Consider the following 72,089-nt stretch of genomic DNA (forward strand, 5'->3'; position numbering starts at 1 on the left):
CAGCCCCTGACTCCTTGTAACTCTGCTGTTTCCTATGCTGCTTCTTGTCTCTACTCCACTTGTCTGACTCACCCTGCCTCAGCCCCGGGTTTATACAGGGGAAGTTCTTCCCCTCCCAAGACTGGGCAGGAGGTGTGGCATGCACAGGATCCCTGACCAAAGGACCTCCCACCTGCTCTCAGACATAACATTACATTACTGTGGAAAACCAGACCCCTGGGGTGCCACAATTGCAGGGGTGACAGTACTTTTGGCCACCACTGTATATATCTATCCATATATATACAGTACAGAATAAAAGTTTTTTTTGGCAACATCTGAGTCAATTAGAGACACACCTGTGGATGTATTTTAATGCACACCTGAAACACACTGCTTATTTGTGTAGCATCATGGGAAAGTCTAAAGAAATCAGCCAAGATGTCAAGAAGAGAATTGTGGACTTGCACAAGTCTGGCTCATCCTTGGGTACAATTTCAAGATACCTGAAGCTGCCTCCTTCATCTGAACAATCAATTATATGCAAGTACAAACAAGATGGGAATGTCCAGCCATCATACCGCTCAGGAAGGAGACTGGTTCTGTGTCCCAGAGATGAACGTGCTTTGGTCCGACATGTGCATATCAACCCAAAGACAAAAGCCAAAGACGAAGATGATGCCGGAAGCTGGTAAGATTGTGTCAATAACCACAGTGGAACGAATATTGTATCAACTTGGGCTGAAAGGCCACTCTGCCAGGAAGAAGCCATTACTCCAAAAGAAACATAAAAAAGCTAGATTACTGTTTTCAAATGCACACAGGAACAAAGACCTTAATCATTGGAGACATGTCCTGTGGTCTGATGAAACTAAAATTGAATTTTTTGGGCATAGTGACCATCGTTACATTTGGAGGAAAAAAGAGAGAAGCTTTGAAGCCTAAAAACACCATCCCAACTGTGAAACACAGGTGTGGCAGTATCATGTTATACGGTTGTTTTGCTGCAGGAGGGACTGGTGCACTTCACAAAATAGATGGCATCATGAGAAAAGAAGATTATGTGGCAATACTGAAGCAACATCTCAAGACATCAGCCAGGAAGTTAAAGCTTGGGCGGAAATGGGTCTTCCAAATGGACAATGACCCGAAGCATACTGCCAAAATGGCAACAAAGTGGCTTAAGGATAACAAAGTCAATGTTTTGGAGTGGCCATCACAAAGCCCTGATCTCAATCCTATTGAAAATTTATGGGCAAAGCTGAAAAGGCAGGTGCGAGCAAGGCGACCTACAAACCAGATCAGTTACACCAGTTTTGTCAGGAGGAATGGGACCAAATTCTGACCAACTATTGTGCGAAGCTTGTGGAAGGATATCCCAAACGTTTGACCCAAGTCATTCAGTTTAAGGGCAATGGTACCAAATAAAAATTAAATGTATGTAAACTTTTGACTTTGCAGTAAGTAATAAAAATGCCTTAAAACATTCTCTCTCTCTCTCATTATTCTGGCATTTGGCAAATATTAAAAATGATGGTAATCCTAATTGACCTAAAACGGGAAAGATTTATTCTGATTTCATGTCAGATATTAAGAAAAACATGCATATGTGTCTTTTTATATAGTATATGTAAACTTCTGGTTTCAACTGTATATACACTGTATATATATTTTTAATTAATGCATATCATACCAAATTGATTTAAACAAAAGGGAATTTCTGGTGAAATTTTGATAAGTCCTTTTACAGTCCGATTTCAGCATTTTTTTTAATTTCAGCATTTGTTAACTATCATTAATGCATGTACAGTGTGTGCATTAAATAATTGCTTCGCTTTATTCTGCTGTTTCCAGCGTTGCTCCATTCCTCTACTGCATTGTGTGACCGCAGCACTTTTTTGCCTACTCACAAGGCAGACCGTTAGTTCTTTTCTTAAAGGGAATCTGTCACCAGGTTTTTTCCCATATAAACTAGAGCCAGCACCTGTACACCCTCATATATAGCATACTAGAATGTTGTGTATATGTCCCCAATGCACTCTGCATAGCACAAAAAATAGCTTTTATTACACTCACCTACAGCGTATTGCAATCCGATAGGCATTGATGGTCTGGTCCGGCGCCTCCTCTCTTCTTGCTTCATGTGTGTAGCATCGGCGTCTCTGCCCCCTGCCAGGCAGAGACGCCGTCCCTCTCACCTCCCTGCTCCCCGCGCGGCGTCCTCTTCCTGCTGCTGCCGGCGCGCGCAGCTTCCCGGGCACTGTGCTTAGGGCGCGCTCCCTCTCTCTTAAAGGGGCCGCGCGCGTCGTCCTAAGGGGTCCCCGGCCAATAGCCAAGGGTCCTCCCATATATAAGGCACCTCCTCCAAAATGGAGGTGCCCGAGCAAAAGTTGATGCACAGCATACTTACCTCTGCTTCAGCCCTCAGGTCCAGTTGCCAGCCTGACTACTGTTCCAGTCCGCCAGCCTGACTACTCTCCAGCCCGCCAGTCTGCCTTCCGTTCTACCCGCCAGTCTGTCTATGGGCAAGTCCGCCTGCTTACCAGGAAGCACCTGCCAGTTACCTGCCTGCTACCTGTCGTGCCTGCTAGCCCGCTCACCTGGGAGCACTCGCCTGTTACCTGCCTGTTACCTGATATCCTACCTGGAGGCTCCTGCTGTCACTTGCCGTGACCACCCGCCTGCTAACCTTGAGACTTCAGCCTGCTTGGCCGTCACTTGCCGTAGCCTACCTGGAGGCTCCTGCTGTCACTTGCCGTGACCACCTCTCTGTTACCTAGAGACTTCAACCTGCTCTGCCGTCACGTGCCGTGACCACCTGTCAACTATCCAGAGACTTCTGCCTGCCTGTTGTGTCCATCCGCTATACCGGTCAGTCCCAGTCTGCTGACCCGTGGGCGCCACCTCCTCTCTTACAAGGTCATCCTCAGAGTAGCACCTGGTCCCTCTGCTCGGTCCCTCCCTGGTCACGGAGTCGTTAGCCGCCGTACGACCAGGGTCGGTCTGAGTTGATACTTAGTCACGCCCCTCTGGGTCCCTCCTTGCACCGCGGCACAGAGGTTCCACCCGGATCCGTAACAATGTGGAATGAGGTATCCTACTTCATCCACACAGTGTCCTCCATCGCGCTCCTGTGCAGGTGTACTTCTCTCTGCCCTGCCGAGGGCAGAGTAAAGTATTGTAGTGTGCATGTGCCGGTTGCTCTTCGCTCTTTCCCCGTGAATGTGCATTATAGTACTTTGCTCTTCCCTTGGTAGGGCAAAGAGAAGTACGCCTGTGCAGGAGCACCATGGAGGACACATAATCCAGGAGAGGACCTGAGCACGCACTGAATGTACTTTACTTATAGCCAACGAATGGGAAAATAAAATAAAAAATCATTGGAAGGGAGCTTTAAGAACGGAGATCTAGAAGATCTGTAAGATGGTCATAAGGATGAAAGGAGTATACCAGTAAGAAAAAAGTGATGATATATTGCTGGAATATGTCATCACTTTCTTATATGGTAAGGCTTATTGTTGAGCCCAGCAACAATAGCTGAGAGAGCTGAGGAGGCAAACTCCAAAATACTGAATAAAAAGCTGCTTAATATTCAACCACAAAAGATAAGTGTCCGAGACAACCTTAATGGGTTATTTTCAACTTGTGTCTTGAGGAGCACATGGCTTTAAAGTGTCTTCACTTTCGTGTTGCTTTGGGGGGGAGGCAAGCACTTTTTCTTGAGTGACAGTTCTGGTTCAGTAGTTTTGTCCTACTGCTGAATTTCATCCTGCTACTGTTAGACATTACAATTTTTCAGTGCATGTTCTGAGGTCTACACTGAGATAACAGTGCCTTTGAACAAGAACAAGACTTAAATGAGCACTGAGTAGGGGAACTGCTCTGGAAACTGCTAATGTTGGAAGTCAGGGACTGGTGATTTTGCAGGACTGATAACAACAGCTCGGTCACGAGCTCACATGGAGGGGGGAAGTGAGCAGCTGTCTAACTGCTATATAGAAATCAATGAGCTGGAGAGAGGTAATTGGTATCTCATGAAATAACCCCTCAGTCTTAAATGTAGCTACTGTGCATACTAGTCCAGGCTCTGGTGTCCAATCATCTTGACAATAAGCTATATAATATGTAATATAAAAGCTCTCATCAGCAGAACAACAGCAAATAAAAACAGAGAATCGAATGCAAACTTACTTATTACCATGCTGTTTAAATAACTATACCAATTGTAAAATGTGAGATTACCATTTTAAAAGGCTTTAGAGGGGAGGAAGAGGTGATGTCATTAGAGTTTTCCAGGCATCTTGTGAAACTCAACATGAAGAACAGCAAAAGATGGCAGCCATAGGGAACTCCAGAGCCCTGGAGTTGAGACAAGTGTGTAACAACAGACGTGACTAGCCCAATTAATACATCAGCTGTCTGAACCAGGGCTTAGTTTTAGATCAATGGCAGAATAAAAAGGGAGGTAGGCATCAAGGAGGGACCAGATCTAAGGTGGTACAGGACTGTGGAAAGCACAGGTAGGGTGATAGATGCAAGTGAGGGAATAGATGTTGGGTGGTACAGCAGTGTGGAGAGGACAGGTAGGGTGTTAGATGAGGGAGAAGAGGGATTATATGTAGTGTTGAGCGATACATTCCGATATCAGGAAATATCGTATCGGATTGGATCGGACCGATACCCAAAAAGTATCGGATATCGCCGATTCCGATACCGGAAACCAATGCAAGTCAATGGGACACAAATATCGGAATGAAAATAAACCCTTTCTTTCCTTGTAGGTTAATTCTACATGAAGTAAAACAACTAAGAATAATGTAGAATGCATTACGCGAAAAGCCGGCAATTCATCAGCGGCATACACCGGTACCCGACAATTTACAACAGAAAGAATAGAGTATCACACATAGATTAGATAGATAGAAACATGTCAGTCACATATATAATAAGTACAGTGATATTGTTGGTTACTGTACTTGTCATTTAGTGTAAAGGATTTATTTAAAAATATAATAGTGTTTTCATGCACCGTCTCTTTAAAAAAGCCGGCCGGCAATTCAGCATCTGTACCCGACAATTTAGAATAGAAGGAATAGAGAATCATACATAGATTAGATAGATAGAAACATGTCAGTCACATATATATGAAGTACAGTGACAGTGTTGATTACTGTACTTGTCATTTAGTGTTAAAATAAAGGATTTATTTAAAAAAAAATTGGCGTGGGGTTCCCATTAATTTTAGGCTCTAGCGGAGGTTAAGCAGACGGCTGGGACAGATGTTTGAAGCCTGGGAAGGGGGTAATACCCACGGAGCTTCCCAGGCTACTAATATGAGCCCCCAGCTGAATACCTAGCCTTTACTAGCTATTAAAATGGGGGACCCCCTCAAAAAAATGACGTGGGGTCCCCCCTAATTTAATAGCTAGCAAAGGCTAGGCAGACAGCTGGGGGCTGATATTAATAGCCCAGGAAGGGTGCCATGAATATTGGCCCCCTCCCAGGCTAGAAACACCAGCCGTCAGCCGCCCCAGAAATGGCGCATCCATAGGATGCGCCAATTCTGGCACTTAGCCTCGCTCTTCCCACTGCCCTGTAGCGGTGGCAGTGGGGTAATAGGGTTGGGGTTGATGTCAGCTTATAATGCCAGCTGACATCAAGCCCAGGTTAGTAATGGAGAGGCGTCTATAAGACACCCCCATTACTAACCCCATAGTCAAAGTTAAAAAAAAAACCACAAACACCCAGAATAAAGTCCTTTAATTGAAATAAACACACAATTCTTTATTGTTCTAAATTAAACTCTACTTACCATCACGCCCATTCCAGCTGAAGCCAACGATCTCCTGCAATAAAAGAAAAATAATAAAGCAACCTCATCCTTACCTTTCCATGGTTCCCAGGACAGCTTCAGTTCTGCTACATCGAGATGACAGGCTGGACCGCAGCAGAACGCTGCCATCCAGCCTGTCATCCCGCAGACACTGAGAAGCGCAGGCATGCTTGCGCTCCTTAGTGTCTCTCTATGATGGCATCCAGATGAGCCGAGTTCATGTCCAATGAACTCAGCTCACCTCATGCACGTCACTGACAGCGTGGGAAAATTCTCCTGCACTCAGCGCTTCAGCGTGAGAATTTTCCCACGCTGTCAGTGACGTGCATGAGGTGAGCTGAGTTCATTGGACATGACCTCACCTCATTCACGTCACTGACAGCGTGGGAAAATTCTCACGCTGAAGCGCTGAGTGCAGGAGAATTTTCCCACGCTGTCAGTGACGTGCATGAGGTGAGCCGAGTTCATTGGACATGACCTCGGCTCATCTTTATGCCGTCACAGAGAGACACTGAGGAGCGCAAGCAAGCCTGCGCTTCTCAGTGTCTGCGGGATGACAGGCTGGATGGCAGCGTTCTGCTGCGGTCCAGCCTGTCATCTCGATGTAGCAGAGCTGAAGCTGTCGTGGGAACAATGGAAAGGTAAGGATGAGGTTGCTTTATTATTTTTCTTTTATTGCAGGAGATCGTTGGCTTCAGCTGGAATGGGCGTGATGGTAAGTATGGTTTAATTTAGAACAATAAAGAATTGTGTGTTTATTTCAATTAAAGGACTTTTTCTGGGTGTTGTGTTTTTTTTAAATACTTTACTAGAAATTCATGGTGGTCATGTCTAATATTGGCGTGACCCCATGAATTTCGGGCTTAGGGCCAGCTGATAATGCCAAGCTGGCCTTAACCCCTTTATTACCCAGTGAGCCACCGCACCAGGGCCCTGGATGAGTTGGGTACAGCGCCAGAAGATGGCGCTTCTATGAATGCGCCATTTTCCAGGGTGGCTGCGGACTGCAATTTGCAGCGGGGGTGGCCCAGAAAGCTTGGGCCTCCCTACGCTGCGGATTCCAGACCCCAGCTGCCTAGTTGTACCTGGCTGGACACAAAAATAGGGCGAAGCCCCACGTATTTTTTTTTTAAATTATTTCATGAAATTCATGAAATAATTAAGAAAAAAAGGGCTTCCCTATATTATTGTGTCCGGCAAGGTACAAATATGCAGCTGGTGGTTGGGCGCAGCCCGTTCCTGCCTGCTGTACCTGGCTGGACGCAAATATAGGGCGAAGCCCCACATCAATTTTTTTTTAATTATTTCATGAATTTCCTGAAATAATTAAAAAAAAATTGACGTGGGACTTCGCACTATATTTGTGTCCAGCCAGGTACAGCAGGCAGGAACGGGCTGCCCCCAACCACCAGCTGCCTATTTGTACCGGGCCGGACACAACAATATAGGGAAGGCCTTTTTTCTTTATTATTTCATGAATTTCATGAAATAATTAAAAAAAAAAATACGTGGGGCTTCTCCCTATTTGTGTGTCCAGCCAGGTACAACTAGGCAGCTGGGGGATGGAATCTGCAGCGCAGGGAGGCCCAAGCTTTCTGCCCCCCCCTGGTGCAAATTGCAGTCCGCAGCCACCCCGGAAAATTGCGCGTTCATAGAAGCTGGATGCTGTACCTGGCTGGCATACAAAAATATGGCAAAGCCCACGTCAAATTTTTTGGGAAAAATTAATTAAAAAATAAATAATAATTTAGGGACTGCATCTTTATTAACTCCTCAAATGTCATTTAGTGTTAAAATAAAGGATTTATTTAAAAAAAAATTGGCGTGGGATCCCCCATAATTTTAGGCTCTAGCGGAGGTTAAGCAGACGGCTGGGGCAGATGTTTGAAGCCTGGGAAGTGGGTAATACCCGCGGAGCTTCCCAGACTACTAATATCAGCCCCCAGCTGAATACCTAGCCTTTACTAGCTATTAAAATGGGGGACCCCCCCCAAAAATGACATGGGGTGCCCCCTATTTAATAGCTAGCAAAGGCTAGGCAGACAGCTGGGGGCTGATATTAATAGCCCAGGAAGGGTGCCATGAATATTGGCCCCCTCCCAGGCTAGAAACACCAGTCGTCAGCCGCCCCAGAAATAGCGCATCCATAGGATGCGCCAACTCTGGCACTTAGCCTCGCTCTTCCACGCTGCCCTGGTGCGGTGGCAGGGGGTAATAGGGTTGGGGTTCATGTCGGGGTAATAGGGTTGGGGTTCATGTCAGCGCCAGCTGCCATGAAGCCCAAGTTAGTAATGATGGGCGTCTATAAGACACCCCCATTACTAACCTACAAAGTGTTAAAAAGAAAAAACACACTACACCCAGAAAAAAATAATTTATTTGAAATAAAACACACAATTTTATTTAATTCTTAGTTTACTAAAAAAAAATAGTTACCTGTCCACGTTCCAGCGCTGATCTCCCATGCACAGCTGTCACATCTGGAGATGGTGACAGCTGTGCATGGCTGCTGTAAGCTCACGCTGCCGGGAACACGTCCGCTCCCGGCAGCGGGAGCCACTGACTGAGGTCACCGGAGTGCATTCAGGCAGCGCAGCTCCGGAGACCTCCTTTACGGCACTGCTGTACCGTGGGAATTTCTCACAGTACAGCAGGGCCGTAAAGGAGCTAACCGGAGCAGCGCTGCCTGAACTCCGGCGAACCCGCTTATGCAATGACGGGGCTGCTTTACGGCCCCATCATTCTAGCGGCGGCAGTGGTTCAGAGCGGTCACATTCTATGTGGCTGCTCTAAACTGGAGATCATCTTGGGACACTCGTGGACTACTACGGAGGGGTAAGGATAAGGTTGTGGTTTATTATTTTATATTTTATTACAGGAGATCGATGGCTTCGGGGAATTAGGTGTCTAGGTGAGTATAGGTGTAGTTTTTTATTTTTTATTTTATTTTAGGTGGCAATCGGCGGGGACAGGTAATGTATGAACTAATTTATTGTAGGTAACCACTGGCCACCAATGACATGTATTTAAAATTTATTGGGGAAAACAGTAGGGCAATTTATATAGCAGGATCAGGCTGATGGGAACTACTGCTCCCATCGAGCTGATCCTGCTGGCACGAGTGGACTGGGGACAGACATAGGCCGATGGGAGTAGTAGTGTCACATCGGCCTATGTCTGCCTGCACGCACACACCCGCACACACTCGCAGACATCGCACAGACGCCGCACACACCCGCAGACATCGCACAGACACCGCGCACACCCGCACACATCGCACAGACATCGCACAGACACCCCGCACACACTCGCAGACACACGCACAGACACCCCGCATACACTCGCAGACACATGCACAGACACCCACACACACCAATCGGGCTGATCGTCTGGGAGGTGAGGCTGACCTGTGCGGCCGTGGGAAAGTTCATGTGAGTTCATGCAATGCAGTCAAGCATGAACTCACGTGAACCCTCTGAGGGCACCGCGGCTACTTCAAATGAACAGCTGATCAGCATCACCTGATACCTCAGCTGTTCATTTGAAATAACCGGCGGGAAAGCGCAGCACAGAACGGGAAAGCCGGCGGTGAAGTCTTTTCACTGCCGGCTTCCCCGCCCGGGTCCTTCGCTCCCCGCTCCGTGGTGCTGCGCTCCCCGCCCGGTCCTAACTTACGATCGGGATGGGAGGTGGCGAGGGGAGCGGAGGATCGGGGTGGGAGGCTGCGGGGAAGCAGTATGGGGCTGTGTGATTGTTTAAAAGCCGGCGGCTTTTTACCGCCCGCCGGCTTTTAAACGATCAGGAGAATTCTCCCACGCTGGGATGGCATTCTGATGACAGGCTGGATCGCAGCTGAGCGCTGCCATCCAGCTTGTCATCCTTCAGAGACACTGCAGAGCGCAGGCATTATGGGAACTTCCGATTCCGGTATTCGATATTGTAAAAGTATTGGAATTAAGTATCGGAATTCCGATACCGCGAATATCGGCCGATACCCGATATTTCAGTATCGCAATGCTCAACACTAATTATATGTCACACAAGGTATAGGAAAGACAAAGTGCAACACAAAGGGAAGGGGGAAAAAGAGGCCCAGACTCTAGGGAAATGGGGTAGTGGAGACCTCCTAGGCTGACCTTATATCATCCTGTCTCCCCTAACATCCCTATATTGGTTCCGCACCAATCGCCATACAGGAACCTCGCCCTATTTTTCCCTGCGGTTGGCCCTGGCTAGGGAAGGGAGGGGATGAGCACTAGTCGATCCCCACTGACAATTAAAGACAACAAGGAAAGATAGCTTAGCTTTAGTCGACTTCAGAGAGATGAACACACGTCTTCTTAGCACCAGAGAGGAAGTAGTAATGCACTTGCTCCAAGCTTTCACAAGGGGTCATGTGAGTATCGCCGGCACCTTCCTCTACCATACAGCAGGTATTTATACACCCAGGCCAGGGTGTTAAGCAAGAGGAAGGTAGATAACAGACAAAAAAATTCTAGCACCACATATTTAATAAAGGAATACTGTGCCAGTAACCTCCCAAAGAGTGACTGGAAACTTTGAAGAGAACAAGGGGTACATATGCTAGGCACCAAGTATTCTTAATAAGCAATAAAAATCAAACCACAAGGATTGAAAAATTCTAAAGAAATTTTATTAGGAACACTAAACACACTCCAGTTAAAACATACTTAAAACATGTAGCAAATACCCGTGAAGGTATGTAGTATATCAAAATATAAGTGTAATACATATAATAATATAGAGGCAATACAGATTATTCCCCAAAATCTGCCCACAAATATATTAATCTGATGAGTATCTGCAATTACAAGTGCTACCTTATAGAACAACTGAATCAAAATATATGCAGTTGCATTAGAAAAATAAGGTAAGATTACTCCCATTCGATCTATGCATGTATGAGCACATTGCTGTCTAAGCACAGTATATATATTCAAATAGAAGGTATACAGCAAATACTATACCTGCCACAAAGAAGGTGCACCAACAGGGAGACAGGCAGATAGTGGGAAAACAATACAGAGCCAGAACAGCAATGTGCTCACACATGCACTGTTTGAATGGGAGTAATCTTACCTTCTTATTTTTCTAATGCAACAGCATATATTTTGATACAGTTGTTCTATAAGGTAGCACTTGTAACTTGTAGGAAAACCTTATATCATCCTGTCTCAGAGGAGGAAGTAGTAATGCACTTGCTCCAAGCTTTCACAAGGGGTCATGTGAGTATCGCCGGCACCTTCCTCTAGCAAACAGCAGCTATTTATACACCCAGGCCAAGATGTTAATTAGCAAGAGGAAGGTAGCCGCTGGGTCCTAGAGAGACAGCTTCTAAGAAGGTGTCTGTAGTGTCAAAAAAAGGGATCTCCTACAACCAACTGCAGGGCGACTGTCTGTCACTTCTGACACACCTGTGACATTTCAACACTTTGGAGAGTACAGGTAGGGAGATAGAAAGATGAGGACGTGATCTAGTTGGGTGCAGCACCTGTTCAGAGGATTGGTTAGATGGTAGACAGATGAGGGAGGCAATCTAGGGTGGTGCAGCACTGTAGAGAGGATGGTTAGGGTGGTAGACAGATGAGGGAGGTGATGTAGAGTGGTGCAACGCTGCAGATTGCTTAATGGGTGAGAGAGATAAATATAGTGGATAGGCAACCAGTGCAATGACTGGTACAGGGTGGAGTATCAGCGTAGCGATTGGACATGAAGATGAGTCGGGCTTCTGCATTCAGGATAGATTGTGGAGAGCAAGACAGATCAGTAGTAAGTGTAACATCCCTGGCGGCGTGCTGGCATGGCTTACCACCTCCTACCATGCAAGACCGCCATCTTACCTATCAGTCCATGCTGCACACTTTGCTCCAGTACCTGCTGTGTGCATGTCTCTTGTCTGATTGCTTAGGGCGGCAGCGTGGTTACTGCCTGATTCTTAAACTTACAGTGTACGCAGTCCTAATGCCTCCCCAGCCTATTGCTGTGAGTCACTGGATACTTAAACCCCCTCCACCCAGTAGGAGGTGCCTGAGCAACACTTTCCTTCACTGTGTTCTGTGCAACTGAATTGCCAGGTCGTGTTCTGTATCTTGTCTGTTTCCGCCACACTGGGGGCTGAGTACCCAGGCCTGTTACCTGTATCTGTGACTTCTAGTCTGTTCCGCCACCCTGGGGGCTGTATACCCAGGCCCGTTGCCTGTATCTGTGACTTTTAGTCTGTTTCTGCCACCCTGGGAGCTGAGTTCCCAGGCTCGTTCCTGTATCTTGTTCTTGGTTTAGTTCCTGTCTGAACAGTGTCCTAGCCCGTTACTTGTTTGTCTCTATGTTCGTATCTTCCCTTTTCCTGCAGTGTCTGAACCTGCACCTAACTCCAACTCGCTGTCTCTGTACTTCTGTTTGTGAGTTTAGTGTCCACTCGCTACTTCATTGTAAGTACCTTTTGTGTATCTGCTCTACTTGTCTACCGCACCTGCGGGTTTTGCTCTGCTCTGCTTGTCTACCGCACCTGCGGATTTTGCTCTGCTCTGCTTGTCTACCGCACCTGCGGGTTTTGCTCTGCTCTGCTTGTCTACCGCACCTGCGGGTTTTGCTCTGCTCTGCTTGTCTACCGCACTTACGGGTTATGCTCTGCTCTGCTTGTCTACCGCACCTGCGGGTTTTGCTCTGCTCTGCTTGTCTACCGCACCTGCGGGTTTTGCTCTGCTCTGCTTGTCTACCGCACCTTCGGGTTTTGCTCTGCTCTGCTTGTCTACCGCACCTGCGGGTTTTGCTCTGCTCTGCTTGTCTACCGCACCTGCGGGTTTTGCTCTGCTCTGCTTGTCTGCCGCACCTGCGGCTCTTTTCCTGTATCCCAGTCTGTACTGGTCCTGCCTGCGTTCCTACCTGCCAGTACCCACCTGTCTGCATACCAGCCGTGCCTGCCAGTACCCACCTGTCTGCATACCAGCCGTGCCTGCCAGTACCCACCTGTCTGCATACCAGCCATGCCTGCCAGTACCCACCTGTCAGCATGCCAGCCTAACCTGCCTGTTCCTGCATTCCCCGGTGTGGGTCAACAGCTGTGACCGGGGTCTGACCTGGAGTAGCACCTGGTCCCTCTGCGTGGTTCCTCCCTAGTTCACGGAGTCGATTGACCCGCCGTGCGACCTTGGTCGGACCGAGTTGATACTTAGTCACGCCCCTCCAGGCACTCCTCGGTTCATGGTCCAGTGGGATCACTAACCACGCTCACGCCAGTCAGTCCGGGCGTGTGCCTAACAGTTTGCTCAGGCCATGGTCCCCTTGAGTCCCACGGCCCTTCGCTCTCAGAGACATTTGAATTCTTGTCTGGCGAATACGTGCACCAAGGAAAATTTTTTTCTCAAGCTGAGGTCCAGGCGATTTACGCACCAGCCCAAATGGAGCTATCAGCACTCGTTCCTGCGGAACCACCATGGTACTATGGGGATCTAAAACAAAGCCATGCATTTGTGGATCAATGTATGCTGCATTTCAAATTCTATGATCATTATTTTCCCACTGATCGGGTTAAAGTAGCATTTATGATGTCCTACTTAGCGGATGATGCCTTGAATTGGATCACCCCCTTATGGGAAGCATGGGATCCTATCGTCTTTGACCTGCAGGCCTTCCTGGTGGCCTTTCCAATGGTCTTCGATGACCCTAACCCTGAGGCTTCTGCTAAAGCTTCCCTTCCCAATATCCTAGAGCAGTCCCGTTGGGTGATGCGTGTAGGTAGCCCAACAGCTTTCCAGCCTAAAGAGACTGCTGCCCACACAGAATCCACACAGGATGACAATGCTCCACAGAATACTTCTCTTTCCAACCTCAAGAGGCAGTCCAGACGTGCAAGGCGTAGAGGTAGACTGTCACGCCAGGTTCTGTCCTCCCAAAGACCTCTTGTTCCCCAGCCTGTAGAGGCAGCTACCTGCACAGAATCCATGAAGGATGACCATGTTCGTCAGGCAAAGCAGAGGCCGGAACTCAGTCACGAAATCGGATTGCGGTCCCGCTGCGGTTGTTTGGGACACCCTGACGGTCTTTGTCCAGCAAAGGTTGGAGAATCCCAAGCAATTAGGCCTGTAGGAGAGGCTGCCCTTGTCATTAGTGTTTCCTCTCCACAGATGATCGTGACTGTCTCCGTGGCAAGTGAAGGCCTCGGATTAACCCGAAGTTTCGGGCGTAAAGCCCTGAAGAGTCGGTGTCTGATTCCTGTCCGACAACTCCAGAATCTGGTTTGGGCATTATCAGCGGAAGGACGAGCCCTAATCAGAAACAGTCAAAATATGTCTGTACAAATTAAGCGCCAGATTAGAGCATTACACATGAAGAAGTTCACATTCCAGGTGCTGTCTGGTTTACCCACAGGTCGTCCAGAGCCGAGAGATCTAGTGCCCGCTCAGGTCTGGAGCTCCTGCATGGTGTTTCCTGGGGGACTGCTGAGGTACAATGGGTGTCCAGTCCCCATATCTTCAGGACAGTCAGCAGTGTCTTCTTCTTCTTCATCAGATCTGCTAGTCGCTGACTCGCTGTGCGCTGAAGTCTCCGAAGGAAGGGAAGCGGAGGCATTGTCCCCACTCAGTCTCGACGATTGTACCAATGATCCGGCTTCAGGTACCATCCGGCCTCGCAGACGTGTCATCTCAGAAACCAGACTGAGGTTGGTCCTTAAGCAAGGATCCTCCATCTCTAATAAATCTGGCAATAAGTCCATCAAGGCGGTGGCTACCTCCAAGTCTCTGCACCCCTCCAACCAGGCGGAGGACTTCCAGTCCTGAATCCTCCGGGGTGCTACCTGATAACAAATGGAGAGAGACTTTTCTGCACCCTGTACCTGGTACTTTGCCCACTTCATCCAGTAAGCTTGGTAAGGTCTACGTCAAGGCGGTGGTTACCCCTGAGCCTCTGCACCCCTCCAACCCGGTGGAGGATCTCCAGTTGTCCCGTGAATCCTTTGGAGTGCTACCCAATATTAACAAATGGAGAGAGACTTTCCTGTGTCCTGTTCCTGGTACTTCACTCACTTCATCTGTTGCTGAGGATGGCTCAATGGGAGGAAGCATCCTAGTCACCAAGATGGTGAGACCAGTTTCATTCCCTCTAGTGGACAGAAGAGGTAATCTTCTTGAAGAGAAGGAGCGGCCTCCAAATTCTCTGCAGAAAACCTTGCTGGCTTGAAGAAGAAGGGGCGTAAAGGGGGGTTACTGTAACATCCCTGGCGGCGTGCTGGCATGGCTTGCCACCTCCCACCATGCAATACCGCCATCTTACCTATCAGTCCATGCTGCACACTTTTCTCCAGTACCTGCTGTATGCATGTCTCTTGTCTGATTGCTTAGGGCGGCGGCGCGGTTACTGCCTGATTCTTAAACTTACAGTGTGCGCAGTCCTAATGCCTCCCCAGCCTATTGCTGTGAGTCACTGGATACTTAAACCCCCTCCACCTAGTAGGAGGTGCCTGAGCAACACTTTCCTTCAGTGTGTTCTGTGCAACTGAGTTGCCAGGTCCTGTTCTGTATCTTGTCTGTTTCCGCCACACTGGGGGCTGAGTACCCAGGCCTGTTACCTGTATCTGTGACTTCTAGTCTGTTCCGCCACCCTGGGGGCTGTATACCCAGGCCCGTTGCCTGTATCTGTGACTTTTAGTCTGTTTCTGCCACCCTGGGGGCTGAGTTCCTAGGCTCGTTCCTGTATCTTGTTCTTGGTTTAGTTCCTGTCAGAACAGTGTCCTAGCCCGTTACTTGTTTGTCTCTATGTTCGCATCTTCCCTTTTCCTGCAGTTTCTGAACCTGCACCTAACTCCAACTCGTTGTCTCTGTACTTCTGTTTGTGAGTTTAGTGTCCACTCGTTACTTCATTGTAAGTACCTTGTGTGTATCTGCTCTGCTTGTCTACAGCACCTGCGGTTTTGCTTTGCTCTGCTTGTCTACCGCACCTGCGGGTTTTGCTCTGCTTGTCTACTGCACCTGCGGGTTTTGCTCTGCTTTACTTGTCTACCGCACCTGCGGATTTTGCTCTGCTCTGCTTGTCTACCGCACCTGCGGGTTTTGCTCTGCTCTACTTGTCTACCGCAGTTGTGAGTTTTGCTCTGCTCTGCTTGTCTACCGCACCTGCGGGTTTTGCTCTGTTGTGTACTGCACCTGCGGTTTTTGCTCTGCTCTGCTTGTCTACCGCAGCTGCGGGTTTTGCTCTGCTCTGCTTGTCTACCGCAGCTGCGGGTTTTGCTCTGCTCTGCTTGTCTATCACACCTGCGGGTTTTGCTCTGCTCTGCTTGTCTACCGCACCTGCGGGTTTTGCTCTGCTCTGCTTGTCTACCGCACCTGCGGGTTTTGCTCTGCTCTGCTTGTCTACCGCACCTGCGGGTTTTGCTCTGCTTTGCTTGTCTACCGCACCTGCGGTTTTTGCTCTGCTCTGCTTGTCTACCGCACCTGTGGGTTGTGCTCTGCTCTGCTTGTCTACCGCACCTGCGGGTTTTGCTCTGCTCTACCTATCTACCGCACTTGTGAGTTTTGCTCTGCTCTGCTTGTCTACCGCACCTGCGGGTTTTGCTCTGCTTGTCTACCGCACCTGCGGGTTTTGCTCTGCTCTGCTTGTCTACCACACCTGTGGGTTTTGCTCTGCTCTGCTTGTGTACCGCGCCTGCGGGTTTTGCTCTGCTCTGCTTGTCTACCGCGCCTGCGGGTTTTGCTCTGCTCTGCTTGTCTACCGCACTTGCGGGTTTTGCTCTGCTCTGCTTGTCTACCGCACTTGCGGGTTTTGCTCTGCTCGTCTACCGCACCTGCGGGTTTTGCTCTGCTTGTCTGCGGCACCTGCGGCTCTTTTCCTGTATCCCAGTCTGTACTGGTCCCTATCCTGCCTGTGTTCCTACCTGCCAGTACCCACCTGTCTGCATACCAGCCGTGCCTGCCAGTACCCACCTGTCAGTAAGCCAGCCTAACCTGCCTGTTCCTACATTCCCCGGTGTGGGTTAACAGCTGTGACCGGGGTCTGACCTGGAGTAGCACCTGGTCCCTCTGCTCGGTTCCTCCCTGGTTCACGGAGTCGATTGAGCCACCGTGCGACCTTGGTCGGACCGAGTTGATACTTAGTCACGCCCCTCCAGGCACTCCTCGGTTCATGGTCCAGTGGGATCACTAACCACGCTCACGCCAGTCAGTCCGGGCGTGTGCGTAACAGTAAGTTACAATTATCAAAACGAGAAGAATGAATCAAAATCCAATAAGGAGTTTTTGCTATTTCAGTAATAAAAAAAAAAAGGGGCAGATTCTTTAGATGTTTTTGGGCTGCAGATGGCATAATGTTCATAAAGTCTTGGGGCCTCTCTATAGAAACTACAATGTTAAATAATTGGAGTTTTCCATGTTTTTCCCCTTCCCCCCAAGCAGATGTGTAGCAGGAGTAGCTGTATCCCAGACATGTCTCCACTCAATACCTTATACCTTCTGTGACCCTATCCCCAACCATGTAATTCAATGGGCTGTATTGTCAGTGCACAATAAATCCTGGCATTTATGACTTCCATGGGTTTTAGCTGAAAGGTAACAATGACAGCAGATGCCACTCTATAATCCACTTTAATTTTATTGCAACGTCCCTGTTTCTCTGCAAATCCGGTTTTTGAAGTGTTGGTCCCAGAGCTGCTATTAGACAAAGGCAGGATACTTACAGGATAAACAAATGTGACCATGTTAATAGCCGGAGTTTTACCTACATTTCTATGGGATATATGTATAATATTAAGAATTGGTAGTCCGCTTCTGGAAGGGGCCATTCCTGATGTGCTTCACATGTCCATCTCCAAAATATGGCACCCTACAGATGCCCAATAAATCGGTACATCAAGTGGATTAGAATCAGTGGATGGTTATAAGTACTGTATAACAAAGAAATTAAAGAACCGTAACCCGGTAGTCCGCTATCTACCATACACCCCTCCAGTGTAAAGCATCTGCTGCATGCATTAGTGTATGACCTCTGCTTTGCACTTTGACCTGTGTGGTTTGTGTATTCCCCATATGATACATTTCCTTGCTTCTCATTAGTCCAATTAGACTAGAAGCTTTTTGGTCTTTTTATTACATGAATTTGGCATCCTTTTACTACATGATATTGGCCTTATACCGTAGAATCGTCTTTTTAAGAAAATTTAAGGCAGCCACTGGGATTAGGTATCGGATAACAGATCTGTTAGTTTAGGATGTGATGAAATGCCGTTATGTCTCGTTGAAAGTTATTTAATGGGGAGTTCCATCCAAAATTCTCTAAGTTGGGGTTATATCAATTTTAATCTGTCTTGCTCTCTTATGCTGTATAATAATCTCTTTAGACTGTATTTAAAATAGATTTAGGGAATAAATATCAGATGGCATATATCGTATGTAAGTGTAGGATGTGATGAAATGTAGTTATTCTTATCCTCTACTATTAGTGGTGGCAAAATATTATTTCACTTACCGCCCCTCTTGGCAAGGAGGCCACAGTCATGGAGAAGGCACTGTAACACTTTCTCAAAGTACTCCAACTTTATTAAAGGGGTTGTCCACTACTTTATATGATCCCGCAATGTATTCCTCCAGGGCCCATAAGTGTTTCTCTAAATACCTTGTGGTGCCTTTTCTGCCTGTGAGCGGCGTTATCACTGGCCACTCACAGGCATCAAGTGACCCCCGGCTGCAGCCGGCTCTGATATCCACTGATGTCGTGACAAGTCCAGGCTGCAGCCGAGGGTCCCTCCTCCGCGTTCCATCGGTGGCTGCTGGGTTATGGATGGGGTTGCCCCGCACGTCACACCCGGCATCCACTGCGTGCTCTCCTTCTCCTCACTCACTAGGAAAGTGCGCGGTGGATGCTGGGTGTGACGCATGGGGTAACCCCGCCCACAGCCCGGCATCCACCGCGGGGAGCGGGTCACTGATGTCACGCCTCACTTGACACGGGTCACGTGATGCCTCTGAGCGGCCAGCGATAGCGCCGCTCAGAGGCAGGAAAGGCACCGCAAGGTATTAACAAAAACACTTCTGGGCCCCGAGGGGATACATTGGGGGAGCTCATATAAAGTAGTGGACAACTTCTTTAAAGCGTTGCCTTCCTTCTGCTTAAATAAGTTCCCTAAAATCCTTCCTCATCCATCATATGCCCTACCTGACCTACTGGCCTATAAGAAGACCAACCATACACAGACTAATGTTGGTGGAACCCGCCGTTATCGACAGGCTCAGCCAAAATTCTAATATGAATTGGGGTTGACGCGCCCCCAGGGCCGTGGGGTAATCGGCAGCCAGACCCCTGCGTATGCCGGTAGGGGAGTATCACGGTGGCTGGCCCGGTCTGTGACCCAGAGCGGTCAGTGCAAAAGGGGGATACTTTTATATGGGGTTTTTTGGGATTGTTCGTGACGCCACCTGTGGAATGCGGCAAAGGGGTGCCGCCGCTGCGGAGCAGTCCTTTGGAGATGGTGTTACGGCAGCAGGGATGGCGTGGCTCTCCACAGATACAGCTAGCTCCAGGGCAGTGTAGGATGTGGAAGTTGCGCTGGGCGTTGTAGTGCAGTGAGGGAAAGATCGCGCAGATAAAGAATGGACGGAGGCAGTGCGGTGCAGTCATCCGAGTCTTTACTCACAGTTCTTATGACAGTTCCACTGGTGCACTGTACGGGTGCTAGCCTCCCACGTCGCGCTGCGTTCACCAGGTAGGGGTTCAGCACTTCCTCAGGCAGATTAGGAGTACCTGACAGAACCCCACTTTCTTGTATTCCTAGCTAGACCGACTTCACGCTGAGTCTTTCTCCCTCCTGCCCTGCGGTGCCCACTCTCAATCCCGCTCGGGTGCTCTGAAGTCCCTCCTGTGCGTCGGAGTTCCCAGACCTGCTTGACCCTCGTGGAGATTAGAATGCAGCTTCGGCAACTGACTATATAAGCCAGAAGCCTCCGGTTTTTCCAGCCGCGACCTGGAGTAACACGGCTGGTCCAGGGGCCGGTCCCCTTCCTGCGGCCTACGATCCCTCTGTCTTCTGACAGATTCGGGGCGTACGGGTGCCGTCCTGCACTCGCCGTACCCCCTAGGATCCCTTCAACAGAACGAAGCCTACTCCCTGCTCCCCTCCTGGGCCTCTGACACTAGGCCCTAGTTGTGGAGCAGAGCTCCTACTGAGACTCTGCTCCCAGACTGTTCTTCTGAACTGTCCTCTCACTACTCAACTGACCGACTTGCCACCCTAAGATGGCTTCCCTTTATATACCTCCTACTATGGTGCTCCCCTACTCTACTTCCTCCACCCACACCCACTACTGGTTCCCCCTACCTTTGGTTCCCCCCACTCCAGCCAGGGACAGAGCTCAGCAGGAAACACAGTGCATCTTGCCCTTCTTGCTTCCAGCCGGTCTGGAGCAGTGTAGTGTTGGATGCAGGTGTTTGGGGTTCCGGGCAGCACTCCCTCCTTACCTGAGAGAAGGAGACACCACACCTCTGGGTGAGGTGCAGTACCCCTGTGGCGACTGAACCCTCAGGGGCGCCACAGGGTCACGGATGACATGTCCGATTTCAGATTGCCAATCCTTTTGTTCTTTAAGAGATAAGCCACTACCAGAGATGTCTGACAGCGATTCTCTCTAGAGAATACATAAGCGATCTTGTGTATGAGATAGGTGACTGAGATAGCTGCTGGCTGAACAAGTGTGGCACCTGTGCTCCTTCTTCTTCTCATCCAGGGGACATCCTCAGGGTTGTCGGCGAGTAGTATCCTTCCTTTCGGCTCGGTCTCCGTCTGTAGCTGCAGGGTGCTCAGGACAGTGGCCAGGGTTTTACTTAGCTGACGCACTTCAGAGCACAGGCTGTCTAGCTCGCTGGGAGGCACTGTTTGCATTTTTGTTTCAGCCGTTAATGAAGGAGCAGTGGATGACCTGGAGGAGATTGAGCTACCTGCCTTCCACAGAAATGGGATGGTCCACGAGCAGCGCACCTCCAGGAGGTATCGTGGTAAGACACTAAACCCTTTACCTCACCACAGTTGGAAGGAGACCCAGGACAGCGACCCGGTTGTCAGCCGTATCAAAGAACTGATAACCCAGGAAGGTTCCTCCCTGGAGAAGGACGCTCCTCCACAAGCCAAGCAACTGTGGAATGAGAGAAGCCGGCTGTTCATCTATAGAGAGAAGCTGTGCTGAAGGTATGTCAACCCTAGGACCCATGAGATGGTATGGCAGATCGTAGTGCCCAGGACAGACATCCAGATGGTGTTGGAGGCCTAGAACGATCAAGCAGGGCACTTTGGCTGGAAGAAACAGGAAACCCTCCTGAAGAGTCAGTTTTATTGGGTTGGAATGCGGAGTTCCATAGAGAGGTGGTGCCGGGATTGTGGACCCTGTAGACTCAGAAGAAAAGACTATAGCAGACAGAAATCACCCTTGCAGTCCATCAAGACAACCCAGCCCCTGGAGATCGTCACACTGGATCACGTCAAGTTGTCACCCAGCAGGTCAGGCTACTCCTATGCCCTGACCATAGTGGATCACTACTCCCGGTTCCTGGTGGTAGCCCCCGTCAAGGATCTGATGGCAGAAACTGCAGCAAGGACGTTTCAAGCATACTTCTGCAGGCCCCATGGATACCCGGATAAGGTGCTGACGGATCAAGGCCCTGCCTTTGAAGCCAAGCTGTTCAAAGAGTTTTGCCATCTGTACGGGTGTGAAAAGATTCGGACTACGTCATACCACCCTCAAACCAATGGTCTATGTGAAAAGATGAACAATATCGTCATAGACCTGCTGAAGACCTTACCTCTAGAAGAAAGGAATCAGTGGCCAGACAAACTACCTGACCTGGTAGATCTGTACAATCACATACCTGTGAGTTCCACCAATTGTACTCTAGCGTACCTCATGAGAGCAAGACCCGGAAAGTTGCCCATGGACCTGGAGCTTGGAGTGGTAGAGCCGGAAGCAGACAGTTCCACTGAAGACTGGGATACGACTCGACAGGAGCAGTACAAGAGAGTACAGGCCTGTGTCGAAGACAGTCTAAATAGGGTGAGAGATAAGCAGGAAGCACAGTACAACAAGAGTGCACCCACAGAACCACCCTTAACACCTGGAGAAGTTGTGCTGAAGCGAAAGAGAAGAAACCACAAGCTTGACGACCAGTGGGAAAGAGAGCCTTACACTGTGTTAGATTCCAGGTTCGACAATAAAGATGGAGGTAAGACAGCTGTAACAGTCTCAAGAGACCACCTGAGGTTGTGCCCAGGTCTATTGAAGCCACAGGAAGAAGTACCTCCTATCGTGACTGAAGAACCCAAAGAGGATGTACTCCATACTGTCTTAGGAGATTTCCCGGCAGATTGGCCTCAACTGGATGGAGCCGTAATAATACCTGTGATGCACTTCTACCAACAGCCAGAAGACCCTCCACTGCAAGTAAGACCTGTAAGTGCCCCAGAAGAGCCTGCTTAGGAAGAGTCCCTGGAAGAAGGATCACCGGTAGAAGCAGAGCCAGAAGGCACAGTAACCAGTGTACTTGCCAGTCCCATTGAGAGGTTAAGACAGTTCTACAATTTGCCCACACGTAGATCTGACAGGGTAGCAGACAGTGCAAACACAGACATCAACAACACCCCAGTACTACGTAGGTCAACACGCAGTACAAAAGGCCAGGTCCCTGCCAGGTATAAGGAATAAGTTAGAAATACCTGCAGTATAAATAGTTACCCAGTTGGGTATTGCCTACTATTGTTTATTGTATAAACTGTCAATAATATGTGCCTTTAGTTACCCGTCAGGGTACAGAGACTTGTAGGCTGAGGACTGTGAGCAGCCCAGAAACTGTCCATATACATAGTTGCACTCCCTGGAGTGCCCCTTAAGTGACCACGGAACAAAAACCCTTTTGGCGTGGCCGAAGACGTGGTCCAGCACCTGGATCACCTATGCCCTGTAGCCACGCCCAGGGCCTACGTTGAGGGTTTTCAGGTGGGTCCCTCATGTTCCTTCATCAGTGAAATGGACACCAGGTTACGGGACTTACTGTAACTCTATTGTTATTATAATTGTTATTGCTGTTATTCATTGTTGTTATTGTTGTAACCTGTTTTTCAAAAAAATGCTTCAGTCCAGGTGTACTGAATTGTACTAGGGGGGAATGTGGTGCCCTGCTACGCACAGGTGCCACGGAACCCAGTAGGGTGCATGGATGGACTTCTCCACAAGAGGCCATCATTACATTCACACAGCTCCACCCTACCACCTCAGACCAGCAGAGGGAGCCTGTTAGGGATATATATAGGGAGGGTGGAGCCAGGTAGCTCAGTTATTTCAGTGAGTAGTGAGAAGTGAGTTGGAGAGCGTGCTGACGCTGAGAGCAGCGAAGACGCAGCTCGTCTGCTGCTGCCGTAGTGAGGGCCCTGAGTGTGCAAAGAGGAAAGGAGAGAGGAGTTGAAGGGGGCAGAGGAGCGTACCAGGCTCACCCCGAAATATACACCGGACACCGGGTCCGCGCCTACAGGGAACTTTACACCCAGTAGGGACCACCGGACACCTGGAGGACTACAAGTCCCAGGTTGACCAACGCTGACTACTGTACCAGGGCTAGGAGTCACGGAGGCCCCAGCTTCCAGGGAGAGTGATCTCCAAGAGAAGGCCCTACCACCAGGTCAGCAGGTGCAAGAGAGAGAGAAGGTAATTAAGCCAGTCCTAGCTCCAGGCAGGTCAGAAGCTTAGCAAGTGGAAGCAACGGATAAGGAGGCCCTATACCCACTCACTGGGGAGAGTCCAGAAGTGCACCCTGCCTACCAAGTACCCTGGACCATACCTGCATCTACACCAGTAAAGGTACCATAGCGAACCCCCGTGTGAGTGTCCGTCATTTCTTCCTCAACCGTCCTGCCGTCTCTCCTCTGTACCACCATCCATTACCCCACGCTGCCCTGAGGCCCGCTCCACCTGTGTGGAGCCGTTCCATCACAAGCTGCCCTACCATCTGCCTCAGAGGACTGCTCCGCAGCGGCGGCTCCCTTTAGCCGCATTCCACAAGTGGCGTCACGAACACTTTACAAATCCCCTATAAATATTTCCCCTTTTTGTTGACCGCCCTGGGTCACGGACCGGGCCAGCCACCGTGATATCCCCCACCAGCATCCACAGTCCCGGCTGCCGAGTACCCCATTGCCCCAGGGGGCACGTCACAAGCAGCCAAACATTTGTTTGCCCGACAGATATCTAACGTGTATGGGGGGCTTAAAGAGGTTATGTCAGCACAGAATGACCATTCAAACCAAGTACAAATGATTGGCACACCCTTGGTGTGGCCAAACATTTAAGTGCACCTTCCCATCTATCACCTAAGGGTGCATCGAACGCCTGTACTTGGTTTAAACAGTCATTCTGTGCTTACAGAGTCCCTTTACGTCCATGGTCCAGGTTAGTGCTCTCTGACCGAGGACTGAGGGTGTGCGAATTTCCTTAGGTTGCGTGATCCTAGGCTCGCCTTATCTTTAACCGGGCTGAAAGACAAACAGGAGATGTTATGCCAGACTGGTGAATCAAACACCACGCTAACAAAACCTTGAAGCTTAGTAAATTTTTGCAGCTTCGGTCCAAGGTCAGAAAGCACTGCCTGAACCATGGACCAGGGTTGTGGGAAGCGATCCACTCATCTCTACTTAAGATGACGTGATTTCACAAAACATGGGTTTTCACGTCTTCACTTTTGCGGCAGGCATCCTGGGTGCTTCTGGTGCTTACTAGGCCCCATGATATAGTAAAGTCACTTCCCAACATGACATCACAAGAGGCCATTGTAGGCTTCAAAGGTGCCCAGGATGATGGCCGAAGAAGTGAAACCTGGCTGCCGCAGAGGACCGGAGTGGACTCTGGACTAGGGCAGTGTGAATTGAATTGCTCATCTCTGTTTTTTTATGTAAATTATTATCTGGAATCATATCTGACAACTCTCCAGAGAGGGAGACTCCCGGAAGAATGCGAGGTCTCCTAGAAGGTAAATCTTATTGTCGCCTCAGAAGTTTCTCGGTAAGCAGCATTCCCTTAGATTTCTACAGCGTGGCACCAGGATGCTTTATCGACAGACTGGGCCTCGTTGTCCAGACGCAGAAGGAAGGGAAATGGGTGTATGTTAGAGAGTGCGACCTATAAAAACAGCTATGGGAAAAAAATGTCCTCCTCCTGCAAGGCTGGATCAAAGTATGTCTTTAAAGGTAGGTTCACATAGCCAATGTCTCCACATCCGAGAAAAAGCAGTCTAATTATTCTGATCAGAGTTTGATCAGAGTGGCATCAGTTTTTTCAGATGTGGAGAGAAAAAAAAGTTTCTCCACCGCCTCCATTCTGTAAGTCCATGAAAATCGGACCGCATTCTGATGTCATCTGAGTGCTTTTTGATGTTTTTCACAGACCCATAAACTTGGATCAAAATCAGACATGTCAGATGAAAATGAGACATGTTTCCAATTTTTATCCATGGACCACTCAGTCCAAGGAAAGAGTTGGACATGTGCACAGCCCCATAGAATATTATAGATATAAGTGCAATCCGCGAAAACCACAGATAGCACTTGTACGTGGTTATGCGTAGAGATGAGCGAACATTTAAGTGTTCGGTTCGGAAATGTTCGCCGAATATTTAGACATTTGCCGAATTTATTTGTCGAACATTCAACGAACATTTCCGAACGCCATAGGATTCAATGGGGGGGACAAAAAAAGGCATATACAACACCTTCTAACAGGCCCAAAAGCTGCCAAAACACATCAAATAAGGGGTAGACACCAGGAAAGTGCCATCAATTGACCCAGAGTACAAGTGCTATAATTATTATTACTATTGCAGTGACATTTATTCCTTTTATTCCGTGGCGCGTTACATGTGAAAAGGAGTCACCGACTGGTACGAGAGGAGAGAAGACCCCGCCTACGATGGGCGCACAAACAATCTACAAGGGATGGATGAGGATACAGTAGGTCAGGGAACAGAAAAAACTGACCGCCACTTCCTAGGCACAGTGTCGGTCAGTTTTTTCTGTTTCTATGTATAAGCTTTGACTGTATAAGCTTTGAAGGTTTTAATTGCAGCAGGATCTTATTATCCCACACGCAAGCAGACTTATGTCTCTTAGAGAGGAGTTCACATTGATAGGGTCCTGGTATTTTGAGAAACGCCTTAATGTGGCTACCATGTACACATGAATTGGCCAATTTATGCGCTAAGATTTCTCATTTATTTCTATTTTCTAGAGCAGTAATGCTATTCAAACTTCATATATTTCATGTTCGCATACGTAGTGTTGCAGAGTGCCTCTTTGTTTGTTAACAATAGGTCAGGGTACAGCTAGTCGTGCTGCGGTATGCTGGAGTGAGGGTTACCGCAGATTGTACGCTTGTCAGAAGAAGTGGATCTTCAGCTTCCTTTTCAAGGTTTCCACGGTAGGTGACAGTCTGATGTGTTGGGGTACAGTGTTATCACAGTAGGGGAGATGCACGGGACACACCTGCTGAGAACCTAAATCACGGTAAGCTTCCAGGAGCTCACAACTGAGCAGATTAACCACTGCACCGATTAATATGAAGGCGAAAGGCTTCTAATGAGTGCAGGAGTGGGAGCAATCAGATGCTGCAGTCTTCTGGCTCCTGTCTATCTGTCACAGTAAACCCGTTACACCTTGCAAAGTTCAACACAATGTACACAAGGTAGACAGCATCGGTGGTCGGTCTCCTAGACAACGAGCTAACTCCTTTATGATGATAGAGGACAACATCTGCAAGTAGTTTGTATGTTCTCCCCCTGTTTGCGGGGGTTTCCCCCATGTTCTCCGGTTACCTCCTCAGTAAAAAAGTAGCTATACAGGAGTGTGTACAGTTCAAAAAATTAGGGCCTGACACCACCATTTCCGTGGCCAACAGATTGGAGATGGTGGAGTTCCACCTAATAGCTTTGTCATGTGTGGGAGGAAATAATCTTTTACGTGACCACAACTGTGGGACCAAGAGCTGGCTGCAGTGCTGAGAGAGAGCGGAGTACGGTGAAACGGACAAACTGCTGGACCGTGAGTGAGGTGCAGGCAGGGCCGGCTCCAGGTTTTTCTGGGCCCCGGGCGAAAGAGTCTCAGTGGGCCCCTTTAACACATACCACGATTCATGATGCAGAGATACGGCAGAGAAATATATATATATATATATATATATATATATATATATATAGTACAATGCAAAGATTTCACTTCTTACATTACATGAGTGATATCTATTGTAAATTCCACAATAGCTCAGAAACCGGTGAATCGCTTCACACAGAATACTGGCCCCCATATAAGGCTCCATACGGAATACTGGCCCCCATATAACGCTTCATACGGAATACTGGCCCCCATATAAGGCCCCATACGGAATACTGGCCCCCATATAAGGCCCCATACGGAATACTGGCCCCCATATAAGGCCCCATACGGAATACTGGCCACCATATAAGGCTCCATGCGGAATACTGACCCCCATATAAGGCTCCATACGGAATACTGGCCCCCATATAAGGCTCCATACAGAATACTGGCCCCCATATAAGGCTCCATACGGAATACTGGCCCCCATATAAGGCTCCATACGGAATACTGGCCCCCATATAAGGCTCCATACGGAATACTGGCCCCCATATAAGGCTCCATACGGAATACTGGCCCCCATATAAGGCTCCATACGGAATACTGGCCCCCATATAAGGCCCCATACGGAATACTGGCCCCCATATAAGGCTCCATACAGAATACTGGCCCCCATATAAGGCTCCATACGGAATACTGGCCCCCATATAAGGCTCCATACGGAATACTGGCCCCCATATAAGGCCCCATACGGAATACTGGCCCCCATATAAGGCTCCATACGGAATACTGGCCTCCATATAAGGCTCCATACGGAATACTGGCCCCCATATAAGGCTCCATACAGAATACTGGCCCCCATATAACGCTCCATACAGGATACTGGTCCCCTTATAAAGCTCCATACAGGATACTGGCCCCCATATAACGCTCCATACAGGATACTGGTCCCCTTATAAAGCTCCATACAGGATACTGGCCCCCATATAATGCTCCATACAGGATTCCGGTCCCCTTATAACGCTCCATACAGGATACTGGCCCCCATATAATGCTGCATGCAGGCTGTTACCCCCCACATAATGCCCCATACAGGCTGTCCCCCCCTTATAATGCTCCATGCAGGCTGTTTCCCCCCACATAATGCCCCATACAGCCCCCCCCCTTTTAATGCTCCATGCAGGCTGTTACCCCCCACATAATGCCCCATACAGGCTGCCCCCCCCTTTATAATGCTCCATGCAGGCTGTTCCCCCCCCACATAATGCACTATGCAGGCTGCCCCCCCCTTTATAATGCCCCATGCAGGCTGTTCCCCACCTTATAATGCCCCATGCAGGATGTCACCCCCCCTCTTTATATCTTTATAATGCCCCATGCAGGATGTCCCCCCCTCTCTTTATAATGCCCCATGCAGGATGCCCCCCCCCTCTCTTTATAATGCTCCATGGAGGATGCCATCCCCCCCCCCTTCTCTTTATACTGCCCCATGCCTCCATGCATTAAAAAAAAAAAAATCAAATGCTCACCTCCCTTCTCCTCACCTGCTACCTGCTGCCCGCTGCTCGAGTCCGAACTCCAGCGTTGTCGGCGTCTTCCCGCTCAGCGCTCCCTGTGACGGCTCAGGGGAGGGCGCGGGGTAAAGACGTCACCGCGCCCTCTGACCTGAGATGTCACAGGGAGCGCAGAGCAGGAAGACAGCTGATCTGCGAAGGCACGGGGAGAGGTAAGTATCCAGCTGCTGGGGCCCTGAGCAAGCGGCGGAGAAGGGCGGGCGCTGACACCGTTCTCCTCCGCCCATAGCCCAGCGGGGTGCGCGACCGCCAGTGGGCCCCTCTGTTACAGTGGATTGAGAAACATGTGGTGTGCTCGGTGAAACAAACACAGCAGGCATGTCCGCTTCAGCTACAGCTGACGGGCTCTCCTGACTGGAGCGGGTAGAGAGCCGGAGGTTCTGCGGTGGGAGACCTGCGTGCCAATACTTGGCATGGTAACAGTGGAGGGGGAAGAAGCAGCAGATGCGGTTAATGGGGCAGCTGATGGTTGTTGAGGTCCCCTGGTCCGCATTTCAGCGCGGTGAGATTCCCAGCGTAACGCTTGTTGTTTGCGCATGTGAACATTCATGCGTGTAGTAGTCAAATTATTGCAGTTTTTCCCTCTACTGAGTTTTTTATCGTAAAGTTTGCAGATAACGTGAGTTGGTTCATCCTTTGCGGTGACAAAAAAGGCCCAGTGAGCTGCAGACCCGTGACCGCTGCTGGCCACAGCCACAGTTGTGGCTAAGGATACAGTGCTCCTCGTGCTTGTGACGCGCCCCCTGGGCCTATGCTGTGCTGCTGTGCAGGGGGAATACCCGGAGCCGGATCGCTGGGGGTTGTAGTCTCCGTGTGGCGGTGACCCGGTCCGTGCCCAGGGTGGTCAAACCAGTGGCAGTCTAAATGTTGTAATAAGTGTCCGACTACGCCACCCGTGGATTGCGGTCAGTGGGGACAGCCGCTGCGCTGCCGACCGCTGAGGCTGATGTTGGTTGCGCAGCCGAGTATGGGATAACTCCCCACGGGAGGAGTATTGCCTCAGGGCAGCTAATGTGAGAGATGATGGGAGTGATGGTGTGAGCGTCCCAGTACTTATGGTGCTGGTGCGGCAAGGAATCACAGAGACGTGTGGTGCAGTTCAGGGTCTTTACTGATGGTACAAGGCAGACCATCCCGGGAGTACTGGCTAGTATAAGGGGCCTGGTCAGTCTGCGAGCAAGCAGGAGTTCCCCTGGCCAGGTGGAGTTGTAGGCCTCCCCGTTTATCTGCACTCTTCCTGGCTACCTTGCTGTCAGCGGTTACAAGTAGCCCACGTCCCTGAGTATACCGTGTGGTGCTCACCCGTATGGCTGGTGACTTGGGGCCTTCTGTTAGCCTCCGCTCCTGGATGGCGGCGCTGGTCCCTTCTTTGTGACTGAGCCTCCGGGCTTCTATGGCCAGAGGACCTGGAATCCCCTGCCGGTTGGTTTCTGCTGCTGGGTGTATATCAGTCCCCACAGCCTCGGACTCCTGTGTCCGGTTTTAGTGTCTTCGTCCAGGGCGAGCTCTGCTCAGCTCCAGCCCCTGGACTTCAGCTACTGCTCCTCCAGAGCTCCTGATCTCACTTTCCCTCTCCAGACTCTGACTCTGTCTGCAGCTTCACTCTGACTCTGACTCCTCTAATCCCGCCCCAGACACAGTTTAAAAGGGCAGATTCCTCCCCTCCCAGGTCTGGGCGGACCGTGTTGCATGTTTAGGGATCCTGACCAGAGAAACCTCCCACTTGCTCTCAGACATAATATCTCTATTACTGTGGCAACCAGACCCCTGGGGTGTCACATTCCCCCCTAGTAAATTTTAGTACTCCGGGACTAAACACATTTTTAAAGAAACATAAATACAAGGTATAACAATAACAAGACAACATATTTATAAGAAGCTTTAGTCTGTAGAGGTCACGGCGTTTCCGTGACCGGGTGTCCATATCACCCAAGGTGAAGTTTATGAAACAAAGGGGGTGTCCATGTCACCCAACAAGGCGAAGTCTTGGCACAGAATAGGGGACCTGTCCAAAGCAAACCCCTTGCGTTGTCCTTGGGCGTGGCTGCAAGGGTAGACTAACTACTTTGGGCCGCAAGGAGGCCACGCCAGACAGGTTTTCTCTTCCGCGGCCGTCTTCGCAAGAGGCACCAAGGTGCAACTATCTACAAAACTGTTCCGGTTATCCAGTGTCCATAACCTGTTAGTCCAAATAAATCTGCAGGGTAACTGAGAAACATAATTAGTAACAGGCAACAAACATAAACCATAAACATTTTTCAATAAACAGTCAACTTTACAGTGCATTGGTTTAGATTCTCCAGCGAGCGGGCATCTGACCTCTAGTGACTCTAGTGGACCTACGGAGCTCACTAACTGGTTCTGCACTACAGGGTGTAGGAGGTGTTATGGGCAAGCTGGGCAGCTTTCTGCGCACTCTTTGGCTCACTAGGGGCACAGCAGGCTCACTACTAGCAGAGGGTTGATCCTCCTGTACTGCTGGTGTGGACTCTTCTGCCTCTTGGGCCGGCTGCTCTTCCAGCTCTACCGGTTCCTCTGTAGGCACTTGCGGGGCTGGCTGGGGAAAGGTGAGGACGGGTACCACGACAGCGCCGTTTACTTGTGTCCAAGACCGGGGGAAGTCTCCGAGTACGGTACTGATCATTTCTTCCCTTTCCTCTGCGGGTTGAGGGTTTTCTTGATCTTCTTCAGGGCTTTGCAGCTGCTCGGGACACTTCTTCAGGTGGTCTCTGGAGACAATGGCTGTGGTTTCTCCTCCATCCTTACTGATTACGCAGATTTTTGGGTTCTCATGGCTTGATGGCAGTACGGTGTACGGGTCCTTCTCCCACTGGTCGTCCAACTTGTGGAGCCGCCTCTTCCTCTTCAAGACCTGCTCTCCAGGTACCAGGGGAACAGCGGGAGCATACTGGTTATAAGCCTTCTCTTGCCTTTCTCTAGCTTGAGACAGACTTCGCTCGACGCTCTCCTGTACTTTCTGATACTGCTGCTGCCGTTCTGTATCCCAGTCTGCCTCTGGCGAGGTGTCCTCAGGCGTCAGGACTCCCATATCCAGGTCAATAGGCAGCTTACCAGGTCTTGCTCTCATTAGGTAAGCCGGGGTACAGTTGGTGGAACCTACAGGGATGTGGTTATACAGGTCCACCAGATCGGGCAGTTTCTCAGGCCACAGACTGCGTTCTTCCAGGGGCAATGTTTTTAGCAGATCTATCACCACCTGGTTCATCTTCTCGCAGAGTCCATTGGTTTGAGGGTGATAGGGCGTTGTTCTTATCTTCTTGCAGCCATACAGGTTGCAGAACTCCTGGAAGACCTCCGCTTCGAAGGCTGGTCCTTGGTCTGTCAGCACTTGGTCCGGGTACCCGTGTGGACGGCAGAAGTGCTGCTGGAAGGCTCTAGCCGCTGTTTGAGCCGTTAAGTCCTTGACCGGGACCACCACCAGGAACCGGGAGTAATGATCCACGATTGTGAGGGCGTAGACATACCCAGATCTGCTTGGAGCCAGTTTCACATGGTCCAGGGCTACCAGTTCCAGTGGCTGTCTGGTGATGATGGGCTGCAGGGGAGTCTTCTGGCTGGCTCGGTCTTTTCTTCTCAGGTGGCACGGGCCACAGTCTCTGCACCACCTCTCGATGGCTCCTCTCATGCCTACCCAGTAGAACCGTTCACGCAACAAGAACTCCAGCTTCTTCCATCCGAAATGCCCTGCTCCGTTGTGGTATGCCTCCAGAACCATAGCCGCGTCTCGTCTTGGGACCACTATCTGCCAGGTCAACTCATGTGTTCGAGAGTTAACCATTCTCCGGCACAGCTTCTCCCTGTAGAGGAACAGCTTACTTTTCTCCTTCCACAGTTGCTTGGTCTCCTCTGGAGCATCTGGGTCAAGACGGGCATCGGCCTGGGTCAGCATTTCCTTCAACAAATGGACTGCGGGATCACTGTCTTGCGTCTCCGCCCAGTTGTAGTGGGGCAAGGGATTGAACGTCACGGAGCGCCTGTCCTTCACACGGTGGGAATACAGGGTAATCCCATGACGGTGGAACGCAGGGAGCTCAACTTCTTCCAGATCTTCTGGATCTTCCCCTACGTCCGGTAAGTTCGGCATTCTAGACAGGGCATCCGCGTTGGCATTTGAGCGTCCTGCCTGGTATTTGATGGTGAATTCAAAGTTGGACAGGCGGGCCATCCATCTCTGTTCCAGGGCACCAAGCCTTGCAGTGTCCAGGTGTGTCAACGGGTTGTTATCCGTGTACACGGTGAATTTGGAGGAGGCAAGGTAATGCTTGAAACGTTCGGTCACTGCCCACACTACTGCCAGGAACTCCAGCTTGAATGAGCTATAATTCTCAGGGTTCCTCTCAGTGGGCCGTAGCTTTCGGCTGGCGTAAGCGATTACCCGTTCTTTCCCTTGCTGGATCTGGGACAGTACGGCTCCTAGCCTGATGTTGCTTGCGTCCGTGTGGAGGATAAAGGGCTGGCTGTAGTCTGGATATGCCAGGATTTCATCCCCCGTGAGGGCCATCTTCAGCTGGCAAAAGGACTCCTCTTCCAGCTTTTCCCACCTGAAGGGCGGCTTCTGGTTTTTGGCTTTCCGAGATTGACCTATCAGGAGGTCCTGCATAGGGGCTGCCATTTTGGTGAAACCGGGAATGAATCTTCGGTAGTAGCCTACCAACCCGAGGAACTGCCGCACTTCCTTTATGCTGGAGGGTCTTGGCCAGTCCTTAATCACAGTGATCTTATCAGGGTCGGGAGCCACTCCGTCAGCACTCACCACGTGTCCCAGGTACTGCACCTTTGGTTTCAGGAGGTGACACTTGGAGGGTTTCACCTTTAGGCCGTAATTTGCCAGAGCTTCGAACACTTCTGCCAGGTGTTTCAGGTGGTCCTCGTAGGTCTTGGAATAGACGATGACATCGTCCAGGTATAACAGGACCGTCTCGAAGTTCCGGTGTCCCAGACAGCATTCCATCAACCGTTGGAAGGTTCCTGGTGCGTTGCAGAGCCCGAACGGCATACAGTTAAATTCGCTGAGACCCATCGGGGTGGTGAATGCGGTCTTCTCCCGGTCCGCCTCTGCTACAGGAACCTGCCAGTACCTGCTAGTGAGATCCAAAGTAGAGAAGAAGTTAGCAGATTTTAATGCAGCTAAGGACTCTTCTATCCTTGGTAACGGGTACGCATCTTTGTGTGTGATACGGTTGACCTTCCTGTAGTCTACACACATTCTCATGGTGTTGTCTTTCTTTTTCACTAAGACTAGTGGAGCTGCCCAGGGGCTACAGCTGTCCCTGATTACCCCAGCCTCCTTCATGTCTCTAAGCATCCCCTTGGCGTGTTGGTAGTGTGCCGGGGGTACGGGTCGGTATCTCTCCTTTATGGATGTGGTGTTCTACCCCCTTTACTCGCCCGAAGTCTAGCGGGTGTTTACTAAACACTCTCTCGTACTCTCGAACCACCCGATAGACTCCCTGTTTCTGGTGTGAGGGAGTGGAGTCAGTACCCAAATGCAGTTGCTGACACCAGTCCTCCATTGGTTTCTTAGAGCCGTTACCTTCCTCTGGTTGAGATGGAGGCAAGGGTTCCACGGCCTGTACAGAGTTCTGGTTGATGGTGAACAATTTGGCTAGCGTGGCATACCGGGGCAGGTGTACTTCTCTCTCCCCGATATTTATGATGCGAACGGGCACCCTCCCATGGCGTACATCGACCACTCCCCGTGCTGTCAAAATGGTGGGCCTACTGTCTGAGTAGACGGGTTCTACCATTGCTTGGTAGTCTCTACCTCTTAGACCAATAGCTGCCCGGCACCAAATCATCATCTCACTTTTTGGGGGCATGGCAATAGGGAACGGGTCACACATTCTCACGCTACCTATCTCACCACCAGATAGTTCCACCTGTTGCCGCTTCATCAGTGCCCGGATCTCTTTTTGGAGCACACGCTGCTGGCCGGAACTGGCGTTCTTGGCAACCTGCTGTAAAATGAGAATCACCTCTGCAAGACAATTTTCAATCACATTAGCTCCCAAGGTTATTCTAGGGTGACTCTCATGACGGTCTATGTCCACTATAATCAGTCCTTGTGCCGCCAGTTCGACTTTACCGATCTTAATGGTCACCTCTTTGAATCCCACCTGCGGCACGGGCTGACCATTGCTGGCGATGATACTCAGGTCGTCATCTGGGTAGCGGGTTATGTCCGAGTCATTCCAGTACTGCTTGAAGAGCACGTACGGGATGGTGGTGACCTGTGACCCGGTGTCTAGTAGGGCACTCATAGGAATGCCATCCAGTACCACAGGCAAGATTGGATGTCCCCCTACGTATTTATCACGCCAGTTTGATGGGCCTGATGGTCTTATGCCTGGGAGTTGGCCCTCTACCCCAGGTTGTGCCCGTTTAAATGACAGTACCTTGCCACATGTCCGGGTTGATTGCAGCGGCGGCAGATGGGTCGTCCGTCCTCGTTGTATCTGTCGCTGGGTCTTCCTCTGGCCGGTGGGGTCCTCCTCAGTCGGCGCCACGGGACGTCCTCCGGTCCGGATGCCAGCTGGATCTTTCCTGGAGAAGAGACCTGTAAAGACTGCACAGTTCTGGTTAGCACGGCTACGCTCTTAGTCAGCTCTTGGACCTGATGGTGCAGGTCTGTAGCCGGGTCACTGTTTAAAGCCTGCGCATCAGCTCCCACAGGCCCTGCAGACAAGGGCGCCGTCTCCTGGTGGTAAGTGATAGCAGGGCGCCTGTGGGTCACAGCGCCACCTGGTGCCGGTTCTCGGAGCACCCGGATGGCTCTGTCCTTGAACTGTGCAAAGTCCAGGTCAGGGTCCTGTAAGGCCATTGCCCGCAACTGGGTTCGATGGGCATTGCACAGTAGACCCTCAATAAATTGTTCAGTCAACAGCTTATCTTCATTTCCCACGCTGTCAGGGTCTGCCTGCTTAATGGCTCTCAGGGCCTCTTGTAGGTTTAGAGCATAGTCTCTTATACTCTTATGTGCCCGCTGTTTACACCCATAAAATCTGAGCTTTATTTCGGCTGAGGTGCGTGTATCAAATGTGTCTTTCAGCCGGGCTAGTATCTCTCTGACAGTCCTCTTCCTCCCAGGTGGCCAGGACTTTACCTCTCTTTGGGCTGCCAGGATGCTCACTTTTTGCTCTTCTGTGAGGGGGTACACCTGGAAGAGGCTATCCAGTCTTTCTCTAAAGTCATTTAGAGTATGTGACTCCCCTGAGTACTGGGGTAGCCAGGTTGCCCCCGGGATATAGGGCATGGTGAATGGCATGACTGCTGCAGCGGTTGCGCTGGCGGTGGCTGTGGCAGTGGAGCTCCCCTCAGTGTCCGACATCCTCCTTCCCCCCTAGTGGACCGTGGCCTACCTTGCGATGCTCTTCTTCCGTAAGCCGCGGCTCCGCAGTCAATCGTCGGGGTCGAGGACCTGGTGTCGCGCTCCGATGACGTCAGCGTCGCTCTTCCTTCCTTTCAGGACCTTACGCAGCGTCGGAGCGTGGGGCGGAGCGTGGGGCGGAGCTTCGGATCTCGCGCGCTTTCGGCGTCCACGCCCCTCTTCTTCCCGTGCGGCGTCCCGAAGATGGCGTCCGAAGGCGGGAAGCAGCTGCGGATGGCGGGAAGAAGGCAGAAGACGGCGGGAAACGGTCCAAGATGGCGTCTGATGGCGGGAATTGGCTCCGGATGGCGGGAAACGACTCCGAACGGCGGGAAACCTCACCACAGGTAAGTTCAAAAGTCTTTTTCAGGCACGCAGTACCCGGTGGTTGCGGGCACGAAATCCTGCCGACTACGCCAAAGTTGACGCGCCCCCTGGGCCTATGCTGTGCTGCTGTGCAGGGGGAATACCCGGAGCCGGATCGCTGGGGGTTGTAGTCTCCGTGTGGCGGTGACCCGGTCCGTGCCCAGGGTGGTCAAACCAGTTGCAGTCTAAATGTTGTAATAAGTGTCCGACTACGCCACCCGTGGATTGCGGTCAGTGGGGACCGCCGCTGCGCTGCCGACCGCTGAGGCTGATGTTGGTTGCGCAGCCGAGTATGGGATAACTCCCCACGGGAGGAGTATTGCCTCAGGGCAGCTAATGTGAGAGATGATGGGAGTGATGGTGTGAGCGTCCCAGTACTTATGGTGCTGGTGCGGCAAGGAATCACAGAGACGTGTGGTGCAGTTCAGGGTCTTTACTGATGGTACAAGGCAGACCTTATACTAGCCAGTACAAGGCAGACCCTCCCGGGAGTACTGGCTAGTATAAGGGGCCTGGTCAGTCTGCGAGCAAGCAGGAGTTCCCCTGGCCAGGTGGAGTTGTAGGCCTCCCCGTTTATCTGCACTCTTCCTGGCTACCTTGCTGTCAGCGGTTACAAGTAGCCCACGTCCCTGAGTATACCGTGTGGTGCTCACCTGTATGGCTGGTGACTTGGGGCCTTCTGTTAGCCTCCGCTCCTGGATGGCGGCGCTGGTCCCTTCTTTGTGACTGAGCCTCCGGGCTTCTATGGCCAGAGGACCTGGAATCCCCTGCCGGTTGGTTTCTGCTGCTGGGTGTATATCAGTCCCCACAGCCTCGGACTCCTGTGTCCGGTTTTAGTGTCTTCGTCCAGGGCGAGCTCTGCTCAGCTCCAGCCCCTGGACTTCAGCTACTGCTCCTCCAGAGCTCCTGATCTCACTTTCCCTCTCCAGACTCTGACTCTGTCTGCAGCTTCACTCTGACTCTGACTCCTCTAATCCCGCCCCAGACCCAGTTTAAAAGGGCAGATTCCTCCCCTCCCAGGTCTGGGCGGACCGTGTTGCATGTTTAGGGATCCTGACCAGAAAAACCTCCCACTTGCTCTCAGACATGATATCTCTATTACTGTGGCAACCAGACCCCTGGGGTGTCACACTTGCATCTGTAGCACCCTGAGGATTCGGCTGCTACAGGGGTATTGCACCTCAACCCAGAGGTGTGATATTCCACTCCCGGGTAAGGAAGGAGTGTGGAACTGAGCTCAGATAGACTGCATGCACTACATACATCCCATTCCAGAGGAGCAGGCCGACGGTACTCCCACTTAGAAATGTGCAGGTACAACCGAGCCTGTTCCTGGCTGGAGTGGGAGGGGGGTGGTACATCCCATGTAGTGTAGGGGCAGATAGGGGGAGCAGTCTGGGTAGTGATAGGAGCTCATTGGGTGCTGGTCACCTGAGCTCACACATAGAGGGATATATAAGGAGGGCACCAACTTAGATCAGGGTCAGACGCTGAGAACAAGTCAGTTGGAGAGGAGAGAGAAGGAAACAGCAGCCCTGGAGAGAGAGAGAGTGGAGCAGAGAAAGACCCAGAGGGGGAAGACTGAAGGGACCCAAGAACCCAAATTAGAACACCGGGTGAGGAGTCAGCATCAGGGTACCGGAACCCAAGCTGGTGGGGGCAAAGACATTCCCCAGCCAGAGACCGGAGACCGTGGGCAGTGTCTGTCACGGTCACCCACCACATTCACCCCGAAGGCACACCACATGAAGGGTCAGGGAACCCAGGGCCAAGGGTGTCCCAAAAGAAGGCCCGAGGGAGCTGGACCTAGGTGAATCACTGGTGGGGACGGCTGAAGAAAGGACAGAGGGAGAGCTCAGGGCCACGCTCCGGACTTGTTTGGGGGTTGGCTGGATCCAGGACCTGGTGGACGCAGCACGGCTCGGGTGGTCACTAGCAGCTGGAGTGACCGAAACATCAGCAGTAAGTAAACACCCTTAACTGCACAACCCGAGTCTGTCTTCATTGCCGGCTGCACCGCACCACCACAACCCCCATCCTCTGCGCCTGTCCCCTCTGAGGCTATACCCCTCCCGTTGGGGGTTATCCCACCAAGCTGCACATCCACCATCAGCCTCAGCGGACCCTGCTGCAGCGGCGGCCACAGTGACCGCATCACAACGGGTGGCGTAGTCGACATAAAAGAACTTTAATAACATCTGTAGGACTGCCACATAACACTTAGCTTGACGCCCTGGGCACGGGACCGGGTCACAGCCGCTCGGAGACTACAACCCCCCATCTGATCCGGTGCCGGGTATTCCCCTCAAAAAGGAATATGTCCCAGGGGGCGCGTCAACTTTGGCGTAGTCGGCAGGATTACGTGCCCGCAACACCCGGGTACTGCGTGCCTGAAGAAAAGTGCAAGTTTACCTCAGAAAGAAGTCTCCTGCCGGTTCCGGAGGGTCCACGCCATCGGACTCCATCACCAGTCGTTTCCCGCCGATTGTCCGCCATTTCCAGCTTGTTCCCGCCATCTGCAGAGTTTCCCGCCACTGGGCGACGCTTCCCGCCAAAACCGCAGATTTCCCGCCTTGGAAGAGCAGCGGACGCCATTATGGGCGTGCCAAAGGAGGGCAAGAGGCCACCTCCCATCGTGGGCCGGGACAGAAAATGGCGCCAAAAGTGGAAACCGCCCCCACCAACAGAGACTGTGATGCTGGAGGTGTCTGTCAGCGTGAAAGAACTCCCCCTGGAGCTGACAGTCACCGAGTTGCCCCGGGACCGCCCTCTAAGTGGGAGGAGACGAAAGAGAAGAGAAAAGATGGGTGTCGCTTGGAGCAGTCTGGAGCGAGCGCACCCGGAGGCAAGAGGTCTAACAAGGAGTAGCGGAGGAGTTCACCCGGAGATGGAGAGAAAGCAGAACAGCACCGGCCCGCTGGCCAGGAGTCTGCTAGAGACCGAGGAAGGAGGGCAGAGCAGCACCGGCCCGATGGCCAGGAGCCTGCCGGAAGCAGAGCAGAGCAGCACCGACCCGATGGTCAGGAGCCTGCTAGAGTCCACAACCCCGCTAGGTCTAGCGGAGATCCTAGCGCAGCTCCCCCGAGACCGGGAGTGTGCACAAACTGCCCTGGAGGGCCTCGCACGGAGGATGGCCCGGGTACAGCGGGAGATACTGGCGGAGTGGAGCCGGGAGATGACTCAGCACGCAGAGACCAGTCAGCGGAGCACGCTACCCTGGAAGAGGAAGCAGACCGCCTCTGAGGATGGCGCAGGAGGACCCAAGGCCGGAGACGGCGCCGAGGAGGGAGCCGAACGCATGGAGGCAGGTAAAGGGGACGCCTATACCCCAAGCCGTGACACCGCTCACCTGCCCCAGCTCCCCGTCGCAGAGCCCGAAAGTCCCCCTGCTGTGCCCGTAGCCGCCAGGTCACCGCCATGGACTAGGCCCCGACCGGAAGCCGCCGCAGCGACCCCTGTGACGTCACGCGCCCCGACCCGGAGCGTGACAAAGCAGGAAGTACCACCAGCCTGGTCGCAAGGCCTAGTACCTCCGGGCGCCGCACCACCAACAGCGCCCCCTACCTCCGCGGAGCCTCCGGCCTGGCCGCAAGGCCAGGTAGCCCAGGGCGCCGCCGTCCTAACGGTGCCCTTCACCTTCCAGGTGCCCCAGGCCTGGCCGCAAGGCCTGGGCAACCCGGGCGCCACCACCACCGCGCCCGCGCCCGCAATACCTAGGGTGCCACACCTGGGGGAGGACCTCTTCGGCCAGCTCACATGGCCGGACGGGCGGCCCTTCATCTGGCCCGAAGGGTACCCTGAGCTGGAGCGGCAGCAAAGACTAGGGCCCTTGTGTGAGCCCCTAATCCCGGCTCCGAAGCCCGTGGCTCGGGTCTCGCCTCCTCTAGCAGAAGCCCAATTCGTGTGGGACCCCACGGGAGAAGATTTGATGGGGTTCACCGGAGAAACTCGGGCAGCCGCAGCTGAACGTACAGAGTGTTGCCGTCAACAGCTGGCAGAGTTTAAGAGAGAACGGGAGGAGAGGCGGGTCAGAGAACAACAGGCCCAAATCCAGAGCGCGGAGCAGAAGAGCCGGACTAGGAGGAACCCCCGTGCAGCGCATTGTCCCCGCACCATCGGGACAGTGATAAAGTTCAACCCGCAGCATGGGTGGGGCTTTATTCGGGACCGTAACAACCGCGGTGACGTTTTTGTGACTCGCAGAGACGTCGAGTCCCACCTGCCGGAAGGTCACAAAGGCCGTGACCTCTACGTCGGAGACGAGGTCACTTTCACCCGGCACAAGTGTGCCAAAGGACCTTACGCCCTCCACGTACACCGCTTGACGGAGGAGGAGTTGCGGTACGGGGAGGAGGAGTCAGAGGACCCGGACGGGTCTGAAGAAACATCATATCAAGAAAGAGCAGGAGGAAGACGCCGTTGAGTGCGGCAGAGCAGGTGTTGTAAATAGTTACCCAATCAGGGTATAAAGGAACTGGAACTGTTGTTGCTGCTAAAATAGTCCCCGTTGGGACCAGTGAACTGTTTTACCCGTTAACCCCTTCATCCTACAGGCTGAGGACTGTGAGCAGCCATTCCCTTCCCTCTACCTGGCCGAGGACTGAGAGCGGCCAACTTCCAACTTCCCTGTATATAGTTGCGCGTCCTAAAGCGCCCCCTACCGGTTTTATAAGAAAACCAGATTTTCTAAGAGACTGTCGCACTTTTCCCGGACACACGTTGCACAGTGTCCGGAGGAGGAGGAACCAGAGACAAGAGAAGTCTACGAGAATGTTTATATAAAAAGTTTTATATATATATAATGTTTATATGTTTTATATGTTCATATAAAAATTTTGTATGTTTTGGTGTTTTATGTCTTACAGCCCGAGGACGTGCTGTGATTTACCAGGGGGGAATGTAGCACCCTGAGGATTCGGCTGCTACAGGGGTATTGCACCACAACCCAGAGGTGTGATATTCCACTCCCGGGTAAGGAAGGAGTGTGGAACTGAGCTCAGATAGACTGCATGCACTACATACATCCCATTCCAGAGGAGCAGGCCGACGGTACTCCCACTTAGAAATGTGCAGGTACAACCGAGCCTGTTCCTGGCTGGAGTGGGAGGGGGGTGGTACATCCCATGTAGTGTAGGGGCAGATAGGGGGAGCAGTCTGGGTAGTGATAGGAGCTCATTGGGTGCTGGTCACCTGAGCTCACACATAGAGGGATATATAAGGAGGGCACCAACTTAGATCAGGGTCAGACGCTGAGAACAAGTCAGTTGGAGAGGAGAGAGAAGGAAACAGCAGCCCTGGAGAGAGAGAGAGTGGAGCAGAGAAAGACCCAGAGGGGGAAGACTGAAGGGACCCAAGAACCCAAATTAGAACACCGGGTGAGGAGTCAGCATCAGGGTACCGGAACCCAAGCTGGTGGGGGCAAAGACATTCCCCAGCCAGAGACCGGAGACCGTGGGCAGTGTCTGTCACGGTCACCCACCACATTCACCCCGAAGGCACACCACATGAAGGGTCAGGGAACCCAGGGCCAAGGGTGTCCCAAAAGAAGGCCCGAGGGAGCTGGACCTAGGTGAATCACTGGTGGGGACGGCTGAAGAAAGGACAGAGGGAGAGCTCAGGGCCACGCTCCGGACTTGTTTGGGGGTTGGCTGGATCCAGGACCTGGTGGACGCAGCACGGCTCGGGTGGTCACTAGCAGCTGGAGTGACCGAAACATCAGCAGTAAGTAAACACCCTTAACTGCACAACCCGAGTCTGTCTTCATTGCCGGCTGCACCGCACCACCACAACCCCCATCCTCTGCGCCTGTCCCCTCTGAGGCTATACCCCTCCCGTTGGGGGTTATCCCACCAAGCTGCACATCCACCATCAGCCTCAGCGGACCCTGCTGCAGCGGCGGCCACAGTGACCGCATCACAACGGGTGGCGTAGTCGACATAAAAGAACTTTAATAACATCTGTAGGACTGCCACATAACACTTAGCTTGACGCCCTGGGCACGGGACCGGGTCACAGCCGCTCGGAGACTACAACCCCCCATCTGATCCGGTGCCGGGTATTCCCCTCAAAAAGGAATATGTCCCAGGGGGCGCGTCACATCACTCTGTGTCTGCGTCGTAGGGCGAAAGGTAACCTCCTCGTCTTCCTCCTTCACCTCCTCAGATGAGCTACTCGGCTGCGTGACTCCGGGTTCATACCAAGTAGGATCTTCAACCTTGTCATCATCCAATGTGTTATCCCATTCCTCGCCTTCAGAGTGACCCTCTTGTTGCCCTGACAGCACAATACAGACCGAATGAGACTCAGGTATCTGAGTCTCATCGTGATCACCTCCCTCCCCGGTGGTTAACGTCTGGTGACGAGTGTCAGGAACCTGCTCGGACCCTACTCCGTCCTGCCCCGAATCCAACCTAAAAAATTTTTGACATCGGTGCAGATGCTTTACTTCTCTTCTTGACTATGTGAATATTTGGAGTACACTTCTGATGCCCATAGTATAGAATGGGTGAACAGTTCTACAGACTCACCCATCTGTGGTTCACTACAGTCAGTTGGGCACTTGGACAGTTGTGACGCGGGGGAAAGTAAGGGTAATTGGGGTGCCACCTCTGTGGACAGTACTGTCTGTGATGTTGAGGTGGAGAAAGAAGAGGAGAGGCCACTTGCCATCCAGTGGAGCACCTGCTCTTTCTGACCCTTATCAACAAGGCGTATCACTATGCAGCTGCCAAAGAAAGGGAGTGGAGTAGCCCGTTCACTAACAGAAGTTGTCAGTTATCTTCGGATAGGACATGACGGTGTTGGTTCACTAGTGCTTTCACTAACATTACCACCTACCCCACGTATACCTTGTGTCACGATTCCTGCATTCTGTGTGGGATTGCAATGCTGTCCTATTGAACTGGTTCTTGCTCCGTTTTGATGGACTGCTTGGCTGTCCAATCCTGTGATTGGCAAGTTGGGCTCTCGGTGCTTTGATTGACAGCTCGGCTGTCCAATCTTTGACCGGGATTTGCAGGGCAGTCTCCAGGTGTTCAGTGTTCTGGAGATTGCCCAAGCTATTTAACTGAGCTAACTGCCCCTGTTCCCTGCCAGACGTAGTTTGTGTTTCCTGGTGAGTGTTTGCCTCATTCTGTTGTTCTGTGTTCTGATCTTCTGCTGCCTGACCCTTTGGACTGTGTTCTGACTACCTCCTTGTCTTGCCCTTTGGCTTTGTTCTGCTCTCTCTTGAGATTGACCCTGGACTGTGACCTGACTTACGCATCTGTCTTTTCTCTTGGTATCTACGGGCTCTCTTGGTATTGACCTTAGAACGTCTGATTATCCGCCTCATGGTCGCTCCGTGAGTTAGTGACTATCGTCGCATCTTGAACACAAAGCCTATTCCCCCTTCCACCACGACTTCTCTTTTTCCCACTCATGTTGCTCAGATACTGTGGTATGAGCACGTTATTATCAAAACAAAATTAGATTTTTTTCCTCTGCAACAGCTCTGCACACACCTGAATTTCCACGGCACTAAATGACAAGGTAAGATATGGCTTGCTGTATAACGTTACTAACAGAACAAAGTATTTTTTTTTTACTGTGGATGAGGCCTGTATAACGTAGGACATATGCTCCAAACTATTTCAAACTGGGATGTCCCTGCTGTATAACGTTAGGAACCGAACAAAGTATTTTTTTTTTTACTGTGGATGAGGCCTGTATAACATAGGAGATATTCTCCAAACTATTTCAAACTCAGATCTAGCCTGCTGTATCACATTAGGAACAGCAAAAAATAGATTTTTTTACTCTTCATAAGCTCTGAATACAGCTGAATTTCGCCTCCACTAAAAGGACTAAGTGGCTTATAGCAGAGTGTAACACGTTTGTGACAGAAAAAAATATTTTTTGGACTCTGCCTAGCAACAGAAAAAATCTTTTTTTTTTACTCTGAAAACAGACGAAGTTCACCTCCACTAACGTAGTAGCTGACTTATAGCAGAGTGTAACACTTTTTTTTGTGGACTCTGCCTGCCAACAGAAAAAATATATTTGTTTTACTGTGTATACAGCTGAAGTTCACCCACCCAAAAAAATGACAAACTGGGCTAACACAGCTTGCACTATCACATTAGCCAATGAAAAAAAAAAGGTTTTTATGCTCTGCACTCACAAGCTCTGCATACAGCTGAATTTCAACCCCACAAAATCAAAAAGTCAAAAAGTGGCCTACAAGGGCTTGCTTGCCTTATCACATTAGCAAGTGCAAAAATAGATTGAAGGTATACTCATACATGGAGCACAATACAACCGGTGCACAACACTGTTCTATGGCATGGGCCCTGCTCTTTCTGTCAGAATCTCAGTAATGGCACAAGAAAAAAAAAAGTGCTGAAAGGTCAATTGAACAGATACACAGCACAGGACTTATCTACACTATCCAAACGAGCGCCCATCTATCTAGCTAATATCTCTCAGTACACGGGCGCACACTGAGCAGCCTCTGTCTCCAGCAGTGTGGCATGCATAAAATGGCACTGAGGGAACATGGCCGCTTTTTATATAGGGAGGACATGTGATTTCAGCAGCCAATTGCAGAAGCCTGATTGGCTAGCCGCGTTTTCCTGACTTAAAGTTACCGCCTACAGGAAAAAAAAAAGGGCGCCATTAATCTGACCTGTTCTGAGCTATCACCAGTAGAGATGAGCGTTGTTCTACTCGAACTGTTCGCCAATCTCAAATTCGAGCTGTTTTGGTCGGTATTCGAGCCGTTCGGCGAACACGAACAATTTGAGAAAAATTCGGCTGTTCGAGGTTATGTTCGATAACTGTTCGTGCACCAAAATCATAACTGGATTTTTTCTCAGTAATGATGAAAATTAATGTTAATACGCAGTTTGAGTGTACAGCGGGGTGGGGGGAGGGGCAGGGGATGGATCTCTGCAGGAACAATGAAGATCTCCATTTTTTTTTTCTCTTTCCCGCATTTACAGTGGGGAGGTGCAATCTGTCAGCCTATCAGCAGCGCACACACGGAGCGAAGTGCTTTTTTTCACACAAGCAAGGGCATGTGTCATTGGCAGTGTATGTCACATGTCCTTGCCCTATAAGACCAAGCCATTTTCCCCGTCGCCACCATTTTCTCACTGCTGCAGCTGCGTGTTAGACGGCACCGCTGTTGCTGTGTGCGCTATACCTTGTTAATTTCAAGCCAATTTTCGCACAAATCTACAGATAGCTTGGGAGTAGGGAATAGTTGTGATTGCAGTCCTTTTAAGGACTAGGTTACAGCATTTCCTACGACTTTTATCAGGCAGGTCTGTGCTCTTAAATAGATAGATTGTGGGAGTAAAGACTAATTGTAATTGGAGTCCTTTTCAGGACTAGGTTACATCAGTTCCTATCAGTTTTTGCCAGGCAGGTCTGTGCCAGTGCTGTGCAAGTTTTTTTCACAGCATTTGGCTGAATCTAGCAAAGCTAATCCTTTTTGGCCTATTGCAGAGTGTGTTAGTCAGTGGAGTAGCCTATCTGTGTTGCAAGATATACCACCTGTGTATAGAATACCAATTTTTTTACTGCACCTAGTGAAGTAAAATCTTTTGGGCATAGCATCATTCTATTAGTCCATCTATACTGACCTCCATCAGGTTGCAAATTGAATATAATTTTTTTCTGCATCTAGCTCTGAAAAAATATTGGGCTTCTAGCTGTGTGTGGGACTTGTTGTATTAGTCCATCTATACTGACCTCCATCAGGTTGCAAACTGCATATATTTTTTTCTTCATCTACCTCTGAAAAAATATTGGGCTTCTAGCTGTGTGTGGGACTTGTTCTATTAATCCATCTATACAGACCTCCATCAGGTTGCAAACTGAATATATTTTTTTCTGCATCTACCTCTGAAAAAATATTGGGCTTCTAGCTGTGTGTGGGACTTGTTGTATTAGTCCATCTATACTGACCTCCATCAGGTTGCAAACTGCATATATTTTTTTCTGCATCTACCTCTGAAAAAATATTGGGCTTCTAGCTGTGTGTGGGACTTGTTGTATTAGTCCATCTATACAGACCTCCATCAGGTTGCAAACTGAATATATTTTTTTCTGCATCTACCTCTGAAAAAATATTGGGCTTCTAGCTGTGTGTGGGACTTGTTCTATTAATCCATCTATACAGACCTCCATCAGGTTGCAAACTGAATATATTTTTTTCTGCATCTACCTCTGAAAAAATATTGGGCTTCTAGCTGTGTGTGGGACTTGTTCTATTAATCCATCTATACTGACCTCCATCAGGTTGCAAACTGAATATATTTTTATCTGCATCTAGCTCTGAAAAAATATTTGGCCTTCTAGCAGTGTGTGGGACTTTCTCTATTAGTCCATCTATACTGACCTCCATCAGGTTGCAAATTGAATATAATTTTTTTCTGCATCTAACCCAGCCAATAGTTTTGGCCTAATACCACAGTTTGGCCACTCAGCTCTGCTCGGTTCCCATCCATTGTTTTTTTGTGCAAACAACTCCAGAGTTGTTAATTAGTTAACCACCAAAATGAGTGGAAAAAGGCCTGCTGCTGGTGGAAAGGGGAATAGGCGTGTTGGGAAGGGGAAAAAAGGTTGTGTCCGTGGGGTAGGTGTTAAAGCAACAGTAACATCTGCAGAAGAAAGACCATCTTCCAGCCAAACTAAAATGTCTACTTCTTTTAGCGGACAATGTGATAAGATCCCTTTCTTACGGCCACACCAATCGCTACAAATTCCAGATGAAGCACAAAAACAGCAGGTGCTTCAACGGATATCAAGTGCTCCTTTAAGTGGGCTCTCCTCCACATCAACTTCAACATCACAAATACTCCAGTCCTCAAAGGTTTCACCCCAATCGCACTTGCTTCCTCACAGCTCCCAAATCTCCAGCTGCCCGTCTGAGTATGAGGTAGAACAGATGGTTGAGTCTGCAGAGCTGTTTACTCATACTATAGCCTGGGAATCAGAGGTCGACTCCAGCGCTTCTGTGAATCCAGACGAGGAAATGATCTGCACTGATGCCCAGAATCTTTATGAGTCGGATCCAGGACCAGACGCAGAAGGTTCTGACCATAATGTAGACCCTCATTCCCAAACTGTAACTCCTGTTGGTGGAGACAATGAGGAAGACGATGATAAGACTCAAATACCTGATTGGAGCGACAACTTTAGTTTTTTGTCAGGGCAGGAACAGGTTAGCTCTGAGGACGACGGGTGTGATAACGCACAGGGTGATGATGATGAGGTTGGAGATCCCACTTACTGTTAACCCACAATCAGCCAAGAGATGAGGTCAGCAGAGGAGGTGGAGGAAGATGCTAGTGACGACGAGGTCAGGTTGCGCCTTCCTGGACAGAGACGTAGTACTGGAAGCACGTCAACAACTGCATCCTCAAACACAACTCTGCCTCTCACCACAAGTCGTGGTGGCTCTTCAGGTCGCATGGGTGCTAAGCCTTGCATAGCCTGGGCATTTTTTCAGATCGATAAAGATGACCCAACTCGTGTTATCTGTAACATTTGTCAGCAAAAGCTAAGTAGAGGCCAAAAAATACATAGTTTGAGTACTTCATGCATGAACCGGCACATGGACATGAAGCATAAGTTGCAGTGGGAAGCTCAGTGTGCTACAATGCGGCCTAGCCGGCCGGGCCAACCACCGTCTGCCATATATTGTGCATCCGCGGCCTCTTCATCCTCTGTGACTGGGGGGACAGCAGTCGCACCTGTTTTGTGGCGCAGACCTGCCACCTCTTTACCCGCAACAGCCAGCGTGATTGGCAGGTCATCATTTTCTTTGGAGGTGGTAACACCAGCTGGTGTTGAGCGCTGTCCGACATCGATAGCACCACCTTTGGATCAAGGCAACCTAACATGTCCGCCTGCATCTTCCTCACAGACCGGCAGTTTGCCCGGGACACCCTTATCAACCCCGTCTAAGTACAATAGCCAGCCCTCGGTCCCTCAGATGTGGACAAGTAAAAGACCATTTCCTCCTAGCCATGAGAAAGCTAAGAGGTTGAATTTCACCATCTGCAAGTTCTTGGCTACAGAAATGCTGCCTTTCCGCCTGGTGGACACAGAGGATTTTCGAGACCTTATGTCCGTCGCAGTGCCCCAGTACCAGATGCCCAGTCAGCACTACTTCTCAAAGAAAGGTGTGCCTGCGCTCCACCAGCATGTCGCACACAACATCACCGCTTCTTTGAGAAACTCTGTGTGTGACAGGGTGCATTTCACCACAGACACTTGGACGAGTAGGCATGGACAGGGGCGTTACATGTCGCTGACTGGGCACTGGGTAACTATGGTGACAGCAGGACAAGGGGCTGCTGTCCAAGTCTTGCCGTCCCCACGAGTTGTGCGTCAATCCTCTTTATGTCAAAGTTCCTCCACTGCTTCTGCCTCCTCAACCTCCTCTCGGTCTTCCACCTGCACCCAAAGCCTGTCTGGTCATGCCACAAGCTTTCTAACTGCGCAGAAGGGATCCTGCACACCTCCTTACTATGCTGGCAGTAGGGATCAACGTCATCAGGCGGTTTTTACATTGAAATGTCTGGGAAATGTGAGTCACATAGCTGAGGAGTTGTGGTCAGCTCTGGAGAACCAATTTCATGAATGGTTGTCTCCACTGGACCTGAAACCAGGGAAGGCCATGTGCGACAATGCTGCAAACCTGGGTGCAGCCCTTCGCCGGGGCAATGTCACACACGTGCCTTGTATGGCTCACGTGTTGAACCTGGTTGTCCAGCAAATTTTAGCCCACTATCCCAGACTAGATGGCCTTCTGCAGAGGGCACGGTCGCTGTGTGCTCACTTTCGCCGTTCGCATCCCGCAGCTCAGCGACTTACATCTCTACAGAAGTCGTTGGGCCTGCCACTTCACCGGCTAAAATGCGATGTGCCTACCCGGTGGAATTCAACTCTGCACATGTTGCAGCGACTGTGGCAGCACCGACAAGCCCTGGTGCAATACGTTCTGACGTATAGCCTGGGCCAACGAGATCCAGAGGTGGGGCAAATCACGCTGGAGGAGTGGTCTCAGATCAGGGACCTATACACCCTTCTGCACAGTTTTGAAATGGCGACGAAGATGTTTAGTGCTGACGATGCCATTATCAGCATGACTATTCCGGTGATTTACATGCTGGAGCACATGTTAAACAGAATTCGGAGTCAGGTGGTGGCACAAGAGGAGGTGGAGGAAGTAGAGGAGGAGGAGTTGTATGCGGAAGGGCTAACATCTGCAAGGTCCAGACGGTCGGCAGCACCAAGGCGGCAGGCATGTGAGGGTGGGGGAGATGGTTTTACCAGGGCGCATGGTAGCAGCCAAACTAGTGAGGAAGGTGCAGGAGCCCAGGAAGAAGTGGAGGACGAACTGATGGAAGACTCATCAGATGAGGGAGACCTTGATCACATTTCTGTTGTGCGAGGTTGGGGGGAGAGGACAGAGGAAGGAAGCATGATTGTTACCTCGCCACCAACACAACAGGGACTTGGTGCTCCTGGATGCGCAACACACATGAGTGCCTTCTTGCTGCACTACCTGCAACATGACCCTCGAATTGTGAGAATTAGAAATAATCCTGACTACTGGGTTGCCACACTGTTAGATCCCCGGTACAAAAGTAAATTTGCAGAAATTATTCCTGCCATAGAAAGGGATGCACGCATGCAGGAGTATCAGCAGAGACTGTTGCAGAATCTTACATGTGCTTTTCCACAAAATACCAGTGGTGCACGTAGTGAATCTCACAGTTCCAACTTGCCAACCGTGGGACCGTCAAGTGTTCAGCACTCAAACCGTAACAGAACCATAGTATCTGCTGGTAACATCAATTTTGCGGAATCATTTCACCACTTTTTTAGCCCATCCTTTGCAAGGCCACAGGAGACAAGAAGTCTGACACATAGTCAACGCCTAGAGACGATGGTACAGGAGTATCTCCAAGTAAACATTGAAGCCACGACTGTGTCACTGGACCCTTGCTCTTTTTGGGCTTCCACTCTGGATAAATGGCCGGAGCTAGCCACTTACGCCTTGGAGATCTTGTCATGCCCCGCAGCCAGCGTTCTGTCTGAACGTGTGTTCAGCGCTGCTGGTGGTGTGCTGACAGATAAGCGCACGCGGCTCTCCACTGATAATGTAGACAGACTCACGTTCATAAAGATGAACAAATCATGGATCCGAAACGACTTTTCTACCCCTGTGTCATCCTGGGGAGAGTAAAAGCTTGATGATTGGTTAAAATCACCCTACCAACCGTTTTAAGCTTTCAAATTACTAATCATGTTTATCTGTATTCTTGGCTGGAAAATAATTTGGGCTTTGTAGCAGTGTGCAGCACTGATTCTATTAGGCCATCTATAATAAGCTCCACCAGATTTAAAATTAATAATCATGTTTATCTGTATCTTGACTGGAAAATAATTTGGGCTTTGTAGCAGTGTGCAGCACTGATCCTATTAGGCCATCTATACTAAAGCTTCACCAGATTTAAAATTAATAATAATTTTTAGCTGCATCTAGCCCGGAAAATAATTTTGGGGCTCCGAGATGCGCAAGACACATAAGTGCCTTCTTGCTGCACTACCTGCAACATGACCCTCATATTGTCAGAATTCGAAGTAATCATGACTACTGGGTTGCCACACTCTTAGATCCGCCAAACTTTTCGATCAACCTTTTCATTTTAATAAAGACCAAAAAAATGGTCATTTTTGAAATTATAAGCATTAGCAGGTTATTAGAAACTGAAATCAAACAGTTTTCAACTCAAAACTTTATTCTAGGTGATGTTACATTTTCACATAGGACCCCTTATTCGAAAGGAGCTTCTGAACTCTCTCGTCCATTGAATTTGTCAGGTTTTGGATGGTTTCTGCTTCAATTGTTTTGCATGAGGACAGAATACCCTCCCAGAGCTGTTGCTTAGATGTGAACTGCCTCCCGCCATCATAGACACTACTTTTGATGATGCTCCAGAGGTTCTGAATGGGGTAGAGGTCAGGGGAGCATGGGGGTCACACCATAAGTTTGTCCCCTTTTATGCCCATATCAGCCAGAGATGCAGATGTTTTATGTGCAGCATTATCATGCAAAAAAATGATCTTGCTGTGAAATACACGGTTCTTCTTCTTGAACCATGGCAGGAAGTGCTGTTTGAGAAAATCCACATACATTATGGAGTTCATCTTTAGCGCCTTCAGGGATCCTAAAGGGGCCGACAATCTCTCTCCCCATGATTCCAGCCCAAAACATTACTCCACCTCCTCCTTGTTGGCGCTGTAGCCGTGTTTGCGTGGGGTGTCCATCAACCAGCCATCCTCCACTCCATCCATCTGGACCATCGAGCGCTGCATGGCACTCATCCGTGAACAAAACAGTTTTGAAATCAGTCTTCATGTAATGTTTGGCCCACTGGAGCCGTTTCTGCTTGTGTGAAGTGGATAGAGGAGGTCGACAGGATGGCATATGCACAGCTGCAAACCTCTGAAGGACCCTGCATCTTGTTGTTCGGGGGACGTTGGAGGCACAAGCAGCTTCAAAAACTTGTCTGCTGCTATGACAAGGCTTTTTTGCCGCTGCTCTTTCAACCTGACGTAATTGCCTGTAGGAAAGAGTCCTCAATTTGCCCTTATCAGCACGCAGACGTATGTATTGTGAATCAGCTACATACTTCTTGATTGCCAAGACACTTCATCCTGATCATCGCACAATGTTGATTGTAGTCATGCCTTGACCTAAACACTCCACAATTTGTTGCTTCTCAGCAGCCGACACATCCTTTTTCTTTCCCATTTTGGCAGAAAATGTAGGCTGCTTAATAATGTGAGACAGCCTTCTTAAGTAGTCTTGCCTTTCATTGGACACAGCTGCCAAACTAATTAGCACAGGTGTCTGCAATTGCTTACAGTGATATAAAGAGCCCTGACACACATCACCATCAATGAGTTTAACTGACAAACAAACAAATTCTTCCCTTATCACTCCTAAACACTTTTTGCATAATAATTTGGAACGCAGTGTACATGTGCTTTTCCACAAAACACCAGTGGTTCACGTAGTGAATCTTATAGTTCTAACTTGCCAACCGTGGTCTGTATGGAGTTGTTCAATAAAGGGCCCAAAATTAAGATAACATAGATGGGAGAGGTCTCTATGAATAGGAATTCCTAAGTATTTGATACCCTGTGAGGGCCAGGCAAAGGGAAAGTTGGACTGGATGGAATCCTATATGGATTTGGGGAGGGAGACATCGAGGGCCTCAGACTTCGCTGCATTGATTTTAAAATTTGACCATGTAACAAAGTGATCTATTTCAGCCATAACAGCATGGATGGATATATGTGATTGAGTGATATATACTAGGACATCATCAGCAAATAGAGAGCACTTGTACTCGGTGCCTCCCACCTCAATCCACCTAATATTGGGGTTATGGCGAATTGATGAGAGCAGGTGCTCCGTCACTAGGATGTATAAGAGAGGGGACAGAGAACATCCCTGCCTTGTCCCATTGGTGATTGTGAAAGGTGATGAAAATGTTCTGACGCGCACCCTGGGCCTTGGGACACCCGGAGCCGGACCCTTTTTGGTGGATGCTGGTGGTTGTAGTCTCCGTGGCGGCAACCCGGTTCCGTGGCTCAGGGCGGTCAAACCAGTGGCAGAACTATTTATGTGGTTTTGATGTTTAAATGTCAGACTACGCCACCCGTGGATTGCGGTCAGAGTGAACCGCCGCTGCAGGGCAGACCTCTGAGGCTGGTGTTGTGGGTGCAGCAGAGCGTAGCATAACTCCCCACGGGAGGAGTATAGCCTCAGGGCAGTGTATGCGGAGGATGGGGGTGATGGTGCAGGGCAGCAGCAGTAATGACACGGAGTCAGTGATGCAGTCCAGGGCCTTTACTCACAGTTCTTATTATCCAGACCACGTCTGCAGGTAACGGCTGCCCACGTCGTACTGTGCTCACCAGGTGAGGGGCTCAGACAACTCCCAGATAACTTTGGAGTGCTTCACAGGACCCCCTTTGTGTGTCCTTTGTCTGGCCTTTCTTATCAACCCTTCTGTCCGGCTGCCTCGGGCCTCCTCTTGGTAAACTTGGCGCCAGTTTCCCTGACCCTATGTGGTGCCTTCCTAGCGGGTGTAGCGAGGGGTTGCGCCACATAAAATGTCACAGCCTCCTGTTTCTAGCTGAGGGTCGTTTCCTGCCTCCACTAGTTTCGGGGACCGGTCTCCCCCTTTGGCCTGACCCCTCCACGCAGGTGGATTCGGGCGTGCGGTGGCGACTCGCCCGTCCGCACCCCTGAGATCCCTTCGTTCCTCGTTCCTGGAGCCTTCTCCGCTCCTCTTCCTTCCTTCTCCCTCTTCCAGGCCTGGGCCTCTGTTACTAGGCCCGCCTCCGGAGCAGAGCTCATGCAGAGCCCCTGCTCCCTGCCACTTCTGCTCAGACTTCTCTGCACTGAACTAAGATGGTGCCCACCTTTTATACTCCCTTCTCAATGCACCCAGGAACTGCTTCCTCCCTGCTCCTGCACTACAGGGTTCCCCTTCCTCAGTGTTCCCTCCCCCCACTCCAGCCAGGGACAGGGACTGTCGTGCCCATCTCAGGGGCATATTGGTCGCCCTGCCCCACGGCAATGTGGTGTAATGCATGCAGGTATCGGGTCCTGATCCACACTCCATCCTTACCTGAGAGTGAGATATCACACCTCTGGGTGAGGTGCAATACCTCTGTAGCAACCGAGCCCTCAGGGTGCTACAGTTCCATGTATCTTCAGCCTAGGTGACGTATTGCGATACAGGGCCGTGATTTTGGCTATAAAAGGGTCCCCTAGACCCCTACCCCAAGCTTTTTAAGAGAATCATATATGGCGTGCCAGGAGACTCTATGGAATGCTTTCTCAGCATCCAACGAGAGTATCTAATTACAAATTTTTAACTGCATCTAGCCCAGGAAATACTTTGTGCCTAGTAGCAGGGTCTGCTAGTCAGCGGATTATCCCGGCTGTTAAGCAAGCTACACCACCTGTAGTTTGGACACTTCATTTTTTCAATGGAAATGCTTCGGGACCACGGGATACTCAGTGAAGAGCATCAGGAGGCACCCCAAGGCATAGGGGCTTGGACTGGCAGTAGGATGCCTTGCGGTGGACAGCCGAGCTCGATCCTTATAAAAGCTTTTTAACTGCAGCAGCTTTAGTGGACGCTACTGGAGCTGGAATTACGCGGCTGCTGGCATGAGACTTGCCCTCCAATAGATCCTTGTAAATGGATTTAAAGTGTATTTATTCAAATTAGAGAGACAATTTAAATTAAAAAAGCTTAGAGCTGCCTCCACCACAGGGGGGCTCGCTCGACCCACCAGCGGACAGGCACCAGTATTGGGAGAGGGGCCTGGCCGTCAGGGTTCACCGCGGCTCTGGCACAAACCCGGCGACACGGAGGTGGCACGGGCAGGAGCGGACTGAGCGTGTCGGCTTCTCACTTTTTGGATTTTAGAAGGGCATGACATGCCTATATCTGTGTCTCCCCCTCCTTTTACTCCTCCACCTCTTTTCTTTTCGCATGACTATATGTACTTGTCACTTTTCCATGTGTTAGTTGTGTCTTCTGAGCAGTTTGTCAGCTTTTGGACACCTTTGAAGGTGTTTTCTATGTGTTTCTATGTGTTTTTGTTTGCCTGCCATTGGTTTTAACGGTGTTCGAAGGTGTTCGACGAACAGTTCGACGAACAGTTCGGCGAACACACGGGTGTTCGACGAACCGAACCGAACTCGAACACTACGGGGGTGGCTCAACACTAATCACCAGCCCCCCCACTCATTATACACAAGCACTATGCTAGAAAACTGTTAAAAACGCTGTAGTTGCCCCGCAATCATGTTCCCGCATTTATTCGCCAAACGTTGCCGATTTTTCCAGAATTTAAGAAATTTTGCTCGCATTTCCGATCACGAATCCGAATGTTCCATATTCGTGTCGAATTTAAGTTGTTACGAACAAATTCGCTCATCACTAGTCATGCGCACGAGCCCTAAAAGTTGGATATCTGATACCACTGCTATCTTCTGTTTTTTTTTGAATAATAAAATGTCTGATCAAAAGTGCCAATAAATTATAATAATAGGTATATTTTAGGGAATAGCTGTTATTGTAGTTTTCTAGTATATTAGTGTAAATTTGACCTACTAACATCATTAATATCGTAATTATAATTATTAATGACTTTTCTCATGTGTAACTTGAGGATAGTTCCATAAATCACAAACCTTGAAGGGGTTAACGCACTAAAGACAAATCTCTGAAGAAAATGGATTTTCCCGTCAGTTTATAAAACCGCAGGCAATTCACTTAAACGCTGTATTTTTTCATGCTCAAAAACCATATTTCATGGGAATATATAATCTATGGATAGGACTTGTTCTTAAGCAAATGAATTTTGCCTGCCTTAAAAAAAAAAAAAAAAAAAAAAAACAGGTAAAAGTGAGCTGAGATCATTCATTACATTCATCTGCCCGCGGAGCAATTTACCTTATTGATTCCTTTAATGGGTGAGATGTGAGTGCGAGGGACGATCCTTGCTCCATACTGGGTAATCTCATCAAAACCTACAGTGGATGAGAAGAGATTTAGTGACAATGGAAGTAACTGAGGGATTCGCACTGAGACACATCAGGGGTAATAGGAAGATTAGAGGGGTACAGAAAAGATTCTGTAAGAACTTTCTCGTATGGCCATTAGATCCTGGTGGCTGGTCTGCGGTCATAGTTTCCATTGTAGATTTTTCCTTTAAACTGAATATCTAGCCTCAAACCCAAATGTCCTGTCAAGTTGCAGGAAGGCGAAACCTCTCACCAACACCACCAGCCGGTTGCAGGAAGGTGAAACCTCTCACCAACACCACCAGCTGGTTGCAGGACGGTGAAACCTCTCACCAACACCACCAGCCGATTGCAGGACGGTGAAACAATTCACCAACACCACCAGCCGATTGCAGGACGGTGAAACAATTCACCAACACCACCAGCTGGCCAGAGGGTAACTGGCTCCCCAACAACACACTGACAGACACTGGATCCTTAAAATTAAAGGGTTATTCCCACAAAAACAAGTTTCCCTTATCCATAGGATAGGGGTTAACTTGCTATACACCAGACGTCCGGCTGCTGGGACCCCCAATGATCCCAAGATCAGCACTTTAGAACCCTTCAACCCCATCTTCATTGGATCAAAGGCCCATCTGTTCCATTCATTGTCCATGAGACTAACTGTGTGTAGAAGCAATAAATAGAGCAGAGGCTGCTCCATTTAAAAGCCCCGATCTCAGGATCAATGGAGGTCTCAGTGGTCGGATCACCGGTGATCAGCAAGTAGATAGGGGATGACTTGTTTTTTTAGGGAATAACCCTTTAAATTGAATTCTATTTACACGTCTTCCAATATTGAGGTAATACTCACTCATACTGTAACATTGCAGAACTTCAACAGGGAATGACAATGGCCTCTGACACAGCTTTCTCCACCACATAGTATGATGCAATATGTCTTCCATCTCAAAGTTATCACCGCTGATCTCCTTGCTGCTGCTCTTGGGTTCCCTGCAGTAGTTCCAGTACTGTGGCTAAAATCACTCTCCTGGGGCTGGAGGTCTACCAGTTAATTAATTAATTAATGATGTCCTCAATACTGAGAAATAAAGGCAGATTCTTATCCATCATGTAATACCAACAAGGAGGTGTCTGATTGGCTCCAAATTTATTCTGCAGAAGGAAAACACCAAACATACAGCCAATGTCATTAAGAACTATCTTCAGCATAAAGAAGAACAAGGAGTCCTGGTAGTGATGATCCGACCCCACAGATTCCTGCACTCAACTTCATCGAGTCTGTCTAGGATCACATGAAGAGAAGATCTGTGGTTAGTTCTCAAAGATGTTTGGTACAAGCTCCCAGCCTAGAAGAATTGAAGGCAAAGGGTGGTCACACTAAATATTGGTTTATATTTAGATTTCTCATTTGTTCACTCACTTTTGTTAATTGCTAAAAATCAACTATTAATGCTTCTATTTTTAAAGCATTCTGACTTTGCACAGTACTGTAAGTACCGGTTCACATTATGGCCATCTCTCGTCTCCATCCTTCGTATCTGCTTTTTTGCACCATAATCTATGGCATGTACACTCTCACCTCAGACAGTTCCCTTAAATACCCCCTTATATACTTAACTGAAGGTCTGGCTCTGGTTGTGAAACATAACATACATTTATTATTATTTATATATGACATAGAAAATAAAAACAACACATTAAATCACATTTGGCAATATTTTTTAATTTTTCCTTTTATATTATTTGTGTTAAAAAAATAGTAATCTTGCAATTTTATTATTTTTTTAGACTCACACTTAGTGTCCTTTCAAAAAGAGTTTACAGCAGTTTCCTTATCAGCAGAGGCTGGATTACACTGACAGGTAACACCTCTAGACACAGCTAATAACAAAAGCTTCACCAATCACCTAACTCTGCTTCCCCTGCCTTCACAATGACATCTATACAGGCTCATGAGATGCTTCAATACACAGTCTTTTCATTGTGGCTATGGACATGTGTTGTTTCCTGAAGCAACTGGAAATTAGAGTCTAAAAAAGCTCCAGCGGCCAGTGTAAAAATGTAAAGATTTAAAATTATTTTTTATTTATTAAAGATTGTGATATGACAAAAAAACATTGCCAAACATTTTTAAATAATACATCAAACTCAAAAAATGGAATTTAAGCAATAGGTGATTTTCTGATGACACCTTCCCTTTAAAAACAACCTTTTGTATTTGAGATAATGCCAATATCATTTACAGAACTTCTGAAATTGTCGTAAAAACAAAACCCTTTTGATCTTGCAGTTTCCACTTTGTCTATGTCGTTATACCTGAAGCTTTAATGGCTGCCAGCCTTGTCAGGGAGATGCATAAAATGTCCAGAGCCAATTTTCAATGTACTTTTCCAAAAATGCCACGCGTAATGTTTTGTTGGCACCTCCGTTCTCCAAACAGAGAGGTTTTTATTCTGATTTATGTCAGCAGAATGATTCAATGCATCTAAATAATTTAACGTTTATTTTTTAAAGCTTTTTCTGGATTGAAGAACTATGTTAAGAGCTGAGTTAATGTCTTCGGCTCTTCGGCAACCACAAGTCCAACTAGAAAACTGTTTTAAAGTTTTACTGCACTTTTTGTTCTCAGTGGTTTTAATACGTAAGGTCTCTAGATTGAGATGGGAGTCAATAGGGGCATTGCTGTAGGGTTGTAGAGGTAGCAGTCACACTAGTGTCCTTGTGCTATAAAAGACACGAGTACTAAAAATTGCATATGGTAGGTGTAGGCTCTGTTACCGATTTGGTGCGTTCACTTTAACATCACTTTATTCCTGTTGTGTTGCAGCAAAATTATAATTTTTTTGCCTGATTGGGTGCCCCCAATCTAAATTTACAAGTTTGCATTGAGAAGAGTAGCTTGTTGGTTCCCATCCTGGCACCAGCACCAGAGGCACAAACACTCACCAGTCACCATCTATACCCTATTTTATAGGTTAGGAAATGAGCCCAAGCAGCAATCCCAGACAGAGCCCAAGGTGCATTTTTCCTAATCTCACATAACCCCCTTAAAGAGAGTATCCAAAACTATTTATTATTTTTACAATGTGCCTAAGAAATAAAAGGCAGGTAATTGCTACCTACCTGTCTGATGTGCCCGGCACCGGTCTCTACTGGCACAGAGCAGTCTCAGACCGCTTCTGCCAGCAATACAGCAACTTCTGCTTTCATCACATCAACAGAGCCTTGGCTTCTCTTCTGCTCTGCTCTGTTGATAGGTGTGACTGCTGACGTCATACTGATTGACAGCCGACTCCCCACTGCCTAACTGCATGACGTTGGCAGTCACACCCCATTGACAGAGCAGAGCGGAAGAAGAAGAGCTGCTCTGTTGACGTGAAAGAGCAGAATATCTGGCAGAAGTGGTCTGTGATCGCTCTAAGCCGATGCTGCATTGAATAGGCAGTAAGCAAAAATATCACATTAATCAAAAACTTTTTGAAAAAGTATGACTACCAACTTCATGGGCTAGAACAGACCTCAGCTGTCCCCTCTCATCGTGGGGTTGGGATAACGTGAGAAACATTATTACTTAGCAGGTGTGTCCTTTATACAATAAAAGTACCCAATAGCATTATTATTACTGTGTAGAGGGAGAAAGGGGGAATTATTACTGTAAAGAGATCAAAAGGGCAAATAATCACTGAGCACAAAGGTAGGCATTATCATTGTATGACGCATAATGAGGAGGACTATAAGGTCATGTTCACACAATGCAATTGTGCTGCATTTTTTTTGACCGATTTTCCAAAATAACAGCTAAATCTAAAAAAATTGTAGCATCCACATCTTCTCCACATCCGAGAAAATCTGTCAGATTATGCTAATCACACTGATCAGAGTGTGATCCAATTTTCTTGGATTGGGAGAAAAATAAAATCTCCATCTTCTCCATTCACTGACCGTGAAAATCAGACCGGACTCAGATGTCATCCGAGTGTAGGCCGATGATTTCCATGGACCCATAGACATGAATGATAGAGTGCGATATGATAATTGGGTGCAACTCATGCGTACTGCTAGTCGGTCCAAGGGAAAAAAAGGACATGTGCACAGACCCATAGAATAACATGGGGGAAAAGTGCTATCAATCAAAACAGCGGATAGAACTGGTCTGATTTTTACGGTTGTGTGCACGATCCCTTGTAAGGTGTTTAGTGGTGACTGAAAAGGGTATATAGGCAAAAGAGGAGATTGATGCTACCTGCTGCACAGACTGCAAGAAGCAGCATTAATACACTGAAGAATCACTTCATCCAACTCAGCCTTGGGGTTCCTGCAAATGACCGTATAAATCAGACAAGTGCTATCCGTGATTTTGACAGATAGTATTCGTGCCCATATTATCCTATGCAGCTGTGCAATGTCCGAGTGGTCTGAGGAAAAAGATCGAAGCATGCACAATTCGCCTCCGAATGGAGAAAGTGGAGAAACTTTTTTTTTTTCTCTTCACGTCCGAGAAAATCGAATCCCGCTCTGATCAAAGTGTAAGTGACATGATCTGACCAATTTTCTCAGATGGAGAGAAAATGTTCATCTGCATCTAACCTTGCTGTGATCCTCAAGAGTCATAAAAAACAAGTAGTAAGCACTACCCTACATGGTACCCCCAAAGTGTGTAACATAAACCACTTCCTTATAACATCAAAGAGGCTATAACAAGAAGGAAAGAAATATTTATTTTTTATCTTCTGTTTACATCTTGCTGTCATATAGTCAGGTTTGTTTTATAGTCCAAAAATACGATGTTCAGCCAGTTTAAAAAAAAGTCTGTTCACTGTATTTTTTTTTACGTTGAACTGAGTACCATCTCTAATTGGTGCTGTTCCACTGATTATGGAACATGTGTTGTTTTCCCTTTGTGCACCTCAGTTCCAAAGTTATCCCCTTGGTTAAAAAGATGCAAGTTTTCCCTTAAGCCAAATGGGTATACCACAGAACACCACAACGGAATTTTTGTTTTTTCACTTCTATGACGCTGACCAATCAAAACACAACTGCGTCATAAAGGCTAAAAAGCAAAATTCTGGGATCACAGCTGCAGCCTGGCTCGGTGTATTTTCTCTTTCTAGCTTAAGAGTTGGAATGCTGAACTCGACTGTTACAGGTGATCCACAGTTTTGCTTTTCTTTGGTGCCCCGACTCTCCTGAGCTTCAGCTCTCCAACGCTTCTGCTCTCATGTCATCTGGTTTTCCACCTCTGCTTTTCTCTTGTGCTCCAGTGCTGCTGCTTTTCTGTGCTTCGGTGCTCCAGCTCTCTTGAGTAGTGTTGAGCCACCCCCGTAGTGTTCGAGTTCGGTTCGGTTCGTCGAACACCTTCGAACACCGTTAAAACCAATGGCAGGCAAACAAAAACACATAGAAACACATAGAAAACACCTTCAAAGGTGTCCAAAAGCTGACAAACTGCTCTGAAGACACAACTAACACATGGAAAAGTGACAAGTACATATAGTCATGCGAAAAGAAAAGAGGTGGAGGAGTAAAAGGAGGGAGACACAGATATAGGCATGTCATGCCCTTCTAAAATCCAAAAAGTGAGAAGCCGACACGTTCAGTCCGCTCCTGCCCGTGCCACCTCCGTGTCGCCGGGTTTGTGCCAGAGCCGCGGTGAACCCTGACGGCCAGCCCCCCTCTCCCAATACTGGTGCCTGTCCGCTGGTGGGTCGAGCGAGCCCCCCTGTGGTGGAGGCAGCTCTAAGCTTTTTAATTTAAATTGTCTCTCTAATTTGAATGAATACACTTTAAATCCATTTACAAGGATCTATTGGAGGGCAAGTCTCATGCCAGCAGCCGCGTAATTCCAGCTCCAGTAGCGTCCACTAAAGCTGCTGCAGTTAAAAAGCTTTTATAAGGATCGAGCTCGGCTGTCCACCGCAAGGCATCCTACTGCCAGTCCCAGCCCCTATGCCTTGGGAAGCCTCCTGATGCTCTTCACTGAGTATCCCGTGGTCCCGAAGCATTTCCTTTGAAAAAATTAAGTGTCCAAACTACAGGTGGTGTAGCTTGCTTAACAGCCGGGATAATCCGCTGACTAGCAGACACTGCTACTAGGCACAAAGTATTTCCTGGGCTAGACGCAGTTAAAAATTTGTAATTAGATACTCTCGTTGGATGCTGAGAAAGCATTCCATAGAGTCTCCTGGCACGCCATATATGATTCTCTTAAAAAGCTTGGGGTAGGGGTCTAGGGGACCCTTTTATAGCCAAAATCACGGCCCTGTATCGCAATACGTCACCTAGGCTGAAGATAAATGGAACTGTATTACCCTGAGGGCTCGGTTGCTACAGAGGTATTGCACCTCACCCAGAGGTGTGATATCTCACTCTCAGGTAAGGATGGAGTGTGGATCAGGACCCGACACCTGCATGCATTACACCACATTGCCGTGGGGCAGGGCGACCAATATGCCCCTGAGATGGGCACGACAGTCCCTGTCCCTGGCTGGAGTGGGGGGAGGGAACACTGAGGAAGGGGAACCCTGTAGTGCAGGAGCAGGGAGGAAGCAGTTCCTGGGTGCATTGAGAAGGGAGTATAAAAGGTGGGCACCATCTTAGTTCAGTGCAGAGAAGTCTGAGCAGAAGTGGCAGGGAGCAGGGGCTCTGCATGAGCTCTGCTCCGGAGGCGGGCCTAGTAACAGAGGCCCAGGCCTGGAAGAGGGAGAAGGAAGGAAGAGGAGCAGAGAAGGCTCCAGGAACGAGGAACGAAGGGATCCCAGGGGTGCGGACGGGCGAGTCGCCACCGCACGCCCGAATCCACCTGCGTGGAGGGGTCAGGCCAAAGGGGGAGACCGGTCCCCGAAACTAGTGGAGGCAGGAAACGACCCTCAGCTAGAAACCGGAGGCTCTGACATTTTATGTGGCGCAGCCTCTCGCTACACCCGCTAGGAAGGCACCACATAGGGTCAGGGAAACTGGCGCCAAGTTTACCAAGAGGAGGCCCGAGGCAGCCGGACAGAAGGGTTGGTAAGAAAGGCCAGACAAAGGACACACAAAGGGGGTCCTGTGAAGCGCTCCAAAGTTATCTGGGAGTTGTCTGAGCCCCTCACCTGGTGAGCACAGTACGACGTGGGCAGCCGTTACCTGCAGACGTGGTCTGGATAATAAGAACTGTGAGTAAAGGCCCTGGACTGCATCACTGACTCCGTGTCGTTACTGCTGCTGCCCTGCACCATCACCCCCATCCTCCGCATACACTGCCCTGAGGCTATACTCCTCCCGTGGGGAGTTATGCTACGCTCTGCTGCACCCACAACACCAGCCTCAGCGTCTGCCCTGGAGCGGCGGTTCACTCTGACCGCAATCCACGGGTGGCGTAGTCGGACATTTAAACATCAAAACCACATAAATAGTTCCGCCACTGGTTTGACCGCCCTGAGCCACGGAACCGGGTCGCCGCCACGGAGACTACAACCACCAGCATCCACCAAAAAGGGTCCGGCTCCGGGTGTCCCAAGGCCCAGGGGGCGCGTCAGAACATTTTCATCACCTTTCACAATCACCAATGGGACAAGGCAGGGATGTTCTCTGTCCCCTCTCTTATACATCCTAGTGACGGAGCACCTGCTCTCATCAATTCGCCATAACCCCAATATTAGGTGGATTGAGGTGGGAGGCACCGAGTACAAGTGCTCTCTATTTGCTGATGATGTCCTAGTATATATCACTCAATCACATATATCCATCCCTGCTGTTATGGCTGAAATAGATCACTTTGTTACATGGTCAAATTTTAAAATCAATGCAGCGAAGTCTGAGGCCCTCGATGTCTCCCTCCCCAAATCCATATAGGATTCCATCCAGTCCAACTTTCCCTTTGCCTGGCCCTCACAGGGTATCAAATACTTAGGAATTCCTATTCATAGAGACCTCTCCCATCTATGTTATCTTAATTTTGGGCCCTTTATTGAACAACTCCATACAGACCACGGTTGGCAAGTTAGAACTGTAAGATTCACTACGTGAACCACTGGTGTTTTGTGGAAAAGCACATGTACACTGTGTTCCAAATTATTATGCAAAAAGTGTTTAGGAGTGATAAGGGAAGAATTTGTTTGTTTGTCAGTTAAACTCATTGATGGTGATGTGTGTCAGGGCTCTTTATATCACTGTAAGCAATTGCAGACACCTGTGCTAATTAGTTTGGCAGGTGTGTCCAATGAAAGGCAAGACTACTTAAGAAGGCTGTCTCACATTATTAAGCAGCCTACATTTTCTGCCAAAATGGGAAAGAAAAAGGATGTGTCGGCTGCTGAGAAGCAACAAATTGTGGAGTGTTTAGGTCAAGGCATGACTACAATCAACATTGTGTGATGATCAGGATGAAGTGTCTTGGCAATCAAGAAGTATGTAGCTGATTCACAGTACACACGTGTGCGTGCTGATAAGGGCAAATTGAGGACTCTTTCCTACAAGCAATTACGTCAGGTTAAAAGAGCAGCGGCAAAAAAGCCTTGTCATAGCAGCAGACAAGTTTTTGAAGCTGCTGGTGCCTCCAACGTCCCCCGAACAACAAGATGCAGGGTCCTTCAGAGGTTTGCAGCTGTGCATACGCCATCCTGTCGACCTCCTCTATCCACTTCACACAAGCAGAAACGGCTCCAGCGGGCCAAACATTACATGAAGACTGATTTCAAAACTGTTTCGATGGTCCAGATGGATGGAGTGGAGGATGGCTGGTTGATGGACACCCCACGCAAACACGGCTACAGCGCCAACAAGGAGGAGGTGGAGTAATGTTTTGGGCTGGAATCATGGGGAGAGAGATTGTCGGCCCCTTTAGGATCCCTGAAGGCGCTAAAGATGAACTCCATAATGTATGTGGATTTTCTCAAACAGCACTTCCTGCCATGGTTCAAGAAGAAGAACCGTGTATTTCACAGCAAGATCATTTTTTTGCATGATAATGCTGCACATAAAACATCTGCATCTCTGGCTGATATGGGCATAAAAGGGGACAAACTTATGGTGTGACCCCCATGCTCCCCTGACCTCTACCCCATTCAGAACCTCTGGAGCATCATCAAAAGTAGTGTCTATGATGGCGGGAGGCAGTTCACATCTAAGCAACAGCTCTGGGAGGGTATTCTGTCCTCATGCAAAACAATTGAAGCAGAAACCATCCAAAACCTGACAAATTCAATGGACGAGAGAGTTCAGAAGCTCCTTTCGAACAAGGGGTCCTATGTGAAAATGTAACATCACCTAGAATAAAGTTTTGAGTTGAAAACTGTTTGATTTCAGTTTCTAATAACCTGCTAATGCTTATAATTTCAAAAATGACCATTTTTTTGGTCTTTATTAAAATGAAAAGGTTGATCGAAAAGTTTGGCGGATCTAAGAGTGTGGCAACCCAGTAGTCATGATTACTTCGAATTCTGACAATATGAGGGTCATGTTGCAGGTAGTGCAGCAAGAAGGCACTTATGTGTCTTGCGCATCTCGGAGCCCCAAAATTATTTTCCGGGCTAGATGCAGCTAAAAATTATTATTAATTTTAAATCTGGTGGAGCTTAGTATAGATGGCCTAATAGGATCAGTGCTGCACACTGCTACAAAGCCCAAATTATTTTCCAGCCAAGATACAGATAAACATGATTAGTAATTTTAAATCTGGTGGAGCTTATTATAGATGGCCTAATAGAATCAGTGCTGCACACTGCTACAAAGCCCAAATTATTTTCCAGCCAAGATACAGATAAACATGATTAGTAATTTGAAAGCTTAAAACGGTTGGTAGGGTGATTTTAACCAATCATCCATCTTTTACTCTCCCCAGGATGACACAGGGGTAGAAAAGTCGTTTCGGATCCATGATTTGTTCATCTTTATGAACGTGAGTCTGTCTACATTATCAGTGGAGAGCCGCGTGCGCTTATCTGTCAGCACACCACCAGCAGCGCTGAACACACGTTCAGACAGAACGCTGGCTGCGGGGCATGACAAGATCTCCAAGGCGTAAGTGGCTAGCTCCGGCCATTTATCCAGATTGGAAGCCCAAAAAGAGCAAGGGTCCAGTGACACAGTCATGGCTTCAATGTTTACTTGGAGATACTCCTGTACCATCGTCTCTAGGTGTTGACTATGTGTCAGACTTCTTGTCTCCTGTGGCCTTGCAAAGGATGGGCTAAAAAAGTGGTGAAATGATTGCGCAAAATTGATGTTACCAGCAGATACTGTGGTTCTGTTATGGTTTGAGTGCTGAACACTTGACGGTCCCACGGTTGGCAAGTTGGAACTGTGAGATTCACTACGTGCACCACTGGTGTTTTGTGGAAAAGCACATGTAAGATTCTGCAACAGTCTCTGCTGATATGCGTGCATCCCTTTCTATGGCAGGAATAATTTCTGCAAATTTACTTTTGTACCGGGGATCTAACAGTGTGGCAACCCAGTAGTCAGGATTATTTCTAATTCTCCCAATTCGAGGGTCATGTTGCAGGTAGTGCAGCAAGAAGGCACTCATGTGTGTTGCGCATCCAGGAGCACCAAGTCCCTGTTGTGTTGGTGGCGAGGTAACAATCATGCTTCCTTCCTCTGTCCTCTCCCCCCAACCACGCACAACAGAAATGTGATCAAGGTCTCCCTCATCTGATGAGTCTTCCGTCAGTTCGTCCTCCACTTCTTCCTGGGCTCCTGCACCTTCCTCACTAGTTTGGCTGCTACCATGCGCCCTGGTAAAACCATCTCCCCCACCCTCACATGCCTGCCGCCTTGGTGCTGCCGACCGTCTGGACCTTGCAGATGTTAGCCCTTCCGCATACAACTCCTCCTCCTCTACTTCCTCCACCTCCTCTTGTGCCACCACCTGACTCCGAATTCTGTTTAACATGTGCTCCAGCATGTAAATCACCGGAATAGTCATGCTGATAATGGCATCGTCAGCACTAAACATCTTCGTCGCCATTTCAAAACTGTGCAGAAGGGTGTATAGGTCCCTGATCTGAGACCACTCCTCCAGCGTGATTTGCCCCACGTCTGGATCTCGTTGGCCCAGGCTATACGTCAGAACGTATTGCACCAGGGCTTGTCGGTGCTGCCACAGTCGCTGCAACATGTGCAGAGTTGAATTCCACCGGGTAGGCACATCGCATTTTAGCCGGTGAAGTGGCAGGCCCAACGACTTCTGTAGAGATGTAAGTCGCTGAGCTGCGGGATGCGAACGGCGGAAGTGAGCACACAGCGACCGTGCCCTCTGCAGAAGGCCATCTAGTCTGGGATAGTGGGCTAAAAATTGCTGGACAACCAGGTTCAACACGTGAGCCATACAAGGCACGTGTGTGACATTGCCCCGGCGAAGGGCCGCACCCAGGTTTGCAGCATTGTCGCACACGGCCTTCCCTGGTTTCAGGTCCAGTGGAGACAACCATTCATGAAATTGGTTCTCCAGAGCTGACCACAACTCCTCAGCTGTGTGACTCACATTTCCCAGACATTTCAAAGTAAAAACCGCCTGATGACGTTGAGCCCTACTGCCAGCATAGTAAGGAGGTGTGCAGGATCCCTTCTGCGCAGTTAGAAAGCTTGTGGCATGACCAGACAGGCTTTGGGTGCAGGTGGAAGACCGAGAGGAGGTTGAGGAGGCAGAAGCAGTGGAGGAACTTTGACATAAAGAGGATTGACGCACAACTCGTGGGGACGGCAAGACTTGGACAGCAGCCCCTTGTCCTGCTGTCACCATAGTTACCCAGTGCCCAGTCAGCGACATGTAACGCCCCTGTCCATGCCTACTCGTCCAAGTGTCTGTGGTGAAATGCACCCTGTCACACACAGAGTTTCTCAAAGAAGCGGTGATGTTGTGTGCGACATGCTGGTGGAGCGCAGGCACACCTTTCTTTGAGAAGTAGTGCCGACTGGGCATCTGGTACTGGGGCACTGCGACGGACATAAGGTCTCGAAAATCCTCTGTGTCCACCAGGCGGAAAGGCAGCATTTCTGTAGCCAAGAGCTTGCAGATGGTGAAATTCAACCTCTTAGCTTTCTCATGGCTAGGAGGAAATGGTCTTTTACTTGTCCACATCTGAGGGACCGAGGGCTGGCTATTGTGCTTAGACGGGGTTGATAAGGGTGTCCCCGGCAAACTGCCGGTCTGTGAGGAAGATGCAGGCGGACATGTTAGGTTGCCTTGATCCAAAGGTGGTGCTATCGATTTCGGACAGCGCTCAACACCAGCTGGTGTTACCACCTCCAAAGAAAATGATGACCTGCCAATCACGCTGGCTGTTGCGGGTAAAGAGGTGGCAGGTCTGCGCCACAAAACAGGTGTGACTGCTGTCCCCCCAGTCACAGAGGATGAAGAGGCCGCGGATGCACAAGATATGGCAGACGGTGGTTGGCCCGGCCGGCTAGGCCGCATTGTAGCACACTGAGCTTCCCACTGCAACTTATGCTTCATGTCCATGTGCCGGTTCATGCATGAAGTACTCAAACTATGTATTTTTTGGCCTCTACTTAGCTTTTGCTGACAAATGTTACAGATAACACGAGTTGGGTCATCTTTATCGATCTGAAAAAATGCCCAGGCTATGCAAGGCTTAACACCCATGCGACCTGAAGAGCCACCACGACTTGTGGTGAGAGGCAGAGTTGTGTTTGAGGATGCAGTTGTTGACGTGCTTCCAGTACTACGTCTCTGTCCAGGAAGGCGCAACCTGACCTCGTCGTCACTAGCATCTTCCTCCACCTCCTTTGCTGACCTCATCTCTTGGCTGACTGTGGGTTGACAGTAAGTGGGATCTCCAACCTCATCATCATCACCCTGTGCGTTATCACACCCGTCGTCCTCAGAGCCAACCTGTTCCTGCCCTGACAAAAAACTAAAGTTGTCGCTCCAATCAGGTATTTGAGTCTCATCATCGTCTTCCTCATTGTCTCCACCAACAGGAGTTACAGTTTGGGAATGAGGGTCTACATTATGGTCAGAACCTTCTGCGTCTGGTCCTGAATCCGACTCATAAAGATTCTGGGCATCAGTGCAGATCATTTCCTCGTCTGGATTCACAGAAGCGCTGGAGTCGACCTGATTCCCAGGCTATAGTATGAGTAAACAGCTCTGCAGACTCAACCATCTGTTCTACCTCATACTCAGACGGGCAACTGGAGATTTGGGAGCTGTGAGGAAGCAAGTGCGATTGGGGTGACACCTTTGAGGACTGGAGTATTTGTGATGTTGAAGTTGATGTGGAGGAGAGCCCACTTAAAGGAGCACTTGATATCCGTTGAAGCACCTGCTGTTTTTGTGCCTCATCTGGAATTTGTAGCGATTGGCGTGGCCGTAAGAAAGGGATCTTATCACATTGTCCGCTAAAAGAAGTAGACATTTTAGTTTGGCTGGAAGATGGTCTTTCTTCTGCAGATGTTACTGTTGCTTTAACACCTACCCCACGGACACAACCTTTTTTCCCCTTCCCAACACGCCTATTCCCCTTTCCACCAGCAGCAGGCCTTTTTCCACTCATTTTGGTGGTTAACTAATTCACAACTCTGGAGTTGTTTGCACAAAAAAACAATGGATGGGAACCGAGCAGAGCTGAGTGGCCAAACTGTGGTATTAGGCCAAAACTATTGGCTGGGTTAGATGCAGAAAAAAATTATATTCAATTTGCAACCTGATGGAGGTCAGTATAGATGGACTAATAGAACAAGTCCCACACACAGCTAGAAGCCCAAATATTTTTTCAGAGGTAGATGCAGAAAAAAATTATTTTTAATTTGCAACCTGATGGAGGTCAGTATAGATGGACTAATAGAGAAAGTCCCACACACTGCTAGAAGGCCAAATATTTTTTCAGAGCTAGATGCAGACAAAAAATTATTTTGAATTTGCAGCGTGATGGAGGTCAGTATAGATGGACTAATAGAACAAGTCCCACACACAGCTAGAAGCCCAAATATTTTTTCAGAGGTAGATGCAGATAAAAATTATTTTTAATTTGCAACCTGATGGAGGTCAGTATAGATGGACTAATAGAGAAAGTCCCACACACTGCTAGAAGGCCAAATATTTTTTCAGAGCTAGATGCAGAAAAAAATTATATTCAGTTTGCAACCTGATGGAGGTCTGTATAGATGGATTAATAGAACAAGTCCCACACACGGCTAGAAGCCCAATATTTTTTCAGAGCTAGATGCAGAAAAAAATATATTCAGTTTGCAACCTGATGGAGGTCAGTATAGATGGACTAATACAACAAGTCCCACACACAGCTAGAAGCCCAATATTTTTTCAGAGCTAGATGCAGAAAAAAATTATATTCAATTTGCAACCTGATGGAGGTCAGTATAGATGGAGTAATAGAACAAGTCCCACACACAGCTAGAAGCCCAAATATTTTTTCAGAGCTAGATGCAGATAAAAATTATTTTTAATTTGCAACCTGATGGAGGTCAGTATAGATGGACTAATAGAGAAAGTCCCACACACTGCTAGAAGGCCAAATATTTTTTCAGAGCTAGATGCAGAAAAAAATTATATTCAGTTTGCAACCTGATGGAGGTCAGTATAGATGGACTAATAGAATGATGCTATGCCCAAAAGATTTTACTTCACTAGGTGCAGTAAAAAAATTGGTATTCTATACACAGGTGGTATATCTTGGAACACAGATAGGCTACTCCACTGACTAACACACTCTGCAATAGGCCAAAAAGGATTAGCTTTGCTAGATTCAGCCAAATGCTGTGAAAAAAACTTGCACAGCACTGGCACAGACCTGCCTGGCAAAAACTGATAGGAACTGATGTAACCTAGTCCTGAAAAGGACTCCAATTACAATTAGTCTTTACTCCCACAATCTATCTATTTAAGAGCACAGACCTGCCTGATAAAAGTCGTAGGAAATGCTGTAACCTAGTCCTTAAAAGGACTGCAATCACAACTATTCCCTACTCCCAAGCTATCTGTAGATTTGTGCGAAAATTGGCTTGAAATTAACAAGGTATAGCGCACACAGCAACAGCGGTGCCGTCTAACACGCAGCTGCAGCAGTGAGAAAATGGTGGCGACGGGGAAAATGGCTTGGTCTTATAGGGCAAGGACATGTGACATACACTGCCAATGACACATGCCCTTGCTTGTGTGAAAAAAAGCACTTCGCTCCGTGTGTGCGCTGCTGATAGGCTGACAGATTGCACCTCCCCACTGTAAATGCGGGAAAGAGAAAAAAAAATGGAGATCTTCATTATTCCTGCAGAGATCCATCCCCTGCCCCTCCCCCCACCCCGCTGTACACTCAAACTGCGTATTAACATTAATTTTCATCATTACTGAGAAAAAATCCAGTTATGATTTTGGTGCACGAACAGTTATCGAACATAACCTCGAACAGCCGAATTTTTCTCAAATCGTTCGTGTTCGCCGAACGGCTCGAACACCGCCCAAAACAGCTCGAATTTGAGATTGGCGAACAGTTCGAGTAGAACAACGCTCATCTCTACTCTTGAGTTCCAGCTTTTCAACTCTTCTGCACTCCTGAGCTCAAGCTCTCCAATGTTTCTTCTCTCCTGAGCTCCAGCCTTCCAATGCGTCTGCTTTCTTGTGCACAGGCTCTCCACTGCTGCTGCTTTCTTGAGCTCTGGTGCACCAGCACTGCTGCAATCCCGACCTCTAGTTCTCCAATGCTTCTGGCCTCCTGAGCTGTGGCTCTCCAGTATCCAATGATTATGGCCTCCTGAACTCCAGCTCTCCATTACTTCTGCATGCCTGTGTTTCAGGTCAGCAGCGCTGTTGCTCTCTTGGGCTGCTGCTTTATTGTGTTCTAATGATGGATGCAGCGCCTGCTGAGTGGGAACCTACTGAGTCAGGCTGCAGATATAACCTTCCTGTGGGTGTTTGCTTTTCTCCCTCTATGATGTGGTTGTGTTTTGATTGATCAGCATCATAGTTAAGATAAAGCAAGTTTCTACACAGAAGTTCGGTTGTATACGCCCAGTTGATTGAAGTGAAAATTTGCACCTTTCTTACTGGGAAGCATAAGATCATTGGGAGTAGTGATGGACGAACCCCTGGATGTTTAGGCCTGGCGAGTTTGGCCGAACATCTATTAAAAGTTTGGGTTCTGGTACCAGAACAATACCCAAACCTTATTCATATGAATGGGGGGCCCCAAACATCCGTGGTTTCCCGCATTGTCATCTGCATGACAGCGTGGGAAACAGGGCCTCTGATT

This window comes from Phyllobates terribilis, unplaced genomic scaffold (assembly GCF_046119375.1).
Source record: "Phyllobates terribilis strain yellow unplaced genomic scaffold, ASM4611937v1 Scaffold_11__3_contigs__length_659146591, whole genome shotgun sequence".
Classification (NCBI taxonomy): domain Eukaryota; kingdom Metazoa; phylum Chordata; class Amphibia; order Anura; family Dendrobatidae; genus Phyllobates; species Phyllobates terribilis.